General features: G+C 44.1%; 1 protein-coding gene and 1 pseudogene across 1 annotated transcript; one reads left to right on the plus strand and one right to left on the minus strand.

Annotated features, from left to right (window-relative positions):
• Window positions 1-7,554: 7,554 nt before the first annotated feature.
• Window positions 7,555-41,668, minus strand: LOC114038328 (cytosolic 5'-nucleotidase 1A-like). The gene is made up of 11 exons (XM_027855610.1): window positions 41,585-41,668; window positions 41,097-41,285; window positions 40,351-40,461; window positions 39,523-39,556; window positions 37,979-38,223; window positions 37,349-37,516; window positions 32,560-32,689; window positions 26,411-26,533; window positions 17,276-17,460; window positions 10,576-10,914; window positions 7,555-7,665 (listed from the first exon to the last, which is right to left on the minus strand). The coding sequence occupies exons 1-11, from the start codon at window positions 41,666-41,668 to the stop codon at window positions 7,555-7,557; spliced, it is 1,719 nt and encodes a 572-aa protein (XP_027711411.1).
• LOC114038337 lies at window positions 21,539-22,293 on the plus strand (annotated as a pseudogene).
• Window positions 41,669-72,089: the final 30,421 nt, after the last annotated feature.

Below are 72,089 nucleotides of genomic sequence, written 5' to 3' on the forward strand. Positions count from 1 at the left end.
TGGCCTCACTTTCCTCATCTGTAAAATGAGCTGGAAAAGAAAAGGGCAAACCACTTTATTATCTTTGCCAAGAAAACCCCAGAGGGGGTTCTCAAAGAGTCAGACACAACTGAAAATGACTGAACCACAACTTTATACATTTCATTTGGTGTTCTCATCATCTCACATAGGTTCACTTATCTCTGTGCAAATGATTCCCAGATCCATGCATCCAACCCTGGTCCTTTCCTGAGCTACCGTCACTCATGACCAGATTGCTTCTTGGACATCTTGAATCAGATGGCCTGCAGACGTCTCAGACTGAGCAAATCCAAAACAGAACTCATTATCTTTCCCCCTCAAACCCTTCTACCTTCCCAGCCTCACTATCACTTTTGAGGGCATCATCACCCTCCCAGTCACCCAGGCCTACCACCTTGGTGTTGTCCTCAAACCCTCATTTTCCCTTGCCCAGCATATATCCCATGCATGACCAAATCTTGTCAAGTTTTACAGCATGTCTCCTTTATGTTCCCCTCTCTCCATTTTATAACCCTGGGTCAGGCCTTCATCACTTGTTGCCTGGAATAGTACAGAAGCCTTCTAACTGGTCTCCCTCACCTGAAGTCTCTCCTCACTCCATCCATCCTTCACTCCATTGCCAAAGTGATTCTCCTGAAGCCTAGGCCTCACCTTGACCCACCTGCTCAGTGAGCCTCAGTGACCCAGCCCTTATTCTGCTTGGCACCTTCCTAACCTGACCCCTTCCTTTCGAGTCTTCTCAGTCTTTACCCCCATCAATTTACTTGGGCACTGTGGCCCCCTGGTAGGTCTTTGAACCCAATGCTCAATCTCTCCACCCTGGCCTTTCGCATTGGCTGTCCCACGTCAAGAATAATCTGCCCTTCCCTTTCCCCTCTTGTCTTCTTTGGCTGCTTGCCTAATTTAGTGCAAATCCCACCTTCTCTTGGAAGCCTTTCCCCGTCTCACCTCATGTCCCAGATTCTCTTCCACTTACTCTGTAGATACCTTAGGTGTACATAGTCATTTACATGTTGTCTCCTCCACTTGACCAGCTTCTTAAGGGCAAGGACTTGGGATGTTTGTATTAGGACATCTACCTGAAAGGTGCTGGAGACAGTTTCTTAAGGAACAAATATTTATGGAGCACCCACCATGTCCATGGCACTGTGCCACATGTAAATGGTACTGTGGAAAAGGGAATGCTAAATATACTTTACAAAAATATCTCCTATTGTACGTATGTGTATTATGCATATCCTTTCCAGGCTAAATTGGAGACTTTTGAAGTTACGACAAAAACATATATTTAAGTATCTTTTGTGGAAATCCTTGGAGTTTTAAGTCCTCTGTTTATACTCAGAACAGATTTAGCCTCAGTAGTATCGGGCCAAACATCCTTACGTTAGATGTTTGCGGTGAAGTTTCTGAATCCTTCTGGAAATTGAACATACATGGGGAGGAATGTGAGGTTATGATCCCATAGCCACGCAGAGATCAGAATGTGAATGCTGAGGATGGCTCTCATTCCGTGATGTTCCTCACTTCCTAGCATGCTGAATGATGAAACATTTCTTGACTCACTCATCTTCAGATGGAGCAGGCAAGTATCCAGCTGGCTAAACAAAAACCTATAGAGTGTTCATAAATGACAGGAAAACTGTACCAAATGAAAGTACTAACTGGCAGAACATAAAAATGCAGAAGGCAATCCTGCAAAACACACCCAACAACAACAACAATGGCAAATAAGACAAAAAGAAAAAAGCAACCGATCAAGAAGTTTCTTACACTTTGCATCCAGAACCCTGCTCTGCCCAATAAATCACTGGATGTTCCTGATCTACAGAGCCTTGTGGAAGAGAAACAATCTTTATTTACAAGCCAAACTGGAAGCGAAAAGAGAAAAGCCTGTTTATGTGGTCTAAAAGGCAATTGGTGTTAAAAATGGAATTACCCCAGTGGTTAAAATTTGCCAAGTGCCTCAGCATTACTCTCCCAGGAATGTGTCTCACAGGCTGTTAAGTGATACCCAAAAGCCCTCCATGCATGGATGAAGACTTTGAGTGGCCATCACTCCTGGGACAGTTCTGATCATACTTCCAGGCTATCACGGAGGCAAAGGAGTTGTTTGCTTGAAGCAGCTGGCCAGTGCATTGCTATTTATAACTGGACATCTGCCCATCGGCTGTGTTCTTCCGTGAAGGATTTGTCAAGTATTTGTTATTGCCACCTCAACCAAGGTTGATCTGTCATGTGTAGACAACCAAACCACAACTCACTGTTGCTCACTTCAAGAAGAGGTGGCGGAAAGCTAGGCCCCGAGAAGGAGATGTCTCCAAAACACAGAGAGAGAAAAGCATTATTGTGGAGCAGAGGAAGGCTCCTAACAAAAGACTGGACTCTGTTCCTGCTGGACGTGGGCCTGGGCCTATCTGTCTTCTGTAGGTTCTCACACCAGCAGAGTTTATCTCAGGGATTTAAATGCCTTGCAAAGAACTCTTATGAAAACAATTGCAATAACTTTATAAAGGAAAATGTCTATAGTACTTGTAGCTGAATCTGCAAGAGGAGAAGACATAACTGCTCCACAAGAAAAACAAGCCAGAGATTGCTAGTATTGAGCCTCCCCTTTTAGTGCCCTCACCCCCAGCCCGAGGCACGTGTCCAGTGAAGTGAGCAAAAGAAAACTTGCACTTTGAAGCTCAGGGCCAGCTGTAGGGGACCCCCCTCAATGACGGCTTGTCCTGAACCCTACTTACTCCACAATTCAGACCAGGAGCAGCTAGGTGGAGCAGTGCACAGAGTGCTGGCCTGGAGTCAGGAGGACCTGGATTCAGACCCAGCCTCAGATATTTACAGCCTATGTGGCCCTGGGCAAGTCCCTTAGCCTCTGTTTGCCTTGGTTCCCATCTGTAAAGTGGGCATAATAATAGCACGTACCTCCCAGGGTTGATGTGCGGATTCAGTGAGACCGTATTTGTAAAGCGCTTAGCATACCTTAAAGCGCAGTACAAATACTAGCTATCAGTATTGACTGGAGGAAAGGAATGGGCTGACAAGCATCTCTACAAAGAAGAAGAAACAGAGAAAAAGAACAACAGATTTGGGACAGAAAAACACTTGAGGGTAGAAAAGTTGGGTATAAAGTTAAAGCACATTAAGACAGCATACGAATTCTATACAAACCAAAGTGACTGACCTTGAGGACAGGCTGCGCAGAGTTAATGGGGATTCTGGGTCTCTCAGAAGAATGGAAAACAATCACGAAACCTGATTGCTATTATGGTAGAAGCAACAAAACCCTGGTCTATCAGTCCACAGATTGCAACCAGGTCCAAATACAACAAAACAAATTAAAAGTTACAGTCACAATTTTGATAACAAACACAACATTTTACAAGCAGTCTGGAGAAAGACCTTCTAAACAGGAAGAAAAGGCACTTTGAGTAACACGGCATCATCCACATTCGTTGCAGAAAACAATCTTCCACGAAGAATGTGTAAAGTCCCAGATCCTTCATAACCTGGCCCCTTCCTGCCATTTGAGTGTTCTCCAACCTTACTTTCTCTTCCCCAAACACGTTATGACCCTGGCCTCCTGGCTCTTCCTTGCAATGATCTCTCTCTCTCTCCTAACTCCTTGAATTTCCAGTGGCCCTTCCTCAAACCTGGGAAGATCTCCTGCCATCCTCTACTTTATGCCAGAAGGCTCTCTCAGACCCTTCCTGTGCATAGCCCTGCCCTTTCTAGTGGCTCCTGCCTTTCCCCGAGATTCCTCTCCGGTACCTTACTTGGTATGTAACTTAGATGTCCATAGTTATCTGAATGTCATCTCTCCCATTTGGATGTGAGATCCTTGCAAAAAGACATCTCACTCTTTTTTTCTTTGTAGCTCCAGGGCTTGATGCAGCATTTGGTACATAGTAAGCACTTAATAATTACTGCTTGACTGACTGCAAATCTGAGCCTACTCAACTACCCAAAACCCCAAGAACAAAAAACAAAATGATAGATATTCAACATTGTATATTTTGTCAGATTCCATTAATGAATTTGTTAGTTTTTAAAAACATTATGTTTTATTAACTGTTACAAGAAATGACTCTCTTGATAGGGGAAGGGGAGGGGGAGATATATATATATATATATATATATATATAAATAAAGGTGATATAAAAACAAATATTATCAGTAGAATTTAGTGAAAACACAATCCAAGAAGGTTGTGGAGTTGTGAAGGACCTCACTCAAATTATTAATCCAGTCTAATCCAATCTAATTTTTGTCAGTTGCCTGGTGTGCAAGTCACTTGGGATACAAAGACAAAACAAAATTTAAAAAAAAATTGCCTTCATCATTCAAATCCATCAATAAACATTTATTAATTAAGCCCCTACTTTGTTCCTGACATAGGACTGAGTACTGGGGCCTCAGGGAGCGTCTAGTCCATCGAGGGGTTATAAAATGCACCTAGATTAAGTATGTAAGAGTTGCCCCTTCTTGCTCTGGACAACTCTTCTTGGTACCCTGGACTGTTGCGGTTCTTATAATTGGTCTCCCTGCTTAAGTTCTCTCCTCAGACCCGTCCTTCACCCACTCAGCTGTCAAACTGATCTGAAGATCCTATGTGACCGTTCCACTTCCCCTGTTCAGTAAACTCTGGTGGATCCCTGTTATCTTCAGGATCAAATAGAAAATCCTCTAGTTCATCTCACTGAACCCCATGTCATCAGGATCTGGTAACATTGGCCTCTTTGCTGTTCTTCACACACACACACACACACACACACACACACACACACAGTGCTCCGTCTCCTCACTCGAGACATTCTCAACAGCTCTCTTCAATGCCTCCTTCCTCTCCCTGCTCATCTCTGCATCCTGCTTCCCTGGCTTCCTTCTCTCCCTAGTTAAAGCACCACCTTTTGCCAGTCCCCCTGAGATTATCTCCAGTTTATCCTGCATATATTCTGTTCACACATCATTGTTTTCATGTTGTCTCCTCATTAGACTGTGAGCTTTGTGAGATGGGGATAGAAAAGAAGGGGTGGAGAAAGAGTTTGACAGGTAGCTAAGGAGTGCTTGTTGACTGACCCTGGAAGCCATCCCCTCTCATCTACTCCAGGAGCTTTCCCACGGCTTATGTCATTCCCCCCTCTCTCGATCTATTTTTATTATCCAGCAGCTCCTATCCTGTGGACTATGAACAGATCTCCTCTACCTGAATAAGTCAATCAGCAAGTATTTATTAAGGATCTACTGTGTACCAGGCACCATGTTAGGCTCTGGGGAGACAAAGACCAAAATGGGATAGTCGCTGCTCTCATTCTATCAAGGATGACAACACATACATAAATATATGCAAAATGAATAAAAAGTAAATGGGGAGAGGGATGAAGGGTTCAGGAAAGGCTTCCTGTAGGAGATGTCGCCTTGGAAGAGTTCTGAAGGAAACAAGAGATACTAAGAGGTGGAAGTGAGCTAGCAGTGTATATTCTGTTCATTAATCCTTTTTCTGTTTGTTATTGTTTGTTTATAGGGTTCTAATTTTCCCAATGAAGACTGCATTGTCTGGCGTCCCAGAAATTTTGGTATGTTATTTCATCATTGTCATTTTCTTTCACGTGATTATTGTTTCTATAATTTACTCTTTTAACCAATCATTACTTAGGAATTCATCATTGTCTCCATTTACGTCTGTCTTTTAACTATACTCTCCTAACTGATTACTATTTTTATTGCATTATGGTCTATAGAGTATGTATTGACTATGTTTGCCTTCTTATATTGGTTTGTAATTCCTCCTTCCCTTAATACAAGGTGAGTTTTTACAAAAGTTTTGTGTCATACTGAGACATAAGTGTATTTAAGTGTACGTTTAGGAGATGCCATAATTCTTTTAGCTATAGTTTCTTTAGCAACTTTTCTTTTCAATTTTCTGTTTTCCTTTTTCTTTATCTTTCTGTTGGACTTATCCAATGCTGAGAGATGAACATTGAAATCTCCTGCCATCATTGCGTTGCTGTCAATGTCTCCACATAACTCAGGGGGTTTCCTTTATGAATTTATATACAAAGGCATTTGGAACAAATAAGTTTGATATTGGTAATAGTTTGTCGTCTGTGGTTCCTTTCAGTATAATGTAATTTCCTTGTTTATCCTTTTTATATTTTGAACATTTCTTTTTTACTTTGTCTGATATCATCCCTTGATTGCATCTTATGCTTTTTAAACTTTACTTTATGCAGAATGAATTTTTACTGCCCCTCCCCCATTTTTCTTTTGTTCATGTCTTTTTTTTTTAATGTGTTTCTATAAGGATCAGATTGTGGGGTTTTATCTTCTTATTTAATCTACCACTCTTTTTCATTTTTTTGGATTGCTTTATCTATTCACTTTTAAAATCACAAGAGCTTTGTATTTTCTTCCATTTGTCTTTTTTTTTGTTTTTCCAAATTAGGATGTATTCCCCTCTTCCTCTGTAAACACAGTATTGAATTTCTTTTGTTAGTTTAGCTTAATCTTTTTAAAGTTGTCCCTATTCCCCCTAACTCTCTTCCTTCCACTTTCAGACCCTGTTTCCTTCTCAGCTGTTATCCTTTTCCATAGTTTTGGAGTTTTACTTAAATTATTAGTTCCTTTTCCTTTCTTGCTTTTATCTAGTTATTTAATTCTTCTCTTTTTTTTTCCCTTCCAGGTAAGCAGCCAACTTTCCTTTCTGACCTTGCCACTTTTTTTTTTTTTGGTTGTTGGTTTTAACAATTTATTTTATGGGCCTCTTTCTAAAAACAATTTATTTCATCACGTTTCATCCTCCCTTTCTATTCTAGACTTAATTCTTTCATTCATGACCCTTCCACTTACTTAGTCTCTCTTCAGGTCCAGTATTTTCAGCTCTTGTCCTCTACCTCTTCTCCCCTACCCCACCTTCTTGTTATGACTCTCTCTAATAAATGCCAATTCCTACAATGACGGAGAGGATATTGTCCCATGGTAGCAGTTTTCCTGTATCCTTGATGGGGAAGTTCCTTATTGACCTTCACTCCCCCATTTGTCTTGAAATCTCCTTCATCCATGCCCTCCCATCCTCCCGGGAGCTTGGACGATCCCCTCTCTCCTGAGCCAGAATGAGTAGTCTGTCTGAGCCCCAGATCCCTGAGGGTGGCACCCATTGCAAGGTCCTCACCTTCCTCCAGAATCTCTGTTCTCCCAGAGAAGCCTTCCCCGTGGCTGTGTCTCTCACCATCTGTCCTGACAAGATTCCTCCCTTTTCTTTCACCCCCTGTCCTTGCTCATAGACCTTTGGCTTGCTCAGGGCACAGTGGATACCCCTCTGCCTGCTCTGAGGGGCCGTTCTGTTCTGCAGCTGATTCCCACAGGAGAAGTTGAGCCCTTGATCTTCCAGGCCTCTCTCTGCAGCCTCACTTCTCCTCCTCCTTGGGGCGGCCCTCTCCTGGCTCTTCATTGCAGTCCTGCTTGAGCTTTGGTTGTTTGGTGGGTGGTTGTTCTCTGCATTGATGTTGGAGGAGTCGCTTCGTTAACAGCAGCCGTTCAGGCCGAGCTGTCCACGTGTCCTTCACGCCAAGCCTGCCCAGACCTTTGCTGAGGCATCCGCTTTCCAGCCTTCAGGACACTGATGTGCACCCAGGCCCTTCCCCAGGCCTGTGAGAGATGACTGATGGAGGTTCAGCAGTCCCATCTGCTAGGCCTGCACAGCTTCTCCGTCCTGGGGAACACACAGGCCTCGTCAGGGGAGCTCCATTGGGGTGACGAGGGAGGGGCTTTGTGCCCTTCTTTTCTGGTTCCTCTCAGCTGGTTTTTCCTCTTCTCAGCCCGGAAAGTATCTTCTGGACAGAAGATACGACAGCACAGAGTTGGGGAGTCTTCCCTTCTCTCTTCTCAGTCAGCCAGGAGTGTGTGTCCTTTCCCTCCTCTGACCTTCCTCCAGCCCATTTCACAGATTACATGGCCATCAGCCATGCTTCAGGGCCTCTGTCTGTGGTTCACTCCGGCACTCTTGGTGTCTCTCCTGCAACCTGGACGTCTATAGGGCTCTGGACAGGAAGGACAGGATGGCCTCAGGAACCTTAGGAAGTGTGTTTGGCGGGGGGTAAAGGCAGGATGGCAGAGGATCAGAATTCAAATCCTGCCCCTCTGATGACCTGAGTGACCTTAGTCAAGTTCTTTATCCCATCTGAGCTTTATTTTTCTCATCTGTAAAATGGAGACATTTGGCTCAATGGCTGTGAAGCCCCTGTGAACCCGTGCTGAGGCAAGACCCTGGCAAAGGACACCTGTCTGACCCTTTGCTTTTAGAGGGTTTGCAAACCTAGGCCTTGAGGATTCACGGGATTTGCCCAAGGTCACATGGAGTCAATGACAAAGATTGGAGCCTAGGCTTCTCATCTTCAGCTCTAGACATCTTTCTGCTTCACTGTAGTATCTCTGATGTTCACAGCTGAGTTGTGCTGTATGACCTTTATAAAGGTGCAGGGGTATGTGTGTGTAGTAGTAGTAGTAGTAGTAGTAGTAGTAGTAGTGGTAGTAATAGTAGGAGTAGGAGTAGTAATGGTGGTGCTGGTGATGGTGGTAGCAGTAGTAGAAGTAGTAATAGTGGTAATTAATGGGGTGGTGGTGTTAGTAGTGATAGTAGGAGTAGTAATAGTAGTGGTAATGATGGTGATGATGATGGTGGTGGTGGTGGTAGTAGTGGTATTAGTAGTAGTAGTAGGTTTAATGAGCTGAGGGGGCTTCCTCAGTGATTGTGACAGTTGGACCATAAGGTGACTGAGACTCAGGGGAGCATCCAGGGGTCCAGAAATACATGGCTGGGTCACCATGTGCAGGTGCCTTCACGCACTATGTGTGCTGTGGTTGTGTTGAGGCTTTGCCTGCTACCTTCCCATTGCCTGGGGATCCGTTTTCCAAGGTTGGATGAGCTCAAGATGACCAGGCCTTCCTGGCCCAGGCTGAGGCTACATCTCTGATCAAGTAGCTGCTGGAGGCCTTGCGCCACCAGCCTTGGGTTTGGATGGAGTGTCCACTTATAACAACAAGGCGGTGAGCTCCATCATGCAACTGTACTTTCTTGGTTCTTTTAGACTCCCCCTCCCCGATGTGTTTCATCTGTGTCATCCGTGCCTGGGTCCTCAATATTTCCTTTTAGAGAGCTGCTTCTCTATGTCCCTTTGAGTCTGGGATCCTCCCGTCCCCTGATTTCTTTGACATCGACTTTTCTGCAGTCCAGGGTACACAATCATCTGCACGTTTGAAAGGGTCAGAACGTCCCCAGGGTGTCCCTCAATCCTGCTTTAGGGGCAGATTCTCTTTACGGGCCAGAATCTGGTCCAGGTTTCTAGCCAGCTGCCTCCATCAGTAGCATTTCTATTTAGAAGGAGGGATTTATGAGGAGATCAGTGAAGAGATGGACCGTATGCTGACTCGACCTTCTCCCAGGATGTCTCCCATCCCTGGAATGCTCCCCTGACTCACTTCCATCTCCTGGAATCCCCAGCTTCCTTCCTTCTCAGCTCAACAGCCACCTACCTACTTATGCCTGTATTTGGAACTATACTCTTGCCCCCCAAATTATTAGACTATGTGTACCCTTTGGCCCAGTAGTACCACTACCTGTACCCAAAGAGACCAAAGATGAAGGACCCATGTATACGAAAGTGTTCATAGCAGCTTTTTCTGGAGTCATTGTTGTTGTCCTTCTTTGAAGAGGACCAATGACATCATGGGTGATGTCTTGACTTGTTTGTGAACTGGATTTAGGTGACGCGTAGTTGCACAAAGTCGCCAGCCTAACTCTCTCTTCCAGAATCATTGAAATCTGGTGGCAGGACAACAGTCAGAATGACTGGTGATGGCTTGGGATGCAGTGGGTGACCTTGGTGTCTTCTATGTCTAATCAAGCTCTAAGGGTTCCACAGCGCCTGCTTCAGCCACCTTCATGGCCATTGGAACAAATTGTTGTTGTCTGTCCAGTCTGCCAGGGGAAGTCTTCACATCTGGGTATCAAGGGTGGTCTCAGTCCAATGGAACATTATTATAGACTTAAATTGATTGCAAAAATATTGTCTGGGTACATAGATTATATTTGACAGCAGAATAGGAAACTATTCAAATGTAACTAAATAGTCCAACCAAGGATATGATTCCTGAGTATGTGCTATAAATGAAAACATCACTGTAACATCTTTTCAAAAAGGCTGGGTGCTGGTATTGAGTCTTCTGCTTTTTTATTTAATAGGTAAAACACCACATGCCACATTCACCACATTGTCTTTCTTTCTCTCTCTCTCTGTTTCTCTCTGTCTCTCTGTCTCTCTCTATCTCTCTGTCTCTCTCTCTCCCTCCACCTTCTCAGTCTCTCTCTACCTCTGTCTCTGTCTCTCTTCCCCCCTCTCTCCCGATCTCTGTCACTCTCTGTCCCTGCTCCTTTCTCCCCTCCCTCCCTCTTCTCCCCACTCCTCTGTCTTCCTACTTCCTTCCCTCTGATGGTGACTAAACTGGGCAAGCTTGCCCCAGGGCCCCGTGAGTAGTGCTCCATTTTTATTTCTTCTCTACTTCCTGACTTAGGCTACCTCTGAGAGAGCTGAGGAAGGGTACGCTGGCTATGATGGTTCCAAACTTCTGCACTTCCTTGGTGTGAAACATGTTGTCATCAAAGAAGATGTGGGGCCGTATTTTCGCCAAGATGGGCCCCTTGGGAGCCCCGGCCAGGAAGAGAGCCTCATCGATCTCGAGGCCCCAGGCATGGAGTGTCTTGAGCACGCGGGCCCCAGACGTGGCGGCGCTCCTGGCCGTGATGAGGTAGGTCCTGATGGGGCAGAGTAGCCTCTCATTCTTGGTGTAAAACTTCTTTTGCAGCCGCCCTAAGTCTTCTAGGAATTGTTTCAAGGGACCCTGGCAATTGAACAGACAGTAATGATAAAGAGCATTTGGAAGAACTCGGGGAAGTCCTAGATATACACAAATCTCAGACTTTGTTTTTGTTCATGGGTTACATACACAGGGCTCATGGTAGCCTGTGGATCTTTCTGTGCCTTGATTTCCCCCATATCTCCTCTTTCATATGGTGATGAGGAAAAGGATATATAAGAAGCTCAGAACTACTGACCCTCATGGACATGGCCTCCAGATCCCATAGTCCCCTGTGAGAGATGAATGTTGCCTCTTCCTTTGTGACTCCTTCCCTCCCACTTGGGATATATAGACCCCAGACCCTGGCTTTCCAGCTGTCTCCTTTCTGGCTGTAATAATAGTTTGCATTCCAGGCACATGGACTCCTCTCTATCTCTCCTTCCTTCCCTTCCCTCTTCTTTCTCTGGGACTGTGCTCCTCCTGATCCTTCATGTCCGAAGTAGGCCTCCCCACCAGGGATTTTGTGCCTAAGACCTGAATCCACTTCCAGCCTAGCCCAGCGAATGAATTCCCACCCAGGGACCCAGAAGAAGACAGCAGTCCTTGCATGGGCACAGAGTGCATCTGGCCAGACTGCCCAGGGAATTGGAGCCGGATCTTCTGGTTGGAAAGGTGATTTGGATGCACAGGAGCCCTTGAATAAGAAGGGATCACCTCAGGAGGATTAGAAGGCAGAGTCACTCTTGATAGCTGGTGACTGCCTGCTGAGGGGTGACTGCACAGCTCTTCATCGTCTTCCCGAGTGCTGCAAAGACATGTTGTCACCTGGGCATGTGTGTAGACCTCCAGACCTGTCTGGCCAGGGGGCTTCTTGTAGGCACAAATCCTACTGGTAGAAGCAAGGCTGCCATGGTACCCACCATGGTACCTACCGTACCCACCATTATATGGGAAGCAGTGCCAAAGATGATGGGGTCTTGGGGAAGAATGGAGGCTTTCGGGGACATACACGATGTTTGCACCCTTGCTTCCGATTCCAGGCAATGGAAAATTTGGGAAGTGGACATCTCTAAGAAGATGGCATCTGAGAATGGGTCTGGGTCTTTGTGCCTGGCCTCAAACCCAAGGATGAAGGTTGGCCTAACCAGGACTGGCAGGAATGCTTTCACACAGAACGGAGAGGAGGGAGACATGTGCTTGTTGTACTATTGTGAATTGAGAAGCCCCCGTGAAGGGCTGCCAGGGAGGAACGGAAATAACAAGAGGGTGCCTTGAATGCAGGGCAGAGAAGAGAGAAGGAGGAGTCAGGCCTTGCCTTGGCCCGAGAAGTGTCTATGCAGATGTCGACGTCGTGGGTAGCTATGAGACCCAACTCCGGGACGCAAGTTGGACCTCCGAAATGATGGTGATTTGTCTGCAAAGGATATCAGGATTTTGGGACACAGCCAGCAAACATCCTCCTAAATGTCCCTGACACTTGGTCAGGTGAAGCCCATTGCTGAACTTGGTGATGATGATCCACACCTCTTTTCAAAAGGAGTGTGTCAAGTAAATGGATGATGCTGGTGGAAGTGGAGGGCATTGGGTAGCATTCCACTTTTCAGTAGAGATCTTTGTGTGAGGAAATGCCAGAATAAAAGAGGGGAAATAACCCGAGGAAAATCTAGGTGAATATCAACAGGGGCAGAAAAAGAAATAGCAATGTTATTGGGATATGTGAGAGAGCACCGGGATGAAAAGAAGAAATAGATGTGTCATTCAGGAAACATCACAAGCCCAACGTGGAGGTGACAGAGGGTTTCAGCTTTTCAGGCATCTGCTGGAGACACAAAAGTTGGAGAAATAGAGGCAGCTAATTCATTGAATGAGAAAGGCAGAATCCAAAAAAACATCTTGGCAGGACAGAATATTGGGCCAAATATATGGTAAAAGAAGATAGGGATAAATGTAAAATCTCATGAGTGTTTGGAAGAAATCTGGGAGCTTTAATGGCTTGCAAACCTAATATGGGCCAGCAGTTCACCATGGAGGCCTGAAAAGCTATTGAAATCATAGGCCGTACGAATATGTCCATCGTGTTCCAGATGAGAAATGTGCCCTGGTGGAGGACTTTAATACTGAGCACCAACTTTTTGGAAGTGCAGTGACAAGATGTAATAGGTCTAGACGAGCATGACTGGATTGGTGAATATGCCAAGGAAAGAAGATTGGTTGAAAGAAATTAGTAGGAAGACAAATTGATCATGAGAATTGCTACATAATGCTTAGAAGACATGAAAAATAGGACATGAGAATTGCCTTTGAACCTCTGTCAACTTGTTCTATATCATTGGAGGACAGAACTGAGAGCAAAATGAAAGTTGCAAGATTCTAATATTAAGATGCTTCTTCTTCCTCTTCCTTTTCTAAATTTTGTTTGTAACCTGTGATTTTATTGTGTAAGGTGCTCCCAGTGAGGAAACTCCCTTCACAGTGTTTCTGAACACCTAACTGTAATTGCACAGGCCCCATCTCCTTCTGCCTACTCTGTCCTGGGCCCTCTTCTATTTCTCTATGATTTCCTTTGGTGGTTTGGTCAGCTCCCTTAGATTCAGTAATCATCTCTGCAGATAATTCTCAATTTTATTTATCCCATCTTAATCTTTCTCCTGATTTCTTGTCTCCCATCTCCAGTGACTTGTTGGATATCTTGAATTGGATGTCTATTTGAGGAGGCATGGTTTCCAGAAATAAGGAGTTAATAATTCCTTTATTCTGTCCTGATCAAGAGACCATATCTGGAGTATTGTGTTCTGTTCATTTAAAAAACAAAACTAAAAACACATCCTTGATAATCTGGAGAGTGTCTAGAGGAGGACCTCTAGTACATGTCATATGAAGACCAGTGGACATAACTGGGTGAATTTATCCTGGAGAAGAAAAGATAAGATGGTTGAGGTAGGCAGATGGAAGATGGTTGCCATGTGGAAGGATTAGACTTGGTCTGTTTATTGACTGCCGTGGACAGACCCAGGAGCAATAGATGGGCCTGGAAAGGGACCAGTGGATGCTTGTTGTCAGGTGGAGAGGACATGGCAGGGGAAGGCTTCCTAACAATTAGAGATGGCCAGCAGTGGAGTAGGCTGCTTCAGAAGGGAGGTTCCCCTCCCCCCCCATTGTGGATCATTAAACAGGTTCAGGAGAACCACTTGTCAATTAGGTGGGAGTATAGATTCCTTTCAGGGGTGGTTTGAACCAGATGGCAGTTGTGGTCCCTTCTGACTTTAATATGCTTTCATTTTCTGATTCTTTGTAAGAACCTAGAAGCAAGAAGGCCAGCTCTATTGGAATAATGTAGATGAGAGTGCCTGAGAGTCTGGCACAAGGTTTGATCTGTGAGAGTGGAGTGAAGGGAACAGAGATGAGAGATGGTAAGGAGGCAGATTTTGCAGACTTATGGTACAGGATACCGAAGGAGAGGACGAAGCCTGGAACGACCATGGGAAGGTGGCAATGCCCTTCACAATACAGGGAAGTTGGGACAGATTGGTTTAGGTAAAAAGATGATATGTTGTATTTGATGTTGAGTTTTAGATGCTGGTACAATCAGCTGGAAATATGGGACGAGAATTCTTACGAGGAGTAAGAGCGAGATGTATGGCTTTGGGAGGTGATCGTTGATGAGATGATGAAGGTGTGGAGGGTAGAAGGAGAAAAGGGCCCAGAACAATGTTGGGGGAGGACACCCACATTTAATGGGGAGTGGGAGCTGGAGGATGTTTCGGCAAAGGAGATTGAGGTGAAGTGTCAAAAGAAGTGAGAATGTCCAGGTAGAGGGGGTGATCAGCAGTATAAGAACTCACTGAGGAATTTCAATAGAGGGGAAAGGTCAGTAACCATATGGCAAAGGAGGGAGAGGGCTGACAAGTGAGTGGCTGTTGAGGAAGTCATGACAACAGGAGAAGATCGTGTTTTCTGGAGTTTGGCCATGAAAAAACAGACTCGAGAGGAAGACGGGGCCACATGAGAGCTTCGCTGTCCATCCACAGAGAAGGAGTCAGCAGACATGAAAGCTGAATGAAGGAGGCGGTGGATAGTAAAAGAGATGTTTTCCTGGAGGTGGGATGGGGTTCGACTGGGCGCCCAAGAAAAGGTGTTATACTTGATTAAGAGAAGAGTCACCTCATTCTTAGTACATAGGTCAATGTAGAGGAGGATAGGTTTGGGTGGGGGAGGAGAAAAGCAGGGACTCCTGAGAAATGAGCTCCAGGGCCGTTGACAGAACCTTGTGGATGGGGCAGGATCCAGGCTCGTGGAGGGAATGCCTGTGCCCTAGTGGTCCCTGAAGTGTTGATCCAGGAGCCTGTTTGAGCTTGCCTTCAGTGGGCTCAGCCTCTGAGAATCCAGGGTTCACTTCCTCATCCAGATGAGGATTTGAAACAGGCACCTTAGGTATAAAGTGGGACTTGATCTTCAAGGAACTCACAGGTACTATGAAAAGGTGACATCATGACATCACAAGACAGCAAAGAAAGCCCCTGTGGAGTGGTTATAGGAGGGCCTATAGGCAAAGTCACACAGGATGAACTGGCAGAGATGGGCCAGCATCTGCATCAACTGAGGGGACGTCTACTCTATAAGATTCCAGGGGCAGACAAGCAGGAGGAGTCCCACAGGACAGCCTACAAGTATGAGACTGAGGAGGACAGCAGCATGGACTGAGGGGAGATAAAAATGGTGTGTTTTTATCTGTACTTGTTTTCAAAAACATATTGACTTTCCAATATATGCCTTCTTCTTTCCTTCCCAGAAAGCCATTTCTTGTAACAGGGAGAAAGAAATAAAGGAAGGGGGAGAGAGAGGGAGAGAAAGACAGAGAGAGAGAGACAGAGACAGAGATAGAACGGAGACAGAGATGAGGAAGGAGAGAGAGACAGACAGACAGAGAGAGAGAGACAGAGAGAGAGACAGAGACAGAGATAGAACGGAGACAGAGATGAGGAAGGAGAGAGAGACAGACAGACAGAGAGAGAGACAGAGAGAGAGACAGAGACAGAGATAGAATGGAGACAGAGATGAGGAAGGAGAGAGAGACAGACAGACAGAGAGAGAGACAGAGAGGGAGAGACAGAGACAGAGATAGAACGGAGACAGAGATGAGGAAGGAGAGAGAGACAGACAGACAGAGAGAGAGAGAGACAGAGAGAGATTAGTTTAGCAGAACTACCAGCTCATTACTCAGTCTGACAGTGTTTCGTTCCCCATCCGCAGGACTCTTGCTGCTGTCTCTCTGGAGGGTCCAGGTCTGGGCTCTGTGATGATGCAGTGTTCGTTCCTGTTTTGTGTTGCCATGGCTATCGTTGCCATTGCTGTGGTTGTTCTTCCATTTCCATGGCCATAGGCACTGTGTATATTGTTTTCTTGGTTCCATTTGCTTCACTTTTTATCAGTTCATATAAGGCTCCCAATGTTTCTCTGAATTCTTCAGTCATCCTTCCTTAGATTTTAGTGATATTTTCATTGCTTTCACATACCGCAATGGGTTTATCCATTTTCCAGTAGGTGGCCATCTACTTTCTTTCCAGTTGTTTACTGCTACTATAAATTTTTTGATCTATATAGAATCTTTATTTCTGTCTTTCCCTTCTTGAGGTAAATGCCTAGCACTGGGATTTCTGAATCAAAGGGTATGGATAAGGCAAAAGAAAGTAACTGAAAAAATGTAAAAGGGACTAGTAAAAATAAAGTTTAAAATAAAATCAGTTGTAAGTAACATTAAGATCTAGTAAAGTAAAAAAATACTTTTTACAGATGGTAAAAGTAAATAAGGAAGAAGAAAAGTTTTGGAGGTCCTTCTGTTCATGCTATATACAGGTCAGTTGAAGGAACTTGGTGTGTTGAACCTGGAGAAGAACAGCTTGAGAAGCACCTTCGAAATCTCCTCTGTTTTGAAAGGCTTTCACATGGAAGTGGGGCCAGACTTATTCTGTGTTTCCAGAGGGAAGCACCAGGAGCAAAGAGGGGCCATTGCTAGGGGACAGATGGCAGCTGGACATCAGGTTAAACTTCCTAATGGGCTGACCCAAAAGGCAGTGGTTCCCCTTCTCTGGAGGCCTTCAAGCATAACTGAGCTGAACAGCTCAGTGACCTTTTCTCTGGGATGTTACAGAGAGGATTTTTTTCAGGGTACGCGTTGGCCTTGAGGGTCACAGAGCTTCCTTTTAAAATGTTGGAATTGTGTAATTTTATCAGCATTGAAAGGGAGGTATCAGAGAGGAGCTCCGGCATGACCCATGAACAGGGACGTGGTCGAATTGAATCACTTCCCCTACCAGCAAAACGAAGGGTTAGGATTAGATTGATTCATTAGATCATTCATTCTACCGCTGACATTTGGTGTGTAGGAAAGACTTGTTTACTGTACCTGGGCAAGAGGTTTGTCCTTACTAAATGGGTCTTGCTGAGAAGTCTTGTTTGGTTCTGGTGTGTTGACGTTCTGTTCAAAGTCATCGGAGAAAAGGAGAGCGTCCCCGTCAAAAGCCACTCGGAGTTGTGTATCTGAGAATGGCAAGTCTTTATTCCCCAGGTACATTGTAGCTGCGGCAATCCCTGGAAACACGTGGCACGGCTCTGTTAGCACCATCGCAGGGCCCCTGGGACCTCTGCCCCCCTCCTTTGTTTAAACTTTTTTTTTAAATTATGCAACTAATATACGTCAACAAATATGGACATTCTCCTATACAAAGAATAAGCAAAAAAGAGAGTCGTATATGAAATTTCTGTTAAAGTACCACCCATAATTTAAAAATATTTATCAAATTTAACATAACATTGCCTTGCTTTCCTATGCCCAACTTTTGCTGAGCATGTGTGTAAATTTTTCATTTGCAGTCTTTCCTTCTCTTTTCTCATCTTGCACTGTCCATCCCCTGCTCCCGAATGGAAGAAGCATCAGTTAAATACTTATCCTGTGGCAGGTACTGTGCTAAGTGCCGTAAATACAAAGAAAAGTAAAAACATCCCCTGCCTGTGAGGGGCTCCCAGTCTGATGGGGAGGAAACATGTAAATAACCAGGTACAAGTAAGATTTATTCAAAGCAGGTGGGAGATAATTTCAGAGGAAGAGGCTATTCCCTAGACAAGTGGGCAAGGTTTCCTGGAAGAGGTGGTCTTTGAGCTGAGTCTTCAAAGGAGCCAGAGAAGTAGAGACAGACAGGAAAGGAAAGAACATTTCAGGCCTGGGAGATGGGAGGTGGAGGGTCCTGTGTGGAAAACAGCCCATAAGCTAGTGCTGACAGACAGGGCAGAGTGAATGGAAGTGAGTCGGGCAAAAGAAGCCTGGAAAGGTAGGAAGAAGACAAGGTAGCAAGGACTTTAAAGGCTACAGGATTTTATATTTCATCCTGGAGGTATCAGGGATGGGTAAAACACCTGAAATGGAACAAATATGGGTGATGTGACCAGGATGATGTGGAGGACATCCTGGCTGGTGACTATAGAATTGTAAGTGTGTTGAAGGGCCGATGTACCAGTTATCTGTGGAGGAGTGAAAGATACCAAAGGCATGGAAACCCATGTCAAGTCTTATTAATACAGAGAAAGGTGTCTGAGAGAACATTAGTGACTACCAACGTAGAAGCCTGCTGTCTCATCCACACCAGATCTTGGTGCGGGTCATGTGTGTAGAGAGTGAGGGCATCAGTAATGATTTCTTCTGCAAGCAATAATGAACACTAGCCCAAATCTTTGTGTATCACAATAAAATAAAAGATGAAGATAATTTAAGATTTTTTGTGCTTATTGATTGTGAATTTAAAAAAAAAGAAAAGATGATTCAGTGGGAAATAATGCTACCTTACAGGGACTTCTATCACTAAGTGAACTTCCAGGGTGAAGAGACTACTGTAGAATTGTAGAAAAAGTTTGGAGTAAGGGGGGCAGACTGGAGAGTAACAAAGATGGGACTGGATATTCTCCTTAAAATGGAAGGACTGAGCAGAATCAGCCAATCAGAGAAAGAGGCCACAGGGCAAACGGTAGAGTGAAGAGGTTCCTGTGGCCTAGTAGAAAAAGTCCAGAGACTCAGGAGTCCATGCAGCCTGGAAAGGAAAAGAGCAAGGAGGCCAGAGTTACTGGATCTTAGCATGTGTGGGAGGTGGCATACGGTGTAAGAATACTGGAAGAGGAGAAAGAGATTAGGTTGTCAAGGCCAGCCACCAGCGCTTATTGAGCTGGGGATGGGACATGCCAGGGCACAAGCTGCCCTTGGAGAGGAGAAGCAAGAAAGGGAGAGACAAACATGATTCCTAGGTTGCAGTGCTGAATGACTGGGGCAGTGTTTGGAACGTTAAGAAGGGGAGAAGGTTTTGGAGGAGAGATAATTCAGTTTTGGCCTTGCTGAGTTTAAGATTTCTGAGGGACATCCAGTTTGAGATGCGTAGTAGGCAGTTGGAGATGGAAGACTGGAGCTCAGAAGAGAGGTCAAGGCTGGATAAGTAGATAATGAGAGTCATTAGCGTAGATATGATAATTGAATACATGTGAACTGATGAGATTACCAAGCACAGTGGTGTAAAGAGAGACAAGGGCCTAGAAAAGAGCATTAAGAAGGGTTGCAAAAGATCTTAATGAAGAACAAGCAAAGGAGACCTAGAGGGAGCAACCACACAGGAGAGAGGGGTCCTGAAAACCCAGAGAGAAGAGAAGAACAAGGAGAGAGTGACCCACAGTGTCCAAACTGCAGAGAAGTCCGAGGTCAAGAGGAGTGAGAAAGAGTCACTGGATTTGGTGATTGAGAAGTCATTAGCAGAGAGAAGCTGTGCACTAGGGCGAAAGAATGTTCTTGATCCATACTAGGCTATCCCCAGATCTATGCTGGGGCAATGGGGACAATAACAAACTGCCAGCTTTTTCACCATCCCCTCAATTCTGAGTCACAAAGCCAGCGTGGACTGAAATGACCTGCATGCAAAGGTGATGTTTTCTGCTAGGGAGGCCCTGAATGGTGTATGAGGAAGAATTTCAGAAGCCAGCAGCAGCAGTGTGGCTTAGACTCCAGATACAGAGAAGGGAATCACTTCCAGCTTCTAGCTCAGTTTGATGCCTACGGAGGAATAACCTGGGTAGGAATTCTAGACCGAAGGGGATTCCACAGTTATGTCATTCTGAGCCAACAGAGCTTTCCAGTTGGCTGATAGAGGCTGAGTCTAATAGTTTTCTGCTGGTACTTAGACCTAGACCCAGGTCAGGAACTTGCAGAGCTCAGGTGGGGCAGCAATCAGATTGTGCCCCAGATCAGACCACTTTGGGAGCACTGAAAGCGGCGGGACCCCAGCTTGTCCCTGAGATCCTGAAATAACAATTCTCAGCACCCCAAGAAAGGAGCAAGAGGACTAGCTGAGACTTTCTCACAGAGCCAAGCCCTAGAATTGCATCTGAAGTCCGGAAGCAGGCCGGAAGAATTAGGAAAAAAGAAAAAAAAAAGAATTCAACTACAAAGAGCTATTACGGTGGCAGGGAAGCTCAAGGTACAAAGCCAAAAGAAGGGAATGATTCCAAAACATCTACAGGCATATCCTTAGAGAAAAACACAACTTGAGCAAAATTCAATAAGAATTCTTGGAAGAGATGAAGCAAGGTTTTTTTTTAAGTTAATTTTTTTTTCTACAAATGAAATAAGAGCACTTGAGGGGAAAATGGAAAAGAAATGAGAACTCTGGAAGAAAGAATTGGAAAGGGAATTTGTAGCTTGGAACAAGTGGTACAAAACCTTATCTAAGCAATCCTTGAAAATTAGAATGGACCAAATAGAAGCCAATGATTTCTTGAGACAACAGGAACTATTAAACCCAAGTCAAAAGACTGAAAAAATAAATACAAGAAAATATAAGTTGTCTCAAAGCAAATAAAATAAAAATAAAAATGGACCTAGAAAACAGATATAGGAGAAAAAAAAATTAAGAATCATTGAACTATCTAAATACTATGGCTAAAAAAAAGAGCCTGTGTGTTGTATTTTCAGAAATCATAAAAAAAAAAAAACTACTCAGATATTTTAGATCCAAAGGACAAAGGGGAACTAGAAAGAATCTACCAATTACCTTTTGAAATCTACCATTTTACTTTCTCCAAAGTGAAAACTCCTAGGGACATCACGGCCAAAATCCAGAGTTTCTACATCAAAGGAAAATACTGCAAGCAGCCAGAAAGAAAGACTTCAAATACTAAGGAGCCATAGTCAGAATCACACACTATTGACCAGCCACAACCATAAAGCAGAAAAGAACTTGCAATACCATATTCCAGAGCTTATAGCCAAGAATAACTTATTCAGGAAAACTGAATATAATTGCTACAGTGTGGAAGTTGGATCTTTAATGAAGTAGAGGACTTCCAAGTATTCCTCATGAAAAGACCAGAGCTGTGTAGAAACTTGGAAGTGCCAACATAGGAGTTAAGAGAAACATAAAAAGGCAAACATGAATGTACAATGATAAGGGACTAAACAAGGATAAACTGCTTACATTCAAATATGGTGAGAAGATACATATGTCCCTCTGGACCTTATTGTCATCAGGGGTCACAGAGTCAATCTAATTAGACGAGGCATGAGAGCGTTTCTGTTGTAACTTGGTGATCTTGGGGATTTTAAGGCCATTGGAGCTGCTGCCACACAGGATTATTCGCAATGTCAGGGTCTGACAGCCTTAATACAGATATCTACCAGATCAGTTACAGCATTGATGACCAAACACAGCAGTCTTATGGTTATACTGGAGGGGGACCATATAGTAAACAGTAGATGGCTATGACCACAAGGCAGATCTGTCCCTCCAGACAAGAAGAAATCACAGCAGCCTTATATAGACATATTTTCCAGCCAACATAGGCATACACTCCATCTACACCACAGTCATTTTATGGAAACAACTTAGAGGATGAGCCACCTTTATTAGTAGAATTAGGAATCAATTTTGATCATGTCTGGCAGAAAACACTAACAGTATTGCATTTATTAAAAGTAGCAGCTGGCATCATCATGAATGAAATTGGTTTGGCAAGACCAGTGGTTTTCTGTCTAGCCTTTGGAGTCATATGGTTACTGGCTGGTAAAAAATCAGTTTGAATGGGTATATGGGATCAGTGCAATTGAATGTTTAGGAATAGTTTGTCTGTTAAACTTGATGAGTATGATGAATGTCTCATTTGGTTAGGTCACTGTTGTACTTGAATATTATTGCCTTCTTTCAATGATCCTAACTTCCAGCTTTGCAGAAAATGGTGGGAGCTTTTCTCACTGCTGGGATTATTGGATGGTGTCATTTCTCTGCTTCCAAAATGTCAATTTCTGCCTTAGCCAAGGGAGCATAGCAGCTTCTAGTAGAACATCCTTGTGCTTTGTTATATGAAGTCTTTGGCCTTATTTCCTTTTTTTTTTTTTGACTTAATATCTTGGATATTGGACATCAGTGGGCCAAATGCTAAAAATATAAAGGACGTTGAACTCTTAAATTGGACCAGCAGACTGTGCTACACCATCATTATCATGTAGTTTTAACTCTTGACTTTTGAAGCAATAGGAATAAACATGCAACTCTTGTTCATTTTTACATAACTTTTGAATATTTGGATTTACCTGTGGTGTGTCTTGCTTTAAGTGTAAGTGTTCATGTTTATACAGATAAGATGTAATGTTTCTTTCCTGTTCCTACGGCTTTTAGAAAACAACTTTGTTTCTTGAAAATTATTCTGATTGTTAATTTATTTTTATGAAACAAGGGTGAAAGAAACCACACTTAACTGGTCTCTCTGGAAACTGTACCATGTAACATATTAGTAAAGATGCTGCAGTGCTAGATCTGTTGCAAAACTTGTTTCCCAAGGTGTAGAAGAAAATTTGAGTACACTTGAACCAAATGCATTTGAAGTGAACATGCGATTCCTGATGTGGTGTGTTATGAATTTGCACTTCAAAAGTTATTCCTTTAAATTATGTAAAAGAACTTGCTAAAATGCAGAAGGGTACAAACAACTCAGTTTACTTCTGATGGACTTGAAATGTGAAAAAAGCTTTAGATATTGGCATTAACACAAACTAGAAGGGAGGAAGATCAAGGGGTAGGTGAAGGAAGCAATTAGTCCTAAGCAAAGAAAACTCTAAGGATATACAAAAATATTTATAGCTCTTTTAAAGTGGCAAAGAGTGGAACTCTGAAGGAATGCTTATAAACTGGGGAATGGATGAACAAGTTATGGTATATAAAAATGATGAGATACTATTGTACTGAACTCTTATCAATGTAATGAACAACTGGGATACCAGAGGTGATGCCCACCCTCTGATAAGAGAGGTGAAGGATTCAGAATGAGACAAATATATGTTTTAGATATGGCCAGTGCAGAAAGTTATTTTGATTGTCTATACATGTTTGCAATAGATTTTGTTTTTCTTGTGTTCTCAGTTGGGGGATGGGAGGGACAGTTAGGGTGGGAGAGTGAGAAGGCAGATTGTTGGTTGACTATAACAAATAAAACATTATACAATTTTAAAAAAAATCTTGCCAAATTGGAAGACAGATAAATCATTGGTAACTTTGGAGAGAGCAATTTTTTTTGAACAATGATGTCAGAAGCCAGACTTTATACCCTACACCTATCAGATTTGCTAATATGACAGAAAAGGAAAATGACGAATATCAGAGGGGAAGTGTGGAAATTGAGACACTAATGCTCTGTTGGCGGACTTGTAAACTGATTCAACCATTCTGTAGAGTCATTTAGACCTATGCTATAAAACCATACATACCCTTTGACCCAGTAATACCACTATTAGTTCTGTATCTCAAAGAGACAAAAAACAAAAAGGAAAAGGACTATATGTACAAAAATATTTGTAACAGGCAAAGAATTGGTAATTGAGAGGATGTCCATAAATTGGGGAATGGCTGAGCAAGTTGTTATATATAATTGTGATAGAATACTACTGTGCTATAACAAATGATGAGCAGGATGCCGTCAGAAAAACCTGTTACATTAACTGATGCAAAGTGAAGTGAGCAGAACCAGGAAAACATTACACACAGTAACAGTAATATTGTACAGCAATCAGCTGTGAATGACTTAGCTATTCTCGGCAATATATTTGATCCAAGACAATTCTGAAGGACTTGTGAGGAAAAATACTATCCATTCCTAGAGAAGGAACTGATGGAATTTGAATGCATATCAAAGAATACTTTTTAAGCTTTCTTTCTTTTCCTTTTTTTTAAACTGTGTTTTCTTTCACAGCATGACTAATATTGAAATATTTTGCATGACTGTACATGTGTAATCCATATCAAATTGCTTACCATCTTAGGTAGAGAGGAAAGGAAAGAAGGAAGGAGAGAATTTGGAACTCAAAATTTAAAAAAAATTGTTAAAATTGTTTTTATATGAAATTGGGAAAAAAATAAAATATTAAGAATGAAAAAGAAAGAAATTTTTTATTATTATTATTATTATTATTATTGGTGAAGCAGTTGGGGTTAAGTGACTTGCCCAGAGTCACACAGCTAGTAAATGTTATGCATCTGATTCCAGATTTGAACTCAGGTCCTCCTGACTCCACGGCAAGTGCTCTATCCACTGCTCCACCTAGCTGCCCCAAGAAAATTATTTAGGAGTCTTAACAACCAGAATCAAAAGGAGGAAGAGGAACAGGAGGAGGAAAAGAAGAAGGGGGGGGAAGAGAGGGAAAGGGGAAGGGGAGGGGGAGAAAGAGGAGGGGGAGAAGGAGGAGGAGGAGAAGGAGGAGGAGGACAAGAAGAAACAGCTAGGCTTTAGTCAATTAAGAGGATGAGAGGAAAGGAAATGGAGACACCGTTTGTAGATTACCTTCTCAAGGACTTTAGTCCTGAAAGGGAGGAAAAATATTGGACCATAGAGACCAAGGATAGACACGTCAAGTCAGAGTTTTTTGAGGATTGCTGAGATGTGAACATATGTGTAAGGAGTAGGGAAGTGGCAGGAGACAGGGACAAATTGAATCACAGAAGGTAAGTAAAAGAGTGAAGATGGTAGTGGAGCAATCTGCAAGAGAGGACGGGATGTGTCCTCTCCTGTGCGTGTAGAGGGCTTTGCCTTGGTAAACAGGACCATCTTTTCGTGTGAGACGGGGTGAAGGAAGAGATAGTGAGAGACAGTAAAAGAAAAAAGCCTGATGCTACTTGATGTGGGTCAGACAAGGCTTACTAAACCACACACCTGTCTGTATAGCTGGTAGGGTGAGGAAAGGGAGAGGTAAGAGACCTGTGAAAAGACTTAACAAGATAAGAGAGGGTCGGATTTTTGTCTGGATTGCCCATTAGTGCAGAGCGTTGGAGGCACATGGAACTCCTCCAAGTTTGTAAGGAACAAATGTGAAATACCGCGTTGGTCCTTGTACTTGTTTGTCGCATTGTACAATCTCGCCAAGTTGGACTCAATGGATTAGGGGCCATTGCATTAATTCTCTAAGCCGTGTAAAATGAATCAGTTGAATCACATGACCCTTGAGGTCTCCTCCAGCTCTAAGTCCTCAGATCCATCTGTCAGCAACAGGGATTAGGGATTAATGGGCTGAAGTGATCAGAGAGGACTTAAAGAAGGAAGAGGCCTTTGGCCCCATTATGGTCATCGGTATTGAACTTTTTGGTATTCATCTCCCTCTCCTTTTCTTCCCCCAAACATTAAACTCCTTGAGGGTCAGGAGGTATTACTTTTCATCCCAGTATAGGGCCTTGTATGTCCTGGGCACCATTTATAAAGCTTGAAAAATTGAATTGAATGGAAGTAGGATTGATAAAGGTTGGGGAGAAGGTGTGGAAAAAGGCAGGAACAAGGAAGAAAGGCTAGAAAACCACAAACCCAGCAAAGGTTGGTAGACCAGCCTGGATGAAGCAAAGCTTTCCTGTGAAGAATCTAATGTAGAACATTAGCCTGGAAGTGGGGATTGAAGTCAGATTACAGAGGGCCTTGAATGGCAGCCTGAGGAGTTTGGACTTTATCTCATGGATGACAGGGGGTCACTAAAGGTGGAGCTGCATCACTCATTTCTTTGAGTTGTTCTTTCTTGGAATGAGTGCTTTTTCCTTTGGGAGAGAGGTAGGTGAAATAGATGGTTTGATTTACAGATGAGTGGATTGTGGGGAGTCATTTGGGGGTAGGGCTTATGTGGTGCAAGCACTGACCTCGTGGAGAGGCCCCCAAATCCTGGGTGTCATCTGGAAGCTAGCCTGGCCACTTATCCGAAAAAGGACAAATGACTTAGAGAGGTGGTACAGTTTGGTGTGGAGAAGAGAGGCAACCGCAGAGCCAGGAGGAGTTATGTTCTCCTGCCCCTGATGTGGACTGACTGTCTGACCCTGGACAAGTCACAGCCTCTTAACCATCTCCTGAGAAAGTTAGTTGCAGAGAAGATGCCATCCTGCAATGGGGGAGGAAGTTATTTCACCTGGGATGCCTGCCTTCCAATGAAATTATAGGTTTAGTATACGTTTATCTCTACAGAGTATTAAAGAAAACGACAACAGATCCCTACCTTCTTCTATGGCTTCTTGTACCTTGTCAGAATCTGCAGAAAGATATAAGTTTGTAAGATATGCCTTTAGATAGCCAATAGGGCTTTCTCCACCGGTCAGGCAGAAGCGGTCAATTAATAAGCCTATGAACAGACGAGAAAACCACTGTTAGAGAAAGGAAACATAGCGAATCCAGCCAATGCGCTAGCAACGTCACCCGTCGGAAGCGCTGCTTATACTTGGGCTCTACGATTTAAAGGTTCATTCTTCAGAGGATTTTTGTGGGCTTGTCATAGTAAGTAGTGCAAAGATTTCATAGATTCACAGTGTTTTAGATCTAGAAGGGGGCGGGTCAGAGGTCACTTAGTCATAAAAACCACAGTATGTTCTGGGCTTCTGTGAACCGAGGCTGCATTTTGTTCCACTGCTGCCTCATCAGCGTAAAGATGGTTAATTAAATCCATAGGAACTGATGAGAGCACCAAGTGGAGTGGTGTCGAGGGAGAAGATGGCCCAGTACACAGCCCTGTGGGACACTCACTGTATATTAAGCTCATTTGATCTTATAAATGTTGGAATTTAAAGCTGGAAGATAAGTTAGAGGTCCACTCCCCCCTCTCCTTTTTAGTTTAAACAAGAAAATAAACAGTGGTTCAGAAAGAGCAAATGTTTTAGCTCCTTCACCTTCCTTCACAACAAATCTTCAATGACTCCCAATTGCCTCTAGTCAAATGCAAGCTCTTCAGCCTAACCTTCAGAGCCATCCACAATTTGACTTCCCACCTCTTTCCAGGCTTATTTTATGTCATTCCCTTTTACATACTCTCCATTCCAATCAGACTAGCCATCTAGTTGTATCTCAATCACACTTTACCTCTCATTCCTTGCCTTTGCACAAGAGCTCTCTCCAATGTGTACAATGCATTCTTCCTTCTCAAAGAATACCTAGTTTCCTTCAAACTCAGCTCAGCTACCGACCCTTCATGAGATCTTTCCTGATTTCCTATCTTCTCCCTTTCTCCTCCCTCCTTCTTTCACTCCTTCTTTCCATCCCTGTGTCTCTTTTTGTCTTACTGTCTGTTCCTCCCTCTGTATCTCCCTCTCAAAAATACTTGTATCTTACTTGTGTCTATGTTGTAATTTCCCCTTTCCCACCCTGATAGAATAAAGTTCCTTGGGGGCAGGGCCTCTTTTGTTCTCTCTCCTCAGAACCCAGCAGGGTGACATGTATACAACAAGTGCTTAATGTTTGTTGAATTGGGTTAGATTAGCTTTATGATTTAGAGAAGAGAGGTTCTATTATTCCCATTTTCAAGTTGAATACTAAAGTTCAAAAAAGGGAAATGACTTATCCATAGTCAGCTTCAGGGGAAGAATGGGGCTCCAATAATGATGGAAAGGTCTTAAATGACTTGCCCAGAATCACAGAGCTGCTAGTGTCAGTGGCTGGCTTTGAACTGGAGTCTTCATGCCTCAAGAGGAATGTTTGTTCTAGCTACTCTGTCTGCACCTGTCTCCTGACTCCCGGCGCCACTCCAGGCACTCTGTGGCATCTAGACAATTCTTGAGTGTCTGATGGCCTGATCTGAGAAATGCAGAACCAGGCAGCTCTAAAGCTGGAAGAACTTCCTGCTGCCTTCTCCCTTTCTTTCTGTTTCCCTGTTAGTGAAATGCATTTGTCCCCAGTTGTTCTCAAGCTCAAGGAGGTTATGACTTGCTGAGGTCAGACAGGGAGCTGCAGACCCAGCTTTTGAAACCAGATATTCTCACTCCTGTTCAGTGACTTTTCCACTAGTCATCTTTCTTTCTTACAGCTTCCTCCCCTGTGTTTCCTGGGGGGTGATCCAGACACCAGGCTCCTGGCTGCTCCCTGCTCACGCCAATCACACTCACTGCCTCAGTGCATCTTCTCGGGCCGGGCCTTGGCCTGGGATGCTCTCTCGTCTCATTTCCACCTCTTGGCTTCCCTGGCTTTCTCCAAGTCTCATTTCCAGTCTCACCTCTACCAGAAGCTTGCCCCATACCCCATGACCCTAGTGCCTTCCTCTGAGACAATCCTCAGATTTTCCTGCGTCTAGATTACTTGTACATCGTGTTCCCATGTTGTCTCCCCCATTAGACTGTGAGCTCCTTGAGAACACAGATTGTTATTTACTTTTTTTGCTTTTCTTTGTATTCCCAACACTCACCAGAGTGCCTGGCACATAGTAGGTGCTTAATAAATGCTAGTTGCCTATCGAAATTAATAAGACAAAACTGACTTCACAGAACCCTAGAATTTGATTTTTAAGCAACTATAGTCACCATTGATTCCAACCTATACTGGAAAGAAATGCCCTGCATAACATACCAGTTGTTCAGACTCTGCTTGAAGACCTCCAGAGAAAGGAATACCGCCTCATCTGAGAGCACATTTCACTTTTGGACAGTTTTCATTATTAAGAAATTGTTTCTCCCTAGAGGCATCTGGTGGCACAGTGGTTAGAGCACTGGGCCTGGAATCAGGAAAACCTGAGTTCATATCTGGCCTCAGACACTTACTAGCTTTGTGACCCTGGGTAAGTCACTGAACCTGTGACTGCCTCAGTTTCCTCAACTTTAAAATGGGAATAAAAATAACACCTGTGTCCCAAGGGTTCTGTAAGGATTAAATTAGAGAATATTAAAAAAAAACTCTTAGCAGAGTGCCCAGCACATAGTAGGTGCTTTATAAATGCTTATTCTCTTCCCTTCTCTTCTCCTGCTCCTCCCCACCACATGTTCTCAATGTGTCTCTTTGCAATTGGACCTGCCTTGCTTCCAAATGACTAAGCTCAGAAAACTATGAAGTATCAAACTCTTTCTTCCCGAATCCTTTTGGTGTGAAATTCACTACTGGCCATTGGAGTATACCAATCCATTAAAAGTGGGAACACAGAAGCACACATATAGACACACACAGAGAAGCACTCACACATAGAGACACAGAGAGACACACATAGACACATATACACATAGACACAGATACAGATACATAGACACATGTAGAAACAGACAAACACAGATACATACACATAGTCATAATGAAACACAGATATACAGACACATGCAGAAACACATACATAGACATATACATATATACATAGACAGATAAACAGATAAAAACATATACAAACACAGATGTAGATATGCAGACACACGCACAGGCCTACTCACACACACACACACACAGACACATATATACACACACACACAGACAGATATGGTCAGTTCACTCAGGTAATATGTTTGCTGGTCCATTTAAACTTCATGCACTGATGAAATTCATTCTATCAAGGACCTCCCAAAATAAGTAAAGTTGGATTCATTTTTTTTAAGTCAGCGGGAAACCAACAAAAATCTTTGTGACTCTTGAAGTCAATCCGAGCTATCCCATACAAAATGGTGCCCTGCTGTGTGGAGAGGACACAGGCCCGATGTCTCTTCAAGGACTGGCTCTCCTACTTGTAAGTTGTGTGACCTGGGGATGACCATGAAACCAATCTGAGCCCTCTTCCTATGAAGAATAGAAGTAACTTCTGGCTTGCATTCTTTCAGTAGTTGTCATGAGGTCAAATCACTCAGGGGATGTGAAAGTGCTTTGTAGTCTGAGAAAGGATTCTCCATATTTGCAGCCCCCAGCGCTGGTGCTGAACATCAGGAGTGTGTTATTTCTTGTTCTTTACTCTTATTGGCGGAGTCAGTATCGTTATCTCTCTTTTGTCTCCAAAGCACCCAGCACGGGCCTTGCTTACCGCAAGTTTCTTGGATATTATTTACTGAGTAACTGTTGAATGGATTCCTGCACCAGGACTGCGTCCCTAGGACACCCTCAGAAGGGCACACACGAAGGGAATGCTGGTGGCTGTGCACGTCCCCATAGAGCGCGTGTGGCCAGGGCACCTTGCATCTCGGATCCTGCCGGTGTTCTCGGATCCTGCTTCTCTCTGTCAGACATCACGTCTCTACCGGTCATCTTAGCTGGTCTCTAATTGTCTGGGGGATCTGCTGAGTCACTTTTTGCTGCTGTCTGATGGCCTTCAGCCGAGCCGGTCCATCTTCTGCTTTCTGCTACCACCTGCTGGTTAACCTCTCCCACACCAGAAGGGCTAAAGCCATTGCGGTTTGTAGCCAGCCAAGGAGCCAACCAATGCGTGCTGAAGCCCTCAGGCAAGGACTAAGTTTGCTCTTTTAGCAGTTTTTCTTTCAATGTTTCTGGGCATCCCTGGACCCAACCATCTGACCTGGGGTTAGGAAATCACTTTAATTCTTGTCTCGTCCTTGGCCCTCAGCCTGCATCCTCTCAAATCCTTTTGAATACTTTACTCAAAAAAACCACCAATGAGCCATGGATGTCTAAGGCGAGGAGGCTCCTCTCGGTTCCTCATTATGTACATATGCCCTTGGATTAGTTTGGCTCCTGGGGGTGAGAACAGAAGGGCAACATGAATCTGGCAGGTCTGTATGTGTAGAACCTTCGTTCCAAGCTCCTTGCTTTGTTAGGCATCCCTTCCAGCAGCATCTTCCTGTATCAAGGAACACTTCCCAATAATTAAAGCCATACAGACGTGGAAGGGACTCCCTCTGTACATAGAAGGTTCTCTCTCCTGGAAGAATGACCATTTGTCTGGTGTATGGTAGGGGAAGGGCTTGTACTGGCGTGTCAGACTCCTCCAGTCTGCCCTCATCACTTCTCTTGTTCTTCCAGTGGGATTCAGTGAATTTGGCTGACTACCTACAGTCTTATGGAAGGATTATGACAAACTATGTAGAATTTATTGACAGGGGTGACCAGAATTATGGGAGACTGGACCCCATGCCCTATGAAGATCCACTGGAGAAACCACAAATGTTTCCTCTAGAGGAGATGCAGGGGAGGGAGATATGCAAGCTTTCTTCAAATGTTTGAAGGGTGTCAGGTGGAAGATATGACAGAGCACTTTTTCTGCTTGGCTTCAAAGGGAGAGATGAAGAGGAAGGAGTAGAAGCTTCTCAGAGGTCAATTTGGGCTTTTGACATAAGGAAACACTTCCTAACAGAGAAGGCTGTACTGAAGGTGCACTGAGCTGCCTCAGTAGGTCAGGGACTCCCATCACCAGAGGTCTATAAGCAGATTCTGGACAACTACTCAGTGGGGACATTGCAGAGGGGCTTTCTACTTAGGAGTGAAAGTCAGCAAATGGCCTTGGAGTTTCATTCCCACACTATAGCTCTTAGGTTTGCAATTTTGGTTGGGCACAAGTCACTTGCAGAGATGACAAAAGTTTTTTGTTTGTTTTTTTGTTTTTCCTTTTTATCAAAGAAAGCATATGGTAGAGTGACTTGTACTCAATTTTTGACATTAGACTGAGTCAAAAAGCGAATGTTAGCATCGTTCCCTAGTCTTGTCTAAAGCAGAAAGACTCAGGGCCATTTCTTTGATCCTTCAAAACATTCTTTAAACTCAAAGATGACCCTTCTCAGTGGAATTTAATCAAAAGAATGTTCATCTAAGATGAGGGTATGAGGCTGTGTGTACATGTGTGTGTGTGTGTGTTTGTGTGTGTCGGGGAGTGAGGGTTAGGAGACAGGAAGAGAAAGAAAAGACAGGTTCAGTAGTGTTTCTTTCCCTACAGGAAGCTGGATGACCACTGGCCAGTCATAACTTTAGAAGAGATGTGAGTTGTGGGGAGGGGTCGGACCAGGTGACCTTTGAGGTCACTCCCAACCCTGAGATTCTAAAGTTCTCAGTGGTGAGGGTAGGAAAAGAGAGGTGAGCCTCCTTAAATACTTAACACGTTTACTGGTGAGTGAATTGTTTGGTCATAGAAAGAATGCCTCTTGATTGACAGTGCCTTGATGTCAAGTTCAGAAGTTTAGAACAAAACAAAACAAAACAGAAAACAGAACTACATTGCAGACCCTGGGATTAAGGCCCTGAAATTCACACTTGACAAGTTAAGTCCAGAGCTTTGGGCCAAGCCCTCTTGCTGCAGTTGGAAACGCACATGGCGGCTCTTGTTCTGACATCTGCAAATAAACACTTGCCGTGCAGCCCGCGTGTCTGCATCAAAGGGGCTGCGTTCAGTCAGGTCACAGGCAGCAGAGCCCCCAGCCCCCCAGCCCAGGCCACAGACACATCCTCCACATGGTGTTTATTTGACTTACTTACCATGGTGATTGATGCTGTTTATGAGCCTCACCCCCACTTGGGCATGGTTATTAGTCATCAGCACAATATCAAACAAGTCCTGTTCATTGGGATAAAGACTGCGCAGTCTGGCATTGACATTCTGCAGGGCCTGTAGGTTACAAACATCAAGGTGTATGTGTCAGCCTGGTAGGCCTAGAGACCAGCCACTGAAAGGGAAGGGGAACGGCGGGCCCATCTCCCTGGCCAGACCTGCTCCTCGGGTTCCTCGGCCACCTCGGCCACCTCTTGAAGCCAAGAGAAAAAGCACAAACAGGTGGGAACCATGTGTTTTTGTGGAAGAGAGGGTAGCAGGAATCGGGCCTGTGACTGCACTCCTGTAAATAAGTCCCAAGCGAGGAAGCCCCTCCCTCCAACAATGTTGTCTGGAGGGACTGAGAGGCACTGAGTCAGAATGAGTCAGAGCTGGGACGACCTCTGGGGCAGGCAGCTGGGGTATGGTGGGAAAACATCCACGGGATTGAGAGGTAGAGGGGGGTCCGGTTTTGGCCCTACCACTAAAAACTACCCCCAGGAGCTTAGGCAAGGAACTTAGCAGAGTGAATGGGGCATCACCAAGAGAGCCCCTGGGTGTGGGGTCACAGCAGGCCTGAACTTCAATCTTGACTCTAGCACACAAGTTACAGAATTAGACCTCAGAATTTCCTCCAGCTGATATGTGGACAACAGCCTCCTTCATGACCTACTTGACAAGGGCTCATCTCATGTCTGCCCAAAGAATTCCTGGGGGTCAAAACCTTCTGAGACAAACAATCCCTTTCACTTTAGGGCAGCTCTAACTGTAGGCTTGATGTAAAGCCTACAATGGCCTCTCCACAATGACTCTCTGTTGCTAAGTTTTGCTTTCTAGGCCCAAGTAGAAACAAGTCTAAAGTGTCTTCAGGCTTCCCAATACTTGGACAGAGCTATTATGTCTTTCCTAAGTTTACCTATGCCTGCAGGCTAAATATCCCCAATTCATTCAGCATGTCTAATACTGGATGATATTTAAGGCCCTTATAGCTGCTAAGTGGTACAGTGGATGGAAGGGCCAGACCTGGAGCCAAGAAGAAGAGTTAATAACAATTTGACCCCAGGCTACTCAATTTCACTGAAACTATTTTCCTATATGTAAAATGGGGATAGGAACAGCACCTACTTCACAGGGTGAGGTATTGTGAGGATCAAATGAGATGATATATACAAAGCATTCTGCAAACCTTAATGTCCTGCACAGTTGCTAATCATCATCCCCGTCATCACACCGTCACCACCACCACCACCACCACCACCATCATCCTCATCCTCATCATCATCACCATCACCACTATCATCATCATCATCATTATCCTCCTCATCATCTTCATCATTACCACCACCATCACTATTGTCATCAACATCACCATCATCATCACCAACATCCCCATCATCATCATCATCATCATCATCATCATCATAATCATCATCATTACCACCACAACCATCATCATCATTCTCATCAACACCACCATCACTATCATTCTCTTCATCCTCACCACCACTATCACCACTATCATCATCATCATTATCTTCCTCCTAATCTTCCTCATTACCACCATCACTACTATCCTCATCCTCATCACCATCATCATCACCATCATCCTCTTCATCCTCACCACCACCACCACCACCATCTTAGTTGCATTCCCCTAGACTATCCCCACATATTAATTTTGTTCCTAAAATGTGGCATCTAGGACTGAATGCTATATTCTAGACATGGTATGCACAGAACGGAGGACAATTGGCTTCTGACCTTCCCAGCTCTGGATACCATTCTTCTCTCAGTAGACCTACAGTGATATTAGCCTCTTGGGTTACCATGTCACAATATTGATTTCTGTTAAAGGTGTAGTGCATTAAACACTGAGACCTTTGTTGTTCTTAGGTTTCATATGAGGTGAGTCTCTGTCCAGCCACTTCTGCCCATCTATATATTTGTGAAATTTGTTGTTTCTGTCTCTATTGAATTGAATCTTACTCTGTTTGACCCATTGTTCTCTTCTGTCAAGATTTTTCTGGATCCAGCTCTATAATCTAACGAGCTAGCTATTCATTCTTGCTTTGAGTCATCTGCCAATTCGATGAGCATGCCATCTATCCCAAGGCAATCATACAAATGTCAAATATGCCAGGGGCCATTGCTGCTCCCCGCCACATTCCACTGGGGGCCTCCTTTCACATTGCTATCCAAACATCAGTGCCTAGGGTGACCATCAGGCCATTTATTTGATGATGAAGGGAATGGGTCGGCTCATTCAGTTCTGAGTTCACTAGACTGCTGTTAGCTGGCCCCTATTTTTCCATCTGATCCAGAAGAGCCACATGAGAGACATTAGTTTTGCCACAACCCAGGTAAACAATACTGTATTCTTCCTAATTTATTAGTACAGTAACCTTGTAGTCTGACATGACCTGCTCTTGATGAAGACATACTGGATCTCTGTGATCACTTCTTCCTTTTGGAAACATTCAGTAACATCCTTTTAATAACATATTCTATAATTTCCCCGAGGAATCTGAACCAAGGTTATTGGCTTATAATTTTCATGCTCCCTCCCAACTTAAAAAAAATTTTTTTTTTTTGCTTTTCTGCCTTTTGGAGTACTTGACTACCCCCCCCCACCCCCCATTCAGCAGTATTCTAAGTGTTCCTAGTACTGAACATTTGCAAAGTGTTTTATGTACATGTTTCATTATCTCTCCCTGTCTCTAAAATCTTTCAAAGGTCACTGCTGGTGGCTCAAAAACATATGCTGAGATATCATTCTTTTTTTTCTTAAATCTAAACAAAATGGAGGACAGAGAAGACTGTATATATCTACAAATTTAGATACTATAAGAAGTCTCTCTCTCACCCCACTAGTTCAAATCTTTTTGTATCATCCCTTATTCTCTTTTCCTTTAGTGAGGACATTCCTCTTCATCATCTTTCAGGTGAGGATGGAGAGTGAGCCCTTCCATTGTGTTCTTGACCCCAGCTGTTGCGCTTTTTTGATTCTCCCTATCCCTCTTGGGAGCCCCTTTCCCACTCCCTACAGTTAAGTCTTACCCATCCTTAAACACTTATGTGTACCATGTCTGCTCGTATAGCTCACACCCTTGAAAAGCTTGTTGTCAATCAATGTCTGCACCTCCAGAAATATCTCTCACTTTTGGTCCTTTTCTCTATCACTCAACTGAGACTGCTGTCTTCACAGTTACCTGCAATCGCTTAAGTGTTCAATTCAGTGGCCTTCTTTTCTGATCAGGTTCTCAGCCTTGACTTCTCTCTAGCTTTTGATACCATCTTCCACTCCCTTCCCTTGGACGATCTCATTCTTGGCGTCTGTAACACTGATCTCTTCTGGTTCTCCTGTCTGATTTCTTTTTCTCAGGCCCCTTTGTGTGTTTCTCACCAGTGTCATGACCCCTATCTGTGGGTGCTCACCAAGGCTCTGTCCTGAGTTCTTTTCTCTGATTCACAGACCTGTTTATTGAACCTCAGGCACTTTCCCAAACTCTAGGACCATACTTTTTAACTGATTATGGAATAACTACACTTGGATAACATGCTGTCATCTCAAAACCAACATATGCAAAGTACAAATAAAGATTTTTGCCTCCTCTTCCTTCATCCATTACCCCCCCACCATCCACCAACCCAAGTCTTGTCCATCCTATCTCCATGGTGTCTCTTGAGGTTGTTCCCTTCTGTCTACCCACAAAGCCACCATCCTAGGTCAAGTCCTTATCCTTTCTCATCCTAGACTATTGCAGTAAACTTCTAACTGGTTTTCCTACCTTGTCTAGTCTCTCTCCACAGTCTTGCCAAATTGATATTCTTAAAATACAGATTTCATGATATCATTCTCCTACTCAAAAGACTTTGTTGGTTCCCTATTATCTCTAGGAAAAATCAAACTTCCCATTTTTACATTAAAGCCGTCCCAAACTCCACCTGAGCATTGGGTTCAGAATCAGGAAGATCTGAGTTCAAATCCAACCTCAGACATTTATTTTCTCTGTGATCTTGGGCAAGTCATTTAACCGCTGTCTGTCCCAGTTTTCTCTTCTGTAAAATGGGGATAATAATAGCACCCACCTCCCAGGGCTGTTGTGAAAATCAAATGTGATAGTATTTGTGGAGTGCTTAGCACAGTGCTTGGCACACAGCAGGCACTAAGTAAATGCTTGTTGCCACCCTCCCCTCCTTTAGTCTAACCTTCATTTATCTATTCAGTCACATTTCATATTACTTGCTTTTTCGTAGTATGCGTTTGAGTCAAACTAGGCTGCTGGATGCTTCCCATACACAATGTTCCATTTGTCACCTCCCATGTCTTCTCAAGAGTGGCCCCCATGTCTGGAATGCACCCCCTCCTTGCCTCCTCTCCTCCTCTCCTAATAGAATCCCTGGTTTGCTTCTAAGCACAGTTCAGGGCACTACTTCTTAAGTGAGACCTTTCCCAATGTCCCTGGTTGTTAGTACTTTCACCTTCCCTGCTGTTCACTTGGGGATCGCATCAGCTCCCCTGGCTTCAGTCATCTTTGTGCAGAAAACTTTCAGGTCCACTTGGTCTAGGCTAGGGGGAGTGGATGGTGGAGAGTCACACAGTCATAGCCTGTCAGACCTGGAAGGGCCCCAAGAGATCCTCCAGCCTCGACCCCTCGTCGAGCAGAGGAGGAGACAAGGCTAGGGAGTGCCGAGAATTTGGCTCAGGTTTTTCTCAGCTTGTCCTTGGACCGGTACCTTGACGAAGCCAAAGGCGGGTCCCGGGCTCAGAATGACATTCTCATTGTTGATCTGGTACTCCATGTACTTCTCCAGTCCTTCATTCTCAAAGATTTTACTGTCTTCCACCATATTGAAAAGTGCCCGGGAAGAGACAGCGACAGTGATAGCATTCTTAGGTTTAGGCTGCAGGAAGGGGTGGGCAGAAAGAGGGGTGGGTCAGGAATTGCTAGAGGAAGAAGGGTGGGGACAGACAGAAAGACACACCTGGAAGAGGGAAATAAGGGTGTGGGATGGCATAGGAAGGGAGGAGGGACAGATTTTGGTGGGTCGGTTGGTTTCATGGATTATGATTGATTCCAGATAAGAGCGGGAATGGGTGGAATAAGTGGATCAGTGAGGACAAGTAGATGGAGGGATAGACACAAAGGGCTGTGGAGGAAGAGAGAGCAATGAGGGCACAAGTAGAGAGGATGGACAAAGGGACACATGAAACATGGTGAAGGGCGAATGGAAAAGGGGGAGTCAGAGTTCAGAAGAAGAATATAACCCAGGTCAGAGTCTGACTGGCTGCAGAAAGGTGGGGGAGGCCCAAGGCATACTCCAAGCACTGGGAGGTGGGGAAAGGGGAAAGTGGATGGTGCTTACTGGCCTGGGTCGGCCGGGAGTCCAGTTGGAAACGTCCTCATCAGTGTCTTCGTTCGTATCCCTGGGCTGTGGGCTCTTCCATCCCTGGGATGACTGGTCCCTAAGCACCCCTGAGGTTGGAGGTAGAGGTGTAGCTGCAGGCTGTTTTGGCTCCCCAAGGCTCTGAATGGCAGGCAGAGGAGGAGGGGGCAACTTCTCTGGGGCAATGGAGAATAGAGACTCTGTGCTGCTGACGGACTGCTGGAGATAGGAGTAATGAACTGAGTGAGTGGTGCATCCTGACCCCAGGCCCCTCTTCTTCCTCCTCCCCCCAACACAAGCGCACTGGGCATAGCCTAGGCCCCTGGCTCAGCACACACTCCCCTGAGTGTAGAGCATGGTGCCCTTACAGGCTCCGAGATGCAACAGATTCCAGATTTCAATCTGTTGATGCCTCATTCAATACTCACGGTCTTTGTATGTACCAGTCCTAACCCACCTACCCCACCCCACCCCTGCCAACCTCCGCACCCCTCATTTCTAACCAGGAAGGTGTATTACTGAGGAGGCACAGTCCATGGGTAAGACAACTCTATCTAGTGCACTCTGTGTGTGTGTGTGTGTGTGTGTGTGTGTGCGTATGTGCGTGACAGAGAGACAGAGAGAGACAGAAAAACCGAAAGGCAGAGACAGAGAGAGGAAGGGGGAGCTTTGACTCCGCTAAATCTTCATGCTCAGAATGTGGCATTTGAGACCCCAAGGTCCTGGGCTCCCACCCTGCCTAGCACTTGCTTGGCACAGTGACCCTGAGCAAGTCACTTCATTTCTCGCAGCCTGTTTCCTCATTTGTAAGATGGGGCTGGAGACTGGAGGACCTAACAGCATAGGCTTGGGATAATCATTCACAATAGCAGTCGTAGTAGCTGACATTTCTGTGACACTTTAAGGCCTGCCAAGTGCCTTATCAACATTATGTCATTTGATCCCCACAAAACCCTGGGAAGTAGGTGCTATTGTTATCATCTCCAGTTTACAGTTAAGGAAACTGAGGCAGACAGAAGTGAAACAATGTGCCCAAGGTCCACAGCTAGTAAGTGCCTGAAGTTGCATTTGAACTCAAGTCTTCCTGACTCCAGGAGGTCTGGTGCTTAGAAATGGACCTATACAGATGTGATCCAATGAAATTATCATCTGTAGAGTGCCGTGGAAATACCAGCTGGGCCGCTCAGTGTCTTGTTCTTGCCTTAAGAGCGGTGTGAAAGACTCTGCCTTGTGAGGGCATTTTCCTCATCTTTCCCTCGTGTCCTTGTCAGATGAGGAAATTGGGTTCCTCCAACATGACTGCTCTTGAGAAACCTGTTCCTTGTTCCCCTTTCTCTTTATCGTGAGCCCTCCCTTCCAGGCTCCTTTTTCCAGTGAGCCCCCTCACCTCAATCTGGCAGGTTCCATTCTCTTGCCTGTCCTTGTCTCCTCCTGGGCCATCCCTCTGTCCTCCCCAGTCTGTCCCAGCAGGCCTCTCAGTAGCCAAGGACACCATTCCTCTGGGCCTGGCAACTCGGGCTTGTCAGGGTCAGCTGATGACCTCTTGCTATCTATCGCCTTACTTGGGTTGGGGGTCCACTTCTCACGAGCCACTTTTGTCCTGTCCTTTCTGGGCCAGAGATTGGGCTCTTGGCAGCAAAGACAGAAGCCAAATCAGCTTCCTCTTTTATTACTGATGGCCCCCCCCCACCCAAAGCCAAGGCACTTTAACATCTTTGATGCCCCCTCTCACGGCCAGTAGCTGAAATGAGTAATCAGAATAGAAAGACCCCAGCAAAATGTCCTGCAGTGACAACATGTGGTGGGGGCTGGAGGGTGGGAAGAGGAGGACAGGAAGGGTCAGACATGATGTGCTTCTGTGAGGGCATTTAAGGTGTACCATTCTGCACAGAGCCCTGGGCAAGGCCTTTGGAAGCCCCGTGTTCAGATTCAGCCTCAGGCTCTTACTAGCTGGGTGATCCTGGACAAAGCACTTTGCTTCTACTTGCCTCAGTTTTCTCATCTATAAAATGGGGATCATAACAGCACCTACCTTGCAAGGCTGTTGGGAGGATCCAGTGAGATAATTTTTGTAAAGTGCTTAGCACAGTGCCTGGCACATAGTGGGAACTTAATAATGCTTGTTTCCTTCCTTTCTGTTGTTAATGACCCTCAGACTCCCTGTGGGTTTTTCTGTCTCTTCTCCCATTACCCTTGCTCAGGGGAGGACAGAGGGACATCCCAGGAGGAGACAAGGACAGCCAAGAGAATGGTGGCTTGGACTCATGGCCTCACGCAGTCTAACGTGCATCCCCCAGGGTTCTCATCCGCCTTTCCCCCTCATCCCCTTCTCCTTTCTTCCTGATTCATACCCTCATGTTCCAGCTTTTGGTATCATCTTCGTCAGAAACCCATGAACTCCGGCTTTGCTGGAGGCTTTTCTGAGTGTCACTATTCAGCGTATCATACTCTTGGCTTAAACTCTGTTGAGGGAAGATGAAAAACAGGGGCATTTGTCCACTACCCCAATGCGCCGCACACACAGCCTGTCCAATTATAAACTTGAGATTGGACGATTGTACCCCCTTGTCCCCTTCCCTTCCCTTCCTTGCTGACTATCTATTCACTTCCACCTGCCCCTCCAACCCATCCATAGCTCTCTATCCTCCCACCCCTATCCTCAATTCCTCCTGGACCTAGATTCACTGGCAAGGGGGCGGGGCACAAAATAGGATGTCCAGAACCAAGATTCAAAGAAACTTTCCTGTGGCCTAGAGCACCGTGGCTCCCTGCCCCTCTGTGCCCTTAGGCATGGGTCCTTTCTTCTCCCATTCCAAGGTTAGGCCTAAACCAGGTGCCAAGAGTCGAATGCACGTCCAACAGTGCCCTATGAGAGACAGCAGCTCTGGTGGCACTGGACAGCCATCTGCTCTGTGGTCAGGAGGCTTCAGATCGAACCTTCATCTTCTTACATGAGTGAAATTCGGGGGAGGGGGGAAGACAAGTGAAAGGGGAGGCCCCTGGCCCTGCTGGCAGCCTGCTTTGCCCAGGGTCCCTCCGCCTCCCCCCACAATGCCTCTGGCTCCCTTTGAAGTCGGGTGGTGTGTTCTCTGCTCACCCCGATTATGACGACCTGCTGTCCCTGCTCCCACAACAGGCACACATACAAATAAATAGTCAGGCTGCGGAAGGGGCCAAGGAGTAATGCTCCCTCCGCAGCATTCAGGCCAAGGCAGCGTCTATATGACGAGAAACACCACATCGAACAGCGCCTTAGCGAGTGAACCGGGTTGACTGCACGCCTCATCTGAAAGATTGGGCAGAAATCGGTCATCGCGAAGGCCAGACGCCCTGCCCCGTCCCGGTCAGACCCAGAGGCGGTCTCCTCCGGCAGGCTGAGGATGAGTCAGACCTGGCGTCGTCTGCAGTGGGCCCAGGCACTGCGGACTGGAGGGGGAGCAGGGACGCGCTGCTCCTACTTCTCCCCTGCGAACCTGGCTGGGCAGCCGGCCCGCTCCCAGCCCTGTCCTCCGGTGCTGGCAGCCTCCCGCCCCCTGCCTGATGTCTTCACACCTGACTCGCCGCAGCCCGCACAGGTCGGCTCACCTGGGCATTCTGGCGAGCGCTCGTTCTCTCGATGTCCCTCACCCTCTTCCTGTCTGAGTCACTGTTTTCTCTGGGAACTTTCATGGCCCGTTCGCGCTTAATGTGGGAAGAAACAAAGAAACAAACAAGCAAAAATCAAAAGACAAATGCAGTTTGCTCTGCTCAGATTTGAGGTCGTCAAGCCCAGGCTTGAAATAAAAGGACGGAATCACAAACAAACATCCTTTAACCAAACGGATCCGCTGGTGCTCCATTCTCAGGCCGAGCCGCTGCTTGTGGGATGCTGCTTGCTACAGCTCCGAGGACCTTCGGGGTCTCCTGGCACAGCCCCTTCATTGGACGGAGGAGGAAGCTGGGGCCAGAGAGGCTGAATAACCCGCCCAAGGGCCCCCCACTACTACTTAGCGTTTGCAAAGCACTTCACCAATGTCATCTCCTATGTCCTCGTGACAACTCTGCTATTATTACCCCCATTTTACCAACGAGGAAACTGAGGCAGACAGAGGTGAAGTGAAGGGTCAAATAGCCAGCAAACATCAGAGCGAGGATTTCAACTTAATAGTTAATAATAATAGCTAACATTCATAACTCCTACTATGTGTTGGCACTGTACTACGGGCTTTACAATTATTTTCTTTTTTGATCCTCACAACAACCTGGGAGGTAGATGCTGTTGTTGTTCCCATTTTACAGCTAAGGAAACTGAGGCAGACAGAGGATAAGTGCCTTGCTCAAGGTCACACAGCTAGTAAGTGTCTAGCATTGTCCAACTGGATGATTTAAAACCAGATTTAAACCCAGGTCTTCCTGACTCTAGGCCAGGAGTGGGGAACCTGTGGCCTCCCTGTGGTCTCAAGGTCGCATGTGTCCCTCTAAGTCCTCAAGTGTGGTTCTGTGAAGTTTGGATTCATTCCAAAGGGCCGTAACTGAGAACCTAGAGGGCCACGTGCGGCCTCAAAGCCGCAGATTCCCCACCTCTGCTCTAGATGTTCTTGACCCTCTAGGCTTCATTCCATCTCATTTTTTTCTTCTATAGCCAGAAGTATATTTTTACTGTATTCATTTTTCTCTTTGCTGAAAAAGGAGAAGAGAGAGAAGGGGAAGAAGAAAAGGAAGAGCAGAAGGAGGGGGACTGGTGGCAGTTGCTTCCCTGCTTGAGGATCCAGAAGCAGTGACTTGTCTCTTGACCACAGCCGTGGTGAGGTCTGCGATCTTGTTGGATGAAAGCAGATGACTCGGTCCATTAAGATGTAAACTCCCTGAGGTCAGAGTTGATGTCACTTTTGTACACACTTCCCCAGCTGCTCACACTGTCTCCACCATAAAGTAGGAGCTTAATGATTCCACGTGGATTACTTGCACCTACTTTTTGGTGATTCTCAAGTCACAAGTTACACAGCTTGAAGGAATCCAGAGAAGCCTTGTTGAATATCACAATGGGTTCGAAAACCATCAGACATAAGTGATGCTGTCATCATTGTTGCCCATTGAAAGCAAAAGATGGAGAAGAGAAGAGATTTGGGAGCCAATCCACCCACAAGTATTTATGAAGCACCTCCTTGGTACCAGGCCCAAATGCTCAGGGCCAAGGACACAAGGACAAAAAAAGGTGCCTCCATCAGAGAGAAGAAAGAAGGACATGGATGATGAAGCTCATGATTCAGATAAATACAATGTGGGTCAATACAAGGTGCTTTAAGAGGAAGAGTGAAAACTAAAAGTTTGAGCGGGGGCACAGAAAAGGCATCAGGTAGGTACAAGGCAATGCTTGAACTAAATGCTAAGTCAGTTGGTCAGTAAACATTTATTAGGTGCCTACTGTGTTAGTCAACAGGCAATTATGAAATACTTAGTATGTGCCAGACACTGGGCTAAGATTTGGGGATACAAGGAAAGGCAAAAGACGTTTCCTGCCCTTGAGAAGCCCGTGATGGGAGAGGCAGCATTCAAACATCTAGGGACAAGAAAGCTTGTTGTAGGAAATAAATAACAGAGGGAAGGCATTAGAATTTAAAATATATATCTATATATATATATAGATATATATTTATTTAATGTTTTGGTTTTTTCCCCAATTACATGTAAAAACAATTTTTAACATGATTTAAAAAAATTTGCAAGTAGATATCTCCCTCCTTTCCTCCTCTCACCCCTCATTGAGAAGGCAAGTAATTTGATATAAGTTTACATGTGTGGTTATTCAAAACATATTTCTATATTAGTCATGTTGAAAAAGAAAACATATGCCCCCCCCCAAAAAAAGCCCAAGAAAAATAAAGTTAAGAAAACGTATGCTTTGATCTGCATTCAGACTCCATCAGTTCTTTCTCTGGAGGTGGATAATGTTTTTCATCATAAGTCTTTAAGAATTGTCTGGTCATTGTATTGCTGAAAATAGCTAAGTCATTCACAGTTGATCATCGTACAATATTGCTGTTATAGTGTACAATGTTTTCCTGGTTCTGCTCATTTCACTTTGCCTCAGTTCGTATGAGTCTTTCCATGTTTTTCTGAGAGCATGCTGCTCATCATTTCTATAGCACAATAGTGTCCCATCACAATCACATATCCCAACTTGTTTAGATATTCCCCAATTGATGGGTATCCCCTCAATTTTCAATTCTTTGGCATCCTAAAAATAGTGGCTATAAAGATTTTTGTACATATAGGTCCTTTTCCCTTTTCTTTGATCTCTTTGAGACACAGGCCTAATAGTGGTATTTCTAGATCAAAAGGGTATGCACAGTTCAATAGTCCTTTTGGAATAGTTCCAAATTATTTTACAGAGTGGTTGGATCAGTTCACAACAACTAATGCACCAACAGTGCTTTAGTGTCTCAATTTTCCCATATCCTCTCCAATATTTGTGATTTTCCTTTTCTGTCATACCAGCTTTTCTGACAGGCATGGAGTAGTACCTCAGAGTTGTTTGAATTTGCATTTCTCTAATAGTGATTTAGAGCATTTTTATATAACTATAGATAGCTTTTATTACTTTATCTGAAAACTGCTTGTTTATATCCTTTGACCATTTGTCACTTGGGAAATGGCTTTTATTTTTATAAAGTTGAATCAGTTCTCTATATGTTTGAGAAATTAGGTGTCTTTCAGAAAATCTTGCTGCATTTTTTTTTCACTGAAGAAAAGAACTCCTTAAAAAGTAGAGTTGTCCAAGTGGGAAAAAAAGATAAACAAAAGCTCACTGAAGAAAATAATTTGTTAACAATTAAAATTGGACAATTGGAAGCTAATGACTCCATGAAACATCAAGAAACAATAAAACCAAATCAAAAGAATGAAAAAAAAGAAGAAAATAGAGTGAAATATCTCATTGGAAAAACAATCGACTTGGAAAATAGATTAAGGAGAGATCATTTAAGAATCATTAGACTACTGGAAAGCTATGATAAAATAAAAGATCCTAGACATCATATTTAAGGAAATTATCGTGGAAAACTGTGCTGATATTCTAGAACCAGAGGGTAAAATAGAAATTGAAAGAGTCCACGGATCACTTCCTGAAAGAAATCCCAAAATGAAAACTCTCAGGAATATTATAGCCAAATTCCTGAGCTCGCAGGCCAAGGAGAAAATGTTACAAACAGGCAGAAAGAATTAATTCAAATATCATGGAGACACAGGATTATAGAACATTTAGTAGCTTCTGCATTTTTCTTTGAGGCTTTTGATATAGTGGTTTTGATTTTGTTGTCTTCTTCTGAGTTTGTGTTTTGATCTTCCCTGTTGCCCTAGTAATTTTATATGGTCAGGATCTGCTTCTTCTTATTGTTTGCTCATTTTTCCAGACTATTTCTTGACTTTTAACTTTATGTTAAAGTTGGGCTCTGCTCCTGAGGAGGGAGGGGTCACTGTCCCAAGCTTCAGAATTTTTGTGCAACTGCTTTTAGAGCTAGTTATGGAGGGGTCTATAAGTTTTTGGTTCTTCCAGATCAGTTTTCTATTTTGGATCTAAGGAGAGATGTGGTCATTGCTCTCCAGGCATGTGTTCTAGTCTGTGCGTGATTACATGCACTCTTTTCTGCCTTGAAACTGTAATCTGGGTCCTGCTTCCCTGCAGCTGCAATGTCTGGCATGTTGGTGTTCCTCCTCACCCTGGGATTGTAACCCAGGACTGTGATCCAGATCCACATGTGGGTAATACAACAAATTCTTGCTCCCAGTGCCTGCAAAGAGACTTTTGTAATCTCCTTCTGACCAGTTGTTAGACTCTTTTCCCACCTGTGACCTGAGAGCTCTGGCAGCCACTGCCAATTCCATTGTCCCCAAGGCCCGCTGCTGGCTTGCTGAGGTGTTGCCTGTGCTGGACTGAGCTTCACTCTCACCCCAGTGCAACAGACCTTTCTTGCTGACCTTCTAGGCTGTCTTGGGCTGGAAAATTGTTTTACCCTATCCTTTTATGGGTTATGCTGCTCCAGAATTTGTTTTGAAGTATTGTTTAAAGTTGCTTGGGGGGGGGGGGCGGAGACAAGATGGCGGAGTAAAAGCAGTGAGTTACTTGAGCTCTCCCCCAAACCCTTCCAAATACCTATTAAAAAATGACTCTAAACAAATTCTAAAGCAGCAGAACCCACAAAAAGAGTGAATCAAATTTCCAGCCCAAGACAACCTGGATGGGTGATCTGAAAGGTATATTGTGCCGGGCTGGGAGAGGAATGCAGTTTAGCGTGGGTGCACAGGCCACAGTGAACCTGGAGCAGCCCTCAGAGAACTGAATCACGGGCAGCTGGGGCAGTTTCTGGACCTCTCAACCCATGAACACTAAAGACAACTTAGAAGATCATTAGGAAAAGTCTGTGTTTGAAGTGAGAGAGAAGCGTGGGGTCCCAGCCCCATTCCCCGAAGCTGGGCCCCAGGGTGGTGGCTGCCTCCTGAGCTTCCAGACCAGAGACTGAGGGGGAATTGAGTGGCTGATTAGAGGGGGATTGCAGGGATCTCTTTGCTGGTGCAGGATTCTCTTGCTTTGCCCATGCTTGGATCTGGGTCACGGTTCTAGGTGACGATCCTGGGGTGAGGAGGAGTGCTGGCATGGTGGAGCTTGTGTTGACTGTGGAGAGAGAATCCTCTTCACAGTTCCAAGATAGAAAAGAGGGCTTGTGGTTACTCATAGACCAGAGCACAGGCCAGGAAAGGAGTAAACACCTTGCCCTTGATCATAGCACCTTGGAAGAACTGAAAATTTTCAGGTCCCTAGAAGTATCTCTGAAAACAGCTGCACAAAACCCCTGAAGCTTGGAACAGTACATTCTCCACACTAGAAGCAGACTCCTACCTTAACAAAGAGTTTATAACTCGAGTAATTGGTTGGGATCATGAGCAAGCAGCACAAAAAGAGTCAGACCATAGAATCTTTCTTTGGTCACAAAGAAGAAGACAACATAGTCAAAGCTCCTGCATCCAAAGCCTCCAATAAAAATATGAATTGGTCCCAGGCCATGGAAGCGCTCAAAAAGGATTTTGAAAAACGAGAAAGAGAAGTAGAGGAAAAACTGAGTGATGCAAGAAGATCATGAAAAACAAGTCAACAGCTTGCTGAAGGAGACCCCCAAAAATACTGAAGAAAATAACACCTTAAAAAATAGCCTAACCCAAATGACAAAAGAGGTCCAAAAAGCCAATGAAGAGAAGAATGCCTTAAAAAGCAAAATTGGCCAAATGAAAAAGGAAGTCCAAAAGCTTACTGAAGAAAATACTTTTTAAAAAAATTAGAATGGAGCAATTGGAAGCTAGTGACTTTATGAGAAACCAAGACACCATAAAACAAATTTAAAAGAATAAAAAATAGAAAACAATGTGAAATATCTCATCGGAAAAACAACTGATCTGGAAAATAGATCCAGGAGAGAGAATTTAAAAATTACTGGACTATCTGAAAGCCATGATCAAAAAAAGAGCCTATACATCATCTTTCAAGAACTTATCAAGGAAAGCTTCCCTGATATTTTAGAACCAGAGGGCAAAATAGAAATTGAAAGAATCCACCGATCACCTCCTGAAAGAGATCCCCAAAGAAAAACTCCTAGGAATATTATAACCAAATTCCAGGTTTCCAGGTCAAGGAGAAAATATTGCAAGCAGCCAGAAAGACACAATTCAAGTATTATGGAAACATAATCAGGATAACACAAGATTTAGCAGCTTCTACATTAAGTGACCGCAGGGGTTGGAATATAATATTCTGGAGGGCAAAGGAGATAGGATTACAACCAAGAATCACCTACCCAGCAAAACTGAGCATAATCCTTCAGGGGAAAAAATGGAAATTCAGTGAAATAGAGGACTTTGAAGCATTCTTGATGAAAAGACCAGAGCTGAATAGAAAATTTGACCTTCAAATACAAAACTCAAGTGAAACATGGAAGAGGTAAACAGGAAAGAGAAATCATAAGAGACTTATTAAGGTTGAACTGTTTACATTCTGCATGGAAAGATGATATTTGTAACTCATGAGTCCTTTGTCAGTATTAGAGTAGTTGGAGGGAAAAAAATTATATGTATGTATATAGATAGATAGATAGATAGATAAAGAGAGACAGAGATAGAGATAGATAGATAGATAGATCAATAGATAGATAGATAGATAGATAGATAGATAGATAGATAGATGGCACAGGGTGAATTAAAGATGAAGGGGTGATATCTGGAGAATAAAATTAAGCGATGAGAGGGGATTGTGCTGGGAGAAGGAGAAAGGGAGAGGTAGAATGGGGCAAATTATCTCACATAAAACAGACAAGAAAAGGCTTTTACAGTAGAGGGGAAATGGGGGAAGGTGAGAGGGGAATGAGTGAATATTATTCTCATTGAATTTGGCTTAAGGAGAGAATAACATACACACTCAATTGAGTATGGAAATCTATCTTACCTTACAGAAAATAGGGGGAAAGGGGACAAGAGAGGAGGAGGATGATAGAGGGGAGGGCAGATTGGTGGAGGGGGTAATCAGAAGCAAACACTTCTAAGGAGGGACAGGGTCAAAAGAGAGAATAGAATAAATGGGGGGTGGGATAGGGTGAAGGGAAATATACTTAGTTTTTTACAACATGACTACTATGGAAGTGTTTTGCATGACTACACATGTATAACCTGTATCGAGTTGTTTGCCTTCTCAATGAGGGTGGGTGGGAAGGGAGGAAGGGAGAAAATTTGGAACCCCAAATTTTAAAAACAAAAGTTTAAAAAATGTTTTCACATGCAACAGGGAAATAAGATACACAGGAAATGGGGTATAGAAATCTATCCTGCCCTACAGAAAATAGAAGAGAAAGGGGATACAAGAAGGGGGGAAGAGATAGAAGGGAGGGCAGATTAGGGGTATTCAGAATGCATGCCATCTTGAGGTGGGGGGAAGGACGAGATGGGGAGAAAATTTGGAACTCAAAATCTCATGGAAGTGAATGTTGAAAACTAAAAATAATAATAAAGTTGCTTGGAGAGGAATTTGGGAAAGCTCAGGAGATTCCTCGCCTTTTTTCTACCTTCTTGGCTCTGCTGCTTGGGAGATATTAGAATTAAGGTGGATAGGGAAATGATTATTGTAGAAAGTGGTGTTTTAACTGGACATTCAGGGAATTCAGGAGGCAGAGATGAGGAGGGAGAGAATTCTAGGACTAGAGGACAACCAGAGAAAATGCCCAGAGTCAGGAGATGTAGTGTCTCATTCAGGGAACAGAATAGAGACCAGTTTAGTGGATCACACATTATTTAAAGGGGTTTAAGATGAAAGAAGAGTGGAAATTTTAGTTCCAGGGTAAAGTGGAGTGCTTGTAGTCACAAGCAATAGCCCTGGTTAAGAACCAGGGCACAGACCAGGAAAGCAGTGATTACACTTTGTCTGAGATCATACCACCTTGAAAACAAGAAAAGCTTCCAAAATCCCAGAATTAGCTCTGAAAAATAGCAGCATTAAAAAGCCTGAAGCTTGGGATGGTGCTGTACCCCTCCACCCTAGGTGAGCAGAGTCCAACTTTAACGTAAGGGTCAAAGTCAAGATATAGGCTGGAAAAATCATGAAATAACAACAACAAAAAAGAACCTGATCATAAAAAAGTTGGTAGGATTATAAGGAAGATCGAGACAGAAACTTGGAAGAAGAGATCAGTGGAAAACAGCTACAAGCAAAGCCTTAAAGAAAAGTGCATATTGTACAAAAACCCAACAGGAATTTGTGGAAAAGCTGTAGAAAGAACATATATGCATACATATATATATATATATATATATATATAAAATTTTTAAAAATTAAATGAGTGATAGAGTAACATTTGGGAAAAAAAAGAAATGAGAGCAAAACAAGAAAATTACAAAATAACAATTAACAGCTTGGGAAAAGAGACTAGATGTCACAGTGGATAGAGTGCCAGACCTGAAGTCAGGAAGACTCATCTTTGTAAGTTCAAATCCAGTCTCATATACTTTCTAGGTGTGTGACCCTGGGCAAATCACTTAACCCTGTTTGCCTCAGCTTCCTCACTTGTAAAATGAGCAGGAGAAGGAAATCAATCATCCCATTATCTTTGCCAAGAAAATCCCAAATGCAGTCAGGAAGATTGAACAACAGATTGAACATGATTGAACAACAACAACAAAAGAGGCACAAAAATACTGAAGAAAATAACACACTAAAACAAAATTGGCAGGGACAGCTAGGTGGCGCAGTGGATAGAGCACCTGCCCTGAAGTCAGGAGGACCTGAATTCAAATCTGTCCTCAGACTAAATACTTGACACTTACTAGCTGTGTGACCCTGGGCAAGTCACTTAACCCCAATTTCCTAAAAAAAAAAAATGGCTAAATGATAAATGATGTATAGAACTCCACTGCTAAAAATAACTCCTTTAAAAATAGAATTGACTGAAAGGAAAGAGGTACAAATGTTTATTAATGGAAATAATTCCTTAACATTAAGAATTGGGCAAGTGGAAGGTAATGATTCCATGAGTTATCAAGACAAAATAAAACAAAGTTAAAAAATTTTGAAGAAAAGATGAAATATTCCTTCAGAGAAACAACTAGCCTGTAAAATAAATTGAGGAGAGATAATTTAAGAATTGTGGACTACCTATGAAAAACTATGATAAAAAAGAGCCTAGACATCATATGTCAAGAAATGGTGAAGGAAAACTGTCCTGATATCTTAGAACCAGAAGGTAAAATGGAAATTGAAAGAATCTGCCTGATGGAATCCTAAAGCTGCCCCTAGCCCCAATATTCTAACTTCCTTATGGGCCACACTGAACAGCATGTAATGTCAATATTTTAACTAGTTAGCCTACTGCCCCTACTTAGCTACTGCCCCCAGATCCAATCCACACGTTTGAACAGGTATGTTCTTGTGTCCAAATCACAATCACATCATCCATTTAGCTCAAGACAGGACCACAATACCTAACTATCCATCTTGACCAGACAGGACCACAATAGCTAGCCAATCAGAGGGCAGCACAATGAGGATGTTTGATTACTGAACCATAAAAGGGACCCCTCCCCATTATCTAATCCCTTAACAAATCCCCCCTGCCTTTTTAACATTCATAATTTCTGTTGTGTAATTAGCATCATAACACTATAAATTGCCTGTGTTGTCTGACTATGCTGCTGGTTCCTCTTGGATCATAGCCCACTTCATGAGAGGTGTCAATCTCAATAAATACCTATACTTGGATTAGAGGTGGTCTGATTCTGAATTCTTTGAAACAGTTTTGCCACAACACATTATAAAACTGCAACACATCTGTCATCTCCTGAAAGAGATCCTAAAATGAAAACACCAAACAACATTCCAGAATACCCAGTTCAAAGAGAAAATACTTTACATAGCCAGAAAGAAACCATTGAAATACTATGAAGGCACAGTCAGGATCACACAAGATTTAGTAGTTACTATGTTACAGGAGCAGAAGGCTTGGAATATGATATTCTAGAAGGCAAGGGAGCTAGGATTACAACCAAGAATAACCTACCTAGCAAAACTGGATATAATGCTTCAAGGGGGAAAATGAATGTTCAATAAAATAGAGGACTTTCAAGTATTCCTGATGAAAAGACCAAAGCTAAATAGAAAATTTGACTATCAAATACAAGACTCAAAAGAAGCATTAAAAGGTAAACATAAAAAATGTGGAAAACAAACCATAAGGGACTCAGTAAAGTTAAAATATTTACATTTCCAAATAAAAAGAAGATACATGTAACTCTTAAGAACTTTATCAATATTAGGGCAGTTTGAAGGAGTCCATACAGATAGCAGTCATGGGCATAAATTGATTATGTGGGGATGATCTACAAATGTAGAGGTAAGAAAGAGGAATGTACGGGAAGAAGGGGGAGACAGAGGAAGAATGGATAAAATTGTCTGACATGAAGGAGGCAAGCAAGAAGAGCATTTACAATGGAAGGGGAAATAATGAGGCAATACTTGAACCCCATTTTCATCTGAACTGGTTTAAAGAGGGGAGAATGTATATACATACTCAATTGAGTATAGAAATCCATCTTACCCAGCAGGGAAGTAGGAAAGGAAGGGGACAAGAGAAGTGGGGTGATAAAAGGGTGGGTGGATTAAGGGAGGCAGGCAGTAGTCGGAAGCAAAAGTGACTTTTGACAGGGTAAAAAGAAAAGGAGAAAAATAAAGAGAAGAAAATAAGATAGAGGGATATGCACAGTAATCGACTATGAATGTGATGAACTCACCAATAAAACAGAAGCAGATAGCAGAATGGATAGAAACCAGAATCCAACAATATATTGTTTAGAAGAAACACACTGGAAACAGAAAGACACACACAGAGTTAAAATAAGGGCTGGAATAGAATCTATTAAGCTTCAGATGAAGTAAAAAAAAATTTTAAAAAAGCAGGGGTAGCAATCATGATCTCAGACAATGCAAAAGTAAAAGTAGACCTAATTAAAAGATATAAGCAGGGAAACTACATTTTGCTAAAAGGTACCATAGACAATCAAATAATATTTCTTCTACCGGTTGCAGCTAAACACCTCAAAAATCTACATCTACAATAGGTATCTCTATTCTCTCTCCACTTACTCTCTTCTTAATCCATTATAATCTGGCTTCTGACCTCATCATTCCACCAAAACTGTTCTCTCCAAAGTAATCAGTGATTTCTTAGTTGCCAAATCTGATGGTCTTTTCTCAGTCCTCCTTCTCCTTGACCTCTCTGCAGCCTTGGATACCATCGATCATTCTCTCCTCCTTTGTAATCTCTTCTGTCTAGGTTTTTGGGACATCCCTCTTTCCTGGTTCTCCTCCTCTCTGACTTTTCGTTCTCTGTCTCCTTTGTTGGATCCTGCTCTGGATCACATCCTCTAAGCATAGGTGTCCCTCAGGGTTTAATCTGGGCCCTCTTTCTCTTTTCCCTCTATCCTACTTCACTTGGTGATCTCAGCAGCTCCCATGGATTTAATTACCATCTCTAGGCTGATGATTCATCTACCTTCCCCGCCCCAGTTTCTCCGCTGACCTCTCTAATCTCACATCTCCAATTGCCTTTCAAACACTTCAAAATGGATGGTCAGTAGACATCTGAAGCTCAATATTTCCAAAATAGAACTCATGATGTTTCCCCCAAATCCTCCCCCTTCCCTAGCTTCCCTGTTACTGCCGAGGGCACCCCCATTCTATGAGTCTCTCAGGCTCTCAGTCTCAAAATCTAGGAATCTTCCTAGACACTGTCTGACACCCCATATCAAAGCAAGATCTTTCAATTTTATCTCTGCAGCATCTCCCTAATCTGCCCCCTTCTCTCTTCTGACACTGCCCCCATGCCCTTGGTGCAGGCCCTCATTCCCTCACACCTGGATTAGAAGCAATAGCTTTTAGGGATCTGCCTGCCTCATGTCTCTCCTCGCTCCAGCTCATCTTCCAAGCTCTATAAGCAAAGCAGAATTGAAGTAGCTCAAAAGAAATGAGAGATGAACAAATTTTAGAGAATCCACTCCAAATGTTTATGTGGACTATTTGTGCCTGACCTGTGGTAGAACATTCTGAGCTCATATTGATCTGATCAGCCACAGTTGGACACGTTTTCCCTTACTCTAGCATAGTGATGCCATTTTGGTCCTCCTTGAGGACGAAGGACACCAACCAACCTTTCAGTCACAAAAGTGATTTTCCCAAAGTGCAGGTCTGCGCATCTCCTCCCCCTACTCAGTAAATTCCAGTGGCTTTCTATTACCTCTAGAATCAAGTGCAAAATGCTATGTTTAACATTCAAAGTCCTTTATTACTCAGCACCCCCCTCCCTTCCCAATCTTTTTAAACCGTACTCTCCTCTTTGTGTTCTTCGATCCAGTAACACCAGCCTCCTGGCTGATCCATGAACAAAACATTCCATATCTCATCTCTGGGCATTTTCTCTGGTTGTCCCCCAGGCCTGGAATGTTCTTCCTCCTCCACTTCAACTACTAACCTCTCTGCCTTCCTTTAACTTTCAAGTAAAATCCCACCTTCTACAGGAAGTCTTTCCCAACCCCTCTTAATTCAGTGCTTTCCCTAATTATTTTTTTTTAATTTTTTCCTGTATATGGCTTGCTTTGTATAGATTTGTTTGCACACTGTCTCCCCCATTAGATTGTAAGCTCTTTGAGGGAAGGAACTGTCTTCTGCCTCAATTTGCATTCCCAGCACTTAGCACAGTGTCTGGCATATAGTAGGCACTTAATAAATGCTTATCGGTTGATTTGTTAAAGAGCCACTGTGACAATCAGGAGATGACAGAGAACAGGAAAAGCAGAAAGGAGAACCTGGGGTAAAAAAAAATGGCTTTGCAGATAGAGGATGGAAGAGGTGTGGTTGGGTATCAGGACATTTGAAAAAAGTGATGTGGCCTGCCCTCTCCTTATGAGTCGCTTGGTTAAGATGGCGCCAAGAGAGTGATAGAATCTTGAGCTACTAGAAGAGAAGCATGCCATTCAGAAATAAGGAGGTGATTTTTCCACCATGCTCTGCCTCGATTTGACTGCATCAGGAGCATCGTGTTGGGTTCCGGACCCTGTACAATCCCTTGATGTTGGTGTGCTTGCTGCTCCTCGAGTACAACCCTTAGTCATCCATCTCCAGCCTTTACTCTCACTCTTTCCCAGCTCTAGAACACTTCCCCTCCTCACGTCTGACTCTTGGAACTCTAGAACCACCTTCTACACAAAAGCTTGTAGATCCCACTCATGCCAGGGTCTCACTCCAGGTGACTCTATTTCCTCTGTGTATCTATTCTTTCTATGCTTCTGTACATCCATGGTATCTCCCATCAGGGCAGAAGGTCCTAAGGGCAGGGATTGACTCTCTTTGGCCTTTGAATCCCCAGCACTTAGTACAGGACCTGGCACATGGTAGCATCTTTATAAGTGCCTGTGGACTGATAAATTGAATTATCCAGAGGAGCACATCCGTGGTAGTGAAGGTCCTTGTGGCCATTCCATGTGAGGATTAGTTGAAAAAAGAAAGAGAGTATGTTTAAGCTGGGAACAGGAGGCTTGGGGGAGGGGAAAGGAGTATGTGTGAGCACAACAGCTGCGTTCATGGAATGTGTGATTGGACTTATTCTGTTTGGTCCCAGAGGTTAGACCCAGGAGCAAGGGCATGGCAGAAAGAAAAGAATAGACTTGATTCAGAAGAAGAGAGAATAATTAGAACCATCCCAAAGGGAATGGGCTTTCCAAGGCTGGAGATTGCCACTCAGAGGCTGGCTGACCACCTCTCATGGGCACTGTCATCACAATTCTTCGGGGCTTTGAGCTGTACTTGACAACCATCGAGCATCCCCCCAGCTCCCGGATGCTGGCATCTCTGAATAACAGCAGGTGGAATTTATGCGTTGCTTTAGGGTTTGCCAAGAATTGTACAGGCTTTAGTTCTCCCCTGGCATGTAAAATGCCCATTTTTGTAGTTCATCTTCCTACTTCCTGTGGCTCTTTGGATGCATCATATCAGAGAAGAGATCCCATTCTCTTCAACGGGAATTACCTTATTTAATAATGTCTTCACCATGATAAATACTGAGCAAAAGAAACAGAGATATCTTCCTTTAGGAATTACATGAATGACATGACACTTGAGATGGAAAAGCCTTTCCAGCAGTCAACTGTTGTAGCTCCTTGACTTCAGATGGAGGGATTTCTCATCTTACAGGTGGGGTAATTGAGACGGAGAGAGGGGAGGGGGGCCTACTTAAGATCACACATGAAAGTAGGGGGAGACCCTGACAGCTGGAACTCAGGTCTCCTGATTTCCAGGCTTATGCTCTTTGCCACCACCCTCTAACCCGAGCTGCCCCCAGTTCTGTCCTTTCCATCTCTTCACCCTCTCTTAGCTATCTCATCAAATGGGAGTTCAATGATCACATCTGTGTGGAAGACTCCTAGATCTAGACACTGAGCTGTCATCCCTTTCCTGAGCTCCAGTCAGCATCGCCACCTCTCTTTTATATTTATCTCACTGGACAATGAGGGACATCTCGTAGTTGGCTCAAACTCAGCATGTCCAAAACAGCGTCGTGTCTTCCCATCTTCCGCAGTCATGTCCAAGCTCACTTCCCTATTTCTGTTGAGGGTGTCCCCTTTCCAGGCACCCAAGCTTGACTTGTCCTCTTCTCTCCCATCCCCTTAGCCTCTATCTCATCAGTTGAACTGCCTGCATCCTTGCCTTGGCTGCACTGTTCACCGGCCTTCAGTGGACTCTTTCCTGATCAGTACCATCTAGAATCTGTAGCTGCAGGCTCCTGTAGGAGCAATCTGCATCCCTTTCAATGATCATGTGCCCTCCCCTTCCTCCTCAAATACAAATATCACACACACGAATTGTATGTATATAAATGTATTTCTATGTGTGTATCCGTTTATCTGTATCTCTCCTCTAGGTCCCCTTCTCTCCTCCAACAGTGCCAACACCCTGGGGCAGGCATCATCACCTTCTTCCTAGACTATTTTCATAGCCTGCTAGAGGCTCTGCCTGCCTGAGCTACCAAGGTGATTTCTCACTAAATGCCACTGGTTCCCTGCTATCTCTAGAGTCAAATAGAAAATCCTGTTTGGCTTTTAAAGCCCCTCACTACCAGGCCTGTTTGTGCCCCACCAGCCTGCTTATTCCTTCTGCCCCCCACAGACCCTTAGTCCAGGGATGTGGCCTCCTCCACACTCCTCACACACATCCCTTACTTCATCTTCACTCTCTGTGCCTTTTCCCTGGCTGCACCAGAGCATCCTCCCTCCTCATCTCACAAAATGCCCAGGATGTTCTCCATCCTCATCTCAACGTCTGAGCTTCCTAGGCTTAGCTTAAATCTCACCTTCTGCAAAAAGCCTTTCTTGGGTCCTCTCACCCTCTGCTCAGTGCTTTCTCTGGTGTTTGCCTTCCAATTATACTGTACAGATCTTGCTTATACACACTTGTTTACTTATCGTCTCCCCCATTAAACTCAGCTCCTTGAAGGCAGGACCCAGTCTTTGCCTTTCTCAGTTTCTCCAGGGTTGGCACATCCTAAGTGCTGATTGCATGCTATGGAGTGATGTTGTCTGCACCTAGTGAACTCTGCAGCCTGAGGGCAGAAACTGTCTTCTGTTTTGCTACCATGGGGTCAGGAAGGAGTAAGGGCTTTTGAAATTGTTGTGAGACTGAATTTAAGGAAAGAGGCCAAGGAAATCAGGCACAGAGGGCCAGGGCCATCTTCTCTTTGGAGCATGGGGGACAAGGACAGCTACCAGCAGATTCAGGGGCAGGAGCTGGAGCATTTTTCTTCGAAAGCCTCCAAAGGAGCAGGGCTCCATGGGAATGGGAGACGGCTTCAAGGTCACCAGATGTTTCCTGTCATTCCTGATCATCGACACTTAGCAGATCTTTCCCCTGTGCCATTTGGAGCCTGTTTCTCAAGCTTGTATGTGCCCTGTTATTTGCATATTTTCTCCTCTCCCCTGGTAGTCTGTGAGCTCCTTGAAGGCAGGGGCCACCTTCTCCCCTTTCATGTATCCACAGCACTGAGCACAGTTCCTGAATACAGTGGGTACCTAGAAATGCTTACCAATTTGATTTATAAGTAGTAATAAACATTTTTTTTCTTTATTGATGAGAATTGCCTGGTAAATGAACGAAAGAAAGCAGCTGTTTGCCTATTGCTTTCCACCAGTCTATGTAGTCACACAGGACTAACTCCATTGGTGTTTCCATGAAGAGGAGTCTCACCAGAGAGCGTCTTGTCAGCAGAACATCGTCCTGCTTTGGGTCGGGCAGGGGCTGGGGGAGGGGGGAGTTAGCTGGTAAAGAGGAGAACGTCAGTTCTGGCAAACAGAGCTGTTGGTCGGTGGCTTCTCTTTGCCGCCCCCAGTAAGGGAGCTGCTCTCTGCCCATGAGAAGGGAAAGACCCTTGGTCAAAGCCTGCCTAACCCAAATGTGAGCAGAAGTTAAGAATGCCTGGCAGGCACCAGGCGGCCCTGCTTACCATTATATTCATCTGTCCACCGTGGATGGTGATATATCTAGGGGGTTGGTGGGAGGCCTGAGAGGGGTGCTTAGCCCTTATGTAAGCTGTAGCCTAGTTAGCAGCCATGGGGGTTTCTCTAAGTAATAGGGTGCCTTGTGAGGATGACCACCCCACCCCACCTTGCACAGATCCTGCTGGAGTCAGGCATAAAGACCCTTTGGGGTGTCTCACTGACGGATGGTGATTTAGATCAGAGGTGTCAAGACGTCCACCAAACCAAATTGAAGTGTAACTGGGAAATGTTTAACAAAATCAGTAAAATACAAAAGAACAGATAATGTTAATAGGTGGTTTTCTAAGTTGATATACACTGGCAGGGATGATCATGTATGCTTTAGAGGGCCTCATTTCTGTCTTGAGTTTGACACCACTGACTTCACTGAGACTGGCCCATCCTGATCAGTCTCGGGGATAAGCCCCAGTGTGATTTCTTCTCCCCTTCACTCTCAAATGATATGTGATGCACATATACCGGACTGCTTGGGGTGGGACATGGCCTGAACAGTGCCTGCCGGGCTCCAAGTCTGGGTCTGGTCAGATACAGCCTGTCACCCCCAGAGAATTTCATCTTGAAGACTTAAGACAAGTATCTAAACTGTTAAAGAAAAAGTGATCTTTTAGGGGAGGGAGGAAGGGAAGGAGAGGTTGAATGATTTGGATCATTGACTCAATCTGAAATTTGCTTCTTCTATACAACTTAATTGTCAGAGTATTTATTGAGTGCCCATCCTTGTGCTAGGTACTCTTGGGGGTACAAAAAAGTAGGAGTGGGCCCTACCTGAAAGGACACCACAATCCGATTGAAGAAATGAGCTGAACCTGTGACAAGCAGCTGGAAAGACCAGCTCCTCTGATGTGTAAGTACCCAGACCAAAAGCCCTTTCATTCTTGGGCTCTCGCCCTGACAGCCGCAGCACAGAAGCTGTGGCAGAGGCTCGGGCCCTACCTGCTCTCATTCCAGGGCTTCCTTTCCCTCGGTCACTGTTCCCTGCCTTGGCCCTGACAGAGATCAACCTTTTCAGGCATCTCTGCCTCTAGAAGTGTATTAACACTCTAGAGAATCACTTTCTCTTTGTGGTGAGCCTCAGTCTTTCTTTTTCATCTGTATAAGAAGATTACTAAAGGCCCCTTGGACCTTAGCATTCTATGCTTCTATGATTCCATAATTGTGCAAGGAACAGTAACAGAGTTGTAGAAATGTCCATTTAACTGGTGAGCCTGAGTCTCCTATTATCTGGGGTTAAGCAAGCCAAGATTTCTTCTTGGAGTTTGCTTAAGGGCTTAGCACCTGCTTGAGAGAGGCTTCTGGAAGAACGGCTGAGTGAGCCAGGGTGCATAATCAATCAGAGGAGTCTGTGGGCTTCTGCACTTGTGGAGGCAGGCAGGACTCCTAGGGCAGCGGGCAGGGCCACCCTTGGGTTGCCTGTTCCTGGGATTCTTAGGAGAAAGCCTCAGCCTGCTTGATGCTGGCCATGGAGGGCTTCTCCTGGTGCTGTCTCTATCACAGTGGGTGCTGCTCCCCTAGCGCCACCTCTCCCGAAGTCTATCCAAGGCTCCCTTGCGCTCCTTGTTCCTTGGGAAGAGGACCCCATTTGAATGTGTTGTCCCTGGTCCCCCTAGGTGTAAGCATCTTGGGCCCCTTCTCACAAGGAGACAGGAATCCTTCCTAAGCTCATGTTACACCGCTGGAGAATCCTTCCTCTCCAGAGACCCCATCACAGTCAGGTTCATGAGGAGAAGTCCAGGGAGGCCTGGTGTGGCTGTGCATCTGCCTTTGTCTGCACCCCGCCCTCTCTCCCTCTCCTCTCTCTCTCCTCCGCTGCTTCCTTCCTTTTTCTCCTCCTCTCCCTCCCTTTCCACAGGTAGCCGAGGCTGAGGCCATAGCCAGGCCAGGTAGCAGCTGCTTCCTGGCCTTGGAGCCTGCCTGCTCAGGACACTCACCTTCTTCTTCTTCGAGACTCTGTCTTGACTCATCTCCTAAAGGCTGAAGATGATTTGTTTAAACAGATGTTTGCTTCTTCCCACACCCATTGTACATTTCTTCTCCGGCTTGATGGTATTCGGAATGCTAAGTCTGTGACATCATGCAGGATTCCATGGTAACAGACTGCCTATGGATGGCTCTGGGCTGGGCTGTTTGGAGCAAGAGTTTTTCACCAAATTTAAGTCTATCAGTGTATGTCCCAAGGATGGCCAGGGAAAGCCCAGGACCCTTTGAAGTTGACGGCCTGAGGAGACGGGGGATGCTCTCTTTCCATCCAGCAGGTCCGGGCATTCCCTGGTTACTCCCCTCACATAGAAATGATTCAATTCAATTCAACAGACTTTTTCATGATTATTATTAAGCACCTACTAGGTGCAAGGTCCTGTGGTGCTTGATCTTGAGGATACAGTGAGGCAGCTATGACCCAAGCCCTGCCTTCGAGAAGATTACAATGCGTTGAGGGCCGGGTAAGGGCTGCCATAGCTACAGTACAAGAGAGAGGGTGAGATGGGTGCAGAGGAGAGGCCTGGACAGAGAGAGACCAGGGAGATCCAAGGAAGAAAAGACCCTTTCATCTGGGGTGGTCGGGGGGGCTTCTTGGAAGAGCTGGCCTTGGGTCAGTCTTTGTAGAAGAGGGAGATGACGGGAGCCTTTCCAAGCATGGGACAAGATCTGATCAGACACCTCAGAGGCCTGGACCAGCCTGAGGGACGGACCATAGAAAACAGAGACAAGAAAAGGAGGCAAGGGCGAAGAGCGCGCTGCCCATTACTGAGAGCACCCAAGCAGGGGCTCGACGGCCTGTGCACTTTGTGGAGAGGATTCTTAATCAGGTGCAGGTGGGACTAGAAGATCTCCAGGGCTCCTTCCACCTCTGAGCTCTCATGGTCTTCAAGGGTAGCTGAAAGCCAGTTTGCAAAGGGCTCTGAGGGCTGCTATGTGCTACAGTGGATAGAGTCTTGGCTGTGGAGTCAGGAGTACCTGAGTTAAAATCCGGCCTCAGACACTTCCTAGCTTGTGGCCCTGGGCAAGTCCCTTCACCCTGTTTGCCTTAGTTTCCTCATCTGTAAAATGAGCTGGAGAAGCAAATGGCAAACTGCTCCAGTGTCTCTGCCAAGAAAACCCCAGATGGGCTCATGGAGAGTCAGACATGACTGAAATGATTCAACAACAACAAAGAGTTTTGGATTTTGGAGTCAGAAATGTGTGTTTTGTGGGGTACCACAAAATGATTTTGAGGAATGAAATAGCGTGTGTCCTTTCAAGAAGCCCTCCCCAATTTCCTTGATTCTCTTTCCCACCATCCCCTCCACCATGAATTTTTACAAACATCTCCTAGATTGACTTACCTGTAGAAGGTCAGCTCCTTGAGGTCAGGGGTTAGCTCCTTTTGTCTTTGTGTCCACTGGGCATGGCACATAGTAGGTGATGAATACATGCTTGATAGTTGGTTTTGAGTCTGGCCAGGCTCCAACTGGAATCCTCGAATCACCGATTGGAGGGAACTTTAGAGGCCTGGCCCTGGACAGGCATCTCCACAATGCCCTACAGTGACATGTTGCTCACTGGTCTCTTTTGGACAGCTCTCCGTGCTGGGGAGTTTTCCCCAACAATCTGTCTCTCGGTGACTTCCCCCCAAGGCTCCCAGTTCTGTCATGTGGAGGCAGCAGGAAAAGCCCGATCCCTCTTCCACAACAGGAGCAGATTCCACCCCCTCAGCCCAAGTCTTCACTTCCCCTGGCTCCGCACCCTTTCCCTGCAGGCTTTGCCTCTGAATTCGTGGCCAGGCCTCTTCTTCCTTGGATCTCCCTGGTCTCTCTCTGCCCAGGCCTCTCCTTCGCACCCATCTCACTCCCTCTCTTGTGCTGTAGCTATGGGAGCCCTTACCTTGTTCTCAATGCGTTGTAATCTTCTCAAAGGCAGGGCTTGGGTCACAGCTCCCTCACTCTATCCTCAGGATCAAGCACCACAGAGCCTCGCACCTAGTAGGTGCTTAATAACTCCAATCCACTTCTATGAGGGACTGTGGTGTCACAGTGGATGGAGTGCCATGGAAGTGGATGGGTTCGAATCCAGCCTCTGACATGATCCCAGAAAAATCATTGATCTTCGAGACTCATCATCTATAAAATAGAGGTGATAGTAAGGTGTTTGGAGGCTCCAAATGCCTCTGAAAATTTAAAGCCCTAAGCGGATGCGTGAATACAGTGAAGTCAGATCATCTGGTTTCAGATCTTGGGTTTGGAGTCAAAGGACCATATTGTTAGGATATATTGAATTTAACTTGATAAATATTTACTGAGCTCTTGTGAGCTGGTCATGGGCTGGGTATGACCGGGGGCCAGGGGTGGGAGAAATCTACAGTATGGCCTCTGCCCTGAAGTACCTTCCCAAAGTCTTTTGGGGGAGAGAAGACGCCAGAGAAGAAGCCACATCACAGCAACAGCTATGGTGAGGGAGACTGACGGTTCCCAGCAGGAGCTGCGAAGAGGAAGCTTGATCTCCGTGGGCTAGCCAGGTCAGAGGTTGAGTCCTGTGAATTGTGGGACTGTCACACCACGGGGACTGGAGATGACAGCACACTTGGACAGGACCTAGTCTAGACCCTTGGTTGTACAAGGGAGGAAAGTGGAGACCAGTGAAGGGAAGGGACTGACTGAAGATCCCAACACCCCACCATGAAGCAAAGAGCAGTTACCACAGCCTATCATTTATGACTCACTGCTCAGTCAATCGAATTCTAGTGCATTTTATGTACTTAATAGGCACTGAGGAGGGAGACAAGGAGTGTTTTAGACTTTTTTCAAGTTTTTTGGCGAATCCTAGTTTATTTTATGAAAAGGGAGGAAAGAAAAACCAAGAACCTTGACTGTCCCCCTCATTGCAACCCCCCCCCCCCAAAAAAAACACATAAAAATTCAATTGTTTTTCATTCTTGTCTCTGTGACTTCAGGCTCTCAAAAGAAGCTAAGACTTTGTGTTGTTATGACCCACCCATGGACAAGTCCTGGCTAGTTCTCATTTCTGAGGAAATATAAAACAGATATACCAAAATAAATGCATATACTTCATTAGAATGATTCACAATGCATTTTAGGAAACCAGTCAGTGAGAGTTTCAGGTCATTCTTTTGTGGTGTTTTTTGACAAAGTCTGTCAGTGTGTGTCATGGGTGAGATGTACCCATTGCTCGGATGTTGACATTCCATTTGACCCTAATTGCACTCTGTGTTTTGTCAGAGCTGATTGCCACTTTGTGTCTTTTTTCCTCCCTCTGTCATATCTTTGTTCCTTTGGAACTAGATTAAAATGACTCACAATCATTTGGGAGAGAAAGCCATTGGGCTCCTCTAGGGATCAGCGTCATGCAAGAATCTAAGAGATGGACTGAACCTAGAATCCCAGTGCCCTGGAAGTGCTCCAAGATCCCTCTCCCCTCAACCCACTCCCCACCTCTCTAGACCCAGGTGATGAGAAAACATCTCTGGCTTCTACACACTTATCCCTAAATAGGGTTGAAATCTTGGCCTCAATCATTTCCAATTCCATAGGAGTGGAGGAGGGGGGCCCTGAGGAGCGGTACTAATTACAACCCCAAGGGATTAGGGGCCCTTCCTGGATAAGGACCAGGGTGTAAACCAAGAAAGCAATAACCACACCTCTCCCCAGATCACACCACATTGGAAGCATTGAACACTTCTCATTCCCCTGAACTGTCACTGAAAACAGAAGTGTGAAAAAGTCTAAAGCTTGAGATAATATAGTAACTCTCCCCACAATGGTAAGAGAGCCCAACTTTAACATAAATTTCAAAATCAAGAAACAGAGTGGAAAAGTGAGTAAACAATAACAACAGCAACAAAAGAGCCTGACTGTAAAAATCTATTATGGTGACAGGGAAGAAGACAATGAAGTCAACGCAGCTACAAACGAAGCCTCAAAGGAAAATGTGAATTGGATACAATCCCAACAAGAATTCTTGGAAGAGCTTAAAAATGATTTTCAAACTCAAATAAGAGTGGTAGAGGAAAAATTAGACAAAGAAACAAAAGCAAAGGAAGGAAATTACGAAAAGACAATTAACAGCTTGGTAAATGAGGTACAGAAATACTGAAAAAAAGAACATCTTGGAAAACAGAATTGGCCAAATGGAAAAAAGAGGTACAAAAACTCAATAGAGAAAATAATTACATGAAAATTACATAATTACATAAAAATTATAATTGGGCAAGTGGAAGCTAATGACTTTACCAGAAATCAAGAGACAATAAAACAAAGTCAAAAGAATGAAAAAATAGAAGAAAATGTGAAATATCTCATTGGAAAAACAACTGACCTGGAAAATAGATTGAGGAGAGACAATTTAAGAATTATTACACCACCTGAAATCCATGATCAAAGAAAAAGCCCTGACATATTTCAAGAAATTATCAGGAAGATTGACCCAATATCTTCAAACCAGAGGGTAAAATACACATTGAAAGAATCCACTGATTACTACCCAAAAAAAGATCCCCAAACTCCCAGGAATATTACAGCCAAATTCTAGAGCTCCTAGGTCAAAGAGAGAAAACATACTTCAAGTAGCCAGAAGAAAAAGTAAATACTGTGGAGCCACAGTCAGGATCACACAAGATTTAGCAGCTTCCATGTTAAAGGAGTGAAGCACTTGGAATATGAAATTCCAGAAGGCAAAAGAACAGGGATTACAACCAAGAACCACCTACCCAGCCAAACTGAGTATAATTCTTCAAGGGAAAAATGGATATTTTAATGAAATAGAGGGCTTTCGAGCATTCCTGATGAAATGACTAGAGCTGAATAGAAAATTTGACTTTCAAACATAAGACCTAGAGAAACATAGAAAGTTAAACATGAAAGAGAAATCATAAGGGGTTCAATAAAGTTCTATATGGGAAGATGATACATGTGACTTCTAAGAACATTATCATTTTTAGGACAATTAGAAGGATTCAACATAGAAAGAGGATGTGGGAGTAAGTCAGTTATGTTGGAATGATATAAAAGTAATGGATAGTTGAGAAATAGGGATGCCTGGGGAGAAAAGGGAAGGGAGAAGAAGAATGGAGTAAATTATCTCACATGAAAGAGTGTACAAGGAAAAGCTTTTGTAGTGGAAGGGAAAAAAGGGAGGACGAACAATGCTTGAACTTCACATCTAAAGTGGTTTAAAGAAGGAAATATGTGTATGTGTATATGTGTATATATAAATATATATATATATATACACACACACATATATATACATATGTCTGTGTGTATATATACATATATATTCAATTGGTAATAGAAATCTATCTTACCCAATAAGGAAGTAGGAGAGGAAGGAGATAAAGAAAAGGAGGGGGTGATAAAAGGTGGGCAGATAAAAGAAGGCAGGGGTCAGAAGCAAAACATTTTAGAGGAGGGATAGGAGAAAAAGAAGGCTAAACAGAAGAAACACAGCATGGAGAGAGTTAGCAATCACAACTATGAATGTGAATGGGATGAATTCACTCATAAGACAGAAGCAGATAGCGGAATGGATTAGAGAGCGGAATACAAGAATGTGTTGTTTACAAGAAATGTATTTGAAACAAAGAGACACATAGAGTTAAAATAAGGGACTGGAATAGCACCTGTTATGTTTCAGCTGATGTAAAAAAAGCAGGGGTAGCAATCCTGATCTCAGACAAAGCAAAAGCAAAAATAGACCTAGTTAAAAGTGATAAGGGAAACTACATCTTGTTAAAAGGCACCCAAACAATGAAATGATATAAATGCTAAATAGATGCAACAAATAGCACAGTGTCCCAATTCTTTTTTAATAATTAATTTATTTACTTTTAGTTTTCAACATTCACTTCCATAGGATTTTTAGTTTTTAATTTTCTCCCCCTCCCTCCCTGTCTCCCTCTCCTGAGATGGCATGCACTTTGATATAGGCTCTACTTAAACATTCATATTAAGTATATTTTCCTATTAGTCAAAATATAAAGAACAATTAGGACTAGTGGGAGGAACCACAAGAATGAAGCAATAAAACAAAACAACAAAGGAAAAGGAGAGCAAATAGTATGATTTCATTTGCATCTAGACTCCATAGTTTTTTTTCCTCTGGATGTGGATAGCATTTTTCATTGTGAGTCTTTTGGAGCTATCTTAGATCCTTGCATTGCTGAGAAGAGTCAAGTCTATCAAAGTCAGTCATTGCACAGTGTGGCTGTTACTGTGTACAATGTTCTCCTGGTTCTGCTCACTTCACTCTGCATCAGTCCATACAAGGCTTTCCAGGTTTTTCTGAAGTCTGCCTGCTCATCATTTCTTATAGCACAATAGTATTCCATCACATTCATATACCACAACTTGTTCAGCCATTCCTCAATTGATAGGCATCCTCTCAATTTCTTTGCCACCACAAAAAGAGCTGCTATAAATATTTTTTTTGTCTATGTGGGTCCTTTTCCCATTTGCATGATCTCTTTGGGATACAGCCTTAGAAGTGCTATTTATGGGTCAAAAGGCATGCACATTTTTATAGCCCTTTGGGCATAGTTCCAAATTGATCTCCAGAATTGTTGAATCAGTTCACAACTCCACTAACAATGTATTAGAGTTCCAATTTTCTCACATCTTCTCCAATATTTATCAGTTTCCTGTTTTGTCATGTTAGCCAATCTGATAGGTGTGATGTAGTACCTCAGAGTCATTTTGATTTGTATTTCTCTAATCAATAGTGATTTAGAATATTTTTATATGACTATTGGTTGCTTTAGTTTGTTCCTCTGAAAACTGCCTGTTCATATCCTTTGACCATTTATCAATTGGGGAATGACTTGTATTCTTATAAATTTGTATTTTACATACATTTTACATACATAAATATGTGTAAACTTGTATTCTTATAAAATTCAGTTCTCTATATATTTTAGAAATGAGGCCTTTATCGGAGACACAATTGTAAAAATTCTTTCCCAGTTTTCTGCTTCCCTCCTAATCTTGTATGCATTGGCTTTGTGCAAAAACTTTTCAATTAAATGTAATCAAAATTATCCATTTTGCATTCATAATGTTCTCTATCTCATTTGGTCATAAATTCTTCCCTTCTCCATGGATCTGAAAGGTAAACTATTCCTTGCTCTCCTAGTTTGCTTACAGTATCAGTCTTTATATCCAAATCCTGTACCCATTTTGGATTTATCTTGGTATAGGGTGTAAGACGTTGGTCTATGCCTAGTTTCTGCCATACTCTTTTCCAGTTTTCCTAGCACTTTTTTGTTAGTGACTTCTTATCTTTGGGTTTATCAAACAGTAGATTACTATAGTCATTGACTGTTGTGTCTTGCATACCTAACCTATTCCACTGATCCACCACTCTATTTCTTAGCCAGTACCAAGCAGTTTTGATGATCAGCATCCCGATTCTTAAAGAAATAATGGTCCCCGCATGTCATGCCAGGCAGTATTGCTTGATGAGGTTGTGAACCCCTTGCATAGAGCCCTGCATATGGCAGGGACCTTGGAGACCACTGAGTCAATCTTGGACTTCTTCAGTGGGCCTGAGCATGACCTCCAGCAATAGGGAATGACGGTGTCCAGAGGTGGGGCAGCTAGTCCTTAGGAAGATCTCCCTGTCTGCAACTTTCCCCCATCCCAAGCCTCTTAGTTCTGCCTTCCAGAGCCACTGAGAACATTCTGAATCCCTCTTCCATGAGGTAGTCCTTCAAATACCTGAAGGCAGTTATCATGTTCCTCCTTTTTTTCTTCTCCAGGTTAACTATTCACAGGTCCTTCTGTAGAAGTAAAGGGGAATGTGGGGGTCAGCCTTTTTCAGCTACTCCTGTTTGCCTCTCACCCTACAACTGACTTGTTGTTTATATAGGTTCCTTCTTCCCTCTGGGATGTAGAGTTAAGGAATGTGTAATTCTCTCTCTCTCTCTCTCTCTCTCTCTCTCTCTCTCACACACACACACACACACACACACACACACACACACATCTCGAGCCCCCATGCAAAGACAGAACTTTGAGAAAAAATAAAACCTTCAATGTTGAATCTCTTTCTCTTCCTTGAGGAATTTCTTCCTCAGTTTTGTTGTTGTTCAGTCATGTTTGAGTCTTCATGACCCCAAGGACCATAGCATGCCAGGCCCTCCTGCCTTCTGCTACTGTCCATGACTCTGCCATTTTCTTCCCCAGTGGGTCACCCTTTATCAGAACTCTCTAGTATGACCTGTCTGTCTTGGGCAACCTTTTATGGCGTAGCTCATAGTTCAATTGAGCTACCCATGCCCCTCCACCATGACAAGTCAGTGATACAGGAAGGAATCACTTCTTCAGGTGCCTCCTCCCAATTGTAAATCCCTAGTAACTATACCCCAACTAAAAAATAGTCACTGGTTAACTTTGTTTTTAAAGATAAATAAATGGCCAGCTGGATACATTGATCAAACACTCATTAAGCACTTCCTATGTGTCAGGCACTCTGTTAAGTGCTATGGATACCTATAAAATTAAACCAGATGATTCCTGTCCTCAAGGAACTTCCATTCCAATGGGACAATTCAACACATAAGAGAGAACTCTGGAAGAGTTGTAGGTGGGGAAGGGTACCCATTCATGGGCAGGATAAAATGGCTTGTGAGCTTGTTGGGAGTATGGTGGCCCATTGCTCAGGCCCCTCCTGAAATAGTAGTATGGATTGACAGTCCCCAGTTAGGAGCGAGATGCCTTTGAGTGGAGGTTTCTCCAGGGAGGGTGGCCAGGAGATTGGCGAGGAGGGAGATGAGAGTCTGCAGAGCAGACTCAGGAATGAAGGGAGGCAAGTAAGTTTAGAGGAGGGGTGAAGGAGACCTGTGAAGGAGGTTTAAGAGAGAGAGAAACAAGATTCTTGCCTTCCCATCCTCCAGTTCCATGCCACTCTGCTTACTCTGTCGAGATATGGGCTCCTCATCAGCTGCTCATGGCTAGGCCAAGCTAATATAATAAAAATGACAATTCTACCTAAGCTAATTGACGTATTCAGTGCCATACCAATCAAACTACCAGAAATTATTTTATAGTTAGAAAAAGTAATAGCAAAAGGTCCAGAATATCAAGGGAATTAATGAAAAGAAATTCAGGGGAAGGTGGCCTAGCCATTCCAGATCTTAAATTGTATTATAAAGCAGCAATCATCAAAACTGCTTGCTACTGGTTAAGAAATAGAGTGGTGGATCAGTGGAATAGGCTAAATATGCAAGACACAGTAGTCAATGACTATAGTAATCTATTATTTGATAAACCCAAAGACTCCAACTTCTGGGATGAGAACCCACTCTTTGAAAAAAACTGCTGGGAAAACTGGAAAAGAATATGGCAGAAACTAGGCATAGACCAAAATCTCACACCATATACCAAAATAAAGTCAAAATGGGTTCATGATTTAGATATAAAGACTGATACTGTAAGCAAACTGGGAGAGCAAGGAATAGTTTACCTGTCAGATTTATGGAGAACAGAAGAATTCATGACCAAACAGGAGATAGAGAACATGACTAAATGCAAAATGGATAACTTTGATTACATGAAATTGAAAAGTTTTTGCACAAACAAAGCCAATGCAACCAAGATTAGGAGGAAAGTAGAAAATTGGGAAAGAATTTTTACAACCAGTCTCTTTGATAAGGGCCTCATTTCTAAAATATGTAGAGAATTAAGTCAAATTCATAAGAATACAAGCCATTCCCCAGTTGATAAATGGTCAAAGGATATGAGTAGGCAGTTTTCAGAGGAAGAAATTAAAGCCATCTATAGTCATTTGAAAAAATGCTCTATATCACTATTGATTAGAGAAATACAAATCAAAATGACTCTGAGATACCCCGTCACACCTATCAGATTGGCTAACATGATGAAACAGGAAAATGGTAAATTTTGGAGAAGATATGGAAAAATTGGAACTCTAATACATTGTTGGTGGAGTTGTGAAATGATCCAACCATTTTGGAGAGCAATTTGGAACTATGCCCAAAGGGCTATAAAACTGTGCATGCAGTTTGACCCAGCAATAGCTCTTCTAGGGCTATATCCCAAAGAGATCATACAAATGGAAAAAGGACCCACATGTACAAAAAATATTTATAGCAGCTCTTTTTGTGGTGGCAAAGAATTGGAAATTGTGAGGATACCTATCAATTGGGGAATGGCTGAACAAGCTGTGGTATATGAATGTGATGGAATACTATTGTGCTATAAGAAATGATGAGCAGGCCGACTTCAGAAAAACCTGGAAACACTTGTATGGACTGATGCAGAGTAAAGTGAGCAGAACCAGGAGAATGTTTTACACAGTAACAGCCATGTTGTACAATGACTAATAGACTTAACCCTTCTCAGCAATACAAGGATCTAAGACATCTCCAAAGGCCTCGTGATGGAAAATGCTGTCTACCTCGAGAGAAAGAACTATGGAGTTTGAATGCAGATCGAAGCCTACTATTTGTTGTTGTTTTTCTTCTGTTGCATTTTGTTTCCTCTTTCTGTTGGTTCCTCCTATTGGTTCTAATTCTTACTTACAACATCACTAATGTGAAAATATGTTTAACAGGAATGTATGTGTAGAACCTATATCAGATTGCACCCCGTCTTGGGGAGAGTGGTGGGGAGGGAGGGGGAGAAAAATTTAAAACTCAAAAGCTTATGGAAGTGATTTTTGATAAATCAAAATAAATTAATAATAAAAAAAAGAAACAAAACAAAGAAACCAAAAAAAAAAAAAAAAGACATGGGCTCCTCTGGGAGTCTGTCTCCCGGACTCAGTGAATTGACCTGTAAAAGCCACCAGGAGGCGCTGCAGTGGCCGTCAGCCTTCATCCTCTCGGAGTCTCTCAGCAGACTTAACTGATGCATCGGGAAGGCGCCCCTGAGAGCTCCCTTTGAGCCCTCGTTATACAGCTCCTGCTCTTGGGGCAGGCCTGGGAAAGCCCACCCCCTCACGCCTCAAGCCTGCCCTCTTGGGTAGCATTTGTTGCCTGTCTCAGTGCAGGCTCCAAGCACTCAGCTCCTGCCATAGCCTGTTTCTGTCTGAACCTCCTCAGAAAGGAGGAGACAAACGAGGTGGAAGAAAGTGAGAAGGGATCATGTCCTGGGGCCCTCACCCAGCCCTGCCAGGTGGACGGGGCAAATGCTTTTCTAGTGCGATGCAGCACACGTGCGTTTGGTGACTAGTCTGTGGAGGGCTCAGAGGGCGGACCCGGGGCTGTCAGCCGACACCCACACGTTTGCTATGAACACTTTCCTCCTCCGATCTTTATTTTCTTTGCCTAACGGATAAAAGTGCACCACGTGCTTTGATACAGCCGGGGCCTTGGAGGTATTCTTACATTCTGGGTCTCCTTAGCGTTTTATAGATGAGGAGACCGAGGTGGAGACGGTGAGTGAGTCCGCCACGGTAACCCAGTGAGGAGGGACGTCGCAAAAGCAGACACCCGAGACCCTAAAGATGTGTGGTTCTTCACACGTACACGGGCGACTCAATACAAAATGTGCACTGGGGAAGAGAGAGCTCTAACATGACGCTGAGGTCAGGAGGGACAGCCTGCCAGGCAGAGGGGACAGCCATGGCAAAAGTGAGGAGGCTGGGATTTAGAGCTCGGTCTGATTTTCCCCGGCCCTCCAGACCCAGCCAGTCCCGCGCTTAGCTAGCTGAGCCTCGGAAAACCAGCCCTGATCACTGCTTTGCCCTTTTCTTGGGGACTCTTCCAATCTTTCCTTGGGTTCCCTTGACAGCCCTGTTTGCGAGACAGGGAGAAAATGTGCTTCTCTGCGTCTCGACACGCAGCTGGTTTGTGGCTGGCCGTCCTCCCAGCCCCGAGCCCCGTCCCGGTGTGCGTTCGTGTGGGCTGCTGAGCAAGGGCCAACTGGGATGAAGCCTACTTTGGAGGATGGGTCGCAGGCGACATTCTTGGAGTCACAAGGTCTTCCTTGGGCCTCCAGCCGATGGTTTTTCTTCAGTCCTCCCTCCTTCCGACCCA

The sequence above is a fragment of the Vombatus ursinus genome, unplaced genomic scaffold (assembly GCF_900497805.2).
Source record: "Vombatus ursinus unplaced genomic scaffold, bare-nosed wombat genome assembly UNPS02010980.1, whole genome shotgun sequence".
NCBI classification, from domain to species: Eukaryota; Metazoa; Chordata; class Mammalia; order Diprotodontia; family Vombatidae; genus Vombatus; species Vombatus ursinus.

What these genes read in the sequence shown, in the direction of transcription:
- LOC114038328 (XM_027855610.1), bottom strand. Translation starts at nt 41,668, where the DNA reads ATGAAAGTTCCCAGAGAAAACAGTGACTCAGACAGGAAGAGGGTGAGG. An exon ending in AGCAGGTCGTCATAATCGGG is followed by an intron (nt 40,462 to 41,096) that starts GTGAGCAGAGAA and finishes TTCCCTCAACAG; the next exon opens with AGTTTAAGCCAAGAGTATGA. An exon ending in GAGGTCATCAGCTGACCCTG is followed by an intron (nt 38,224 to 39,522) that starts ACAAGCCCGAGT and finishes ATTACTCCTATC; the next exon opens with TCCAGCAGTCCGTCAGCAGC.